Here is a 72,089-nt window from a genome sequence, read left to right as displayed (position 1 = left end):
AGTCCTTACAAACGTTTTGTGCTAAGCATGCGAAAAGATAAGTTTGGGGTAACCGAGTCCGGTAGCAAAAGAAGAAGGCAAGTGTAAAAAGAAAAAAAAAGTATAAAAAAAAGGAAAAGAAAAAAATTGCAAAAAGGAAAAAGAAATTGACTTTGTTTTACACACTTGCCATCACTTAAAGAGTTCTAAAACTCCGGAAAGCAGAAAAAATCGCTAAACACTCCAAAATACAATGTAATGTGCAAAAAGATCTCGGACGGATTAGTTGATACCAAACCATAAACCCTCGTACCCAATTTCTTTGTTTATCCCACCTAACCTAAGCCCCGTTACAACCCGTAAGTCCTCAAAAAGTGTGTGTTATTGATTATGTGGAATTGTGTTAGAATGTGTACAAAAATTTAAGAGTAGATATGCATGCCTTGATGAATGAGTGAAACACTTAACCCAGAGAGAATTTGTGAGGAGTGTGATTGAGCTTGCAGGTAAAAGAATGAGTCAACATTGAAGTGCAACGGAAAAACTTCGGAGAGGGGAATCAAACACTTTGACACGGAAGTAAATATCAAGTGTGGAAGCATCAGTTGTATTGTGGAGCAAAAGAAAAGTTCATGGGTGTCCTCTTGTTTTTCTCGTCCATCACTTGAGGACAAGTAATGAGCTAAGTTTGGGGTTGTGATCGGCCACTAATTTCACCTTGTTCCTGTGCTCGAATCAATGGAAAAGCACTTCATTCGGTGGTACTTTAATTTGTTTCAGTCTAGTTCTTGTTAGTTTTGTTTATTTTCGTATTTGAATTTTGTGTGTTATCTTTTCTAGTTTTTGTTGTTTTTCCATTGCTTTTGATCTTGTGTTGGTAGTGTTTTAAGTTATGCAGATACAGGGCACGATTCTAGATAAGAAGAAGTGAGTTTTTGTGAGACAGAGCTGTGACACGGTCACCCGTGTCATGTGACACGGCCGTGTCACACTTGCTGAAGAGAAATGCTTAAAATTGTGAAAGCCAAGAAGTCAGAGATCTGACACGGCCACCCGTGTCCTGTGACACGGCCGTGTCAGACTTGCGTGCAGAAAAAGATTCGTTTTCAAATCTTTGAATCAGTCGCTTAAGGAAGGGCATTGTGGACTTTTCGGAGAAAAATAATTGCTGAGAGATATTTAGTCACTGTTTGGAGAGGAGAAAATCACTTTTTGATTACCGAAGAACGATAGAACAAGGATGGGAAGCGATAGGGTTTGAGGCGAAGAAATCTTCAAGAGCATCCGCAATTGAAGATCCATTCACACTTCTCTTATTGTAATGTCTTCATCCTTAATTTCTGTTATCTTGACATTTGCCATGAGTAGCTAAACTATTACTTGTTAGGGTGATGTCCCTGGATCATGTGATGTAACGAATTACCTTTACCGTTTGTTTTCATATTATCTTTATGATATTCAGTTTATGATTAAAAGTTCTTATTGCTTCATTATATTGGAAAGTATTTTGTTGATTCACGATTGGGATTTGGTCTGACAAACCGACTCAATGCTTTTTAATCATAACGTTATCACTGATAATCACTTAGGAATAAGGGTTTGATGAATAGCGATCATATTATCCGAGCTATGTCTTATAGAATCTTGGTATAAAATTATCGTGATCAGGAATGAAAAGATGGTTTTAATCTCAAGAAGTTTTTCACTAAGGAATTAGGAAAAATCAATGTTCAGTATTGGTAGTTGAGAATTTCTTAAGTTAATCTGTTAATTGGTAATTATTTCGTTACAAAGCGATTCACACATCTATCCTAACTGGTCTTCGCATATTTTCATTAGTCAAACTATTTCATCCTTTTGTTTTACATAAGCTTTTATTTAAATTAAAAATCAAATTCAAACACCCCAATGACTTTTTATTCAATTGCACTGTTGTGAAACATATAATTCCTATGCAGTCCGTGAGTTCGATACTTGGTAAATTAACTCCCTTATTACTACCTCGGTAAAAATATTGTACACTTGCTATTTTACCGATCAGTGTGGATGACACCTTAGATGATGTGGCTTTGCATTAAATGAGCAATGATATCATGGGGACTAGGATCATAATAAGGCGTGTGTGTAGACGGCGTTCAGGGTATGGCATGTCAACCAACGTGTTGTTTCTTCTACCGCGCAAGTTTTATAAAAAAGGGTTTTGCCCTCATTGTAGGGCTTACGCTCTTAGTTCGTCCCTAACTTTTCTCTGTTCTCTTTTGATCTGCTACTGTGACAACCACCGTCTCCACTATTCCCTTCGCTGCAGGCTCGCATTTTCATTCATACAAGTAAGTTTTCTTGATTTTCCCTTGAGTCAAGTTATGCATTTGGATGCGTTTGGGCTTAGGAATTTTGTATTGTTTGCGTTTTCCCTCAGGAGATTGATGGATCTCCCCGGGTTGTCCATGATGAATCCCGAAAAATCATGGTTTACTCCGGGGGATTGATGGATCTCCTCGGGTTATTCATGATGTGAAGGGTATGAAAACACTTAGAAAGGGGGGTTTGAATAAGTGGTTTCTTTTTGCAATATAAAAATGACACAGTATTTTTTATCTTGGTTTGTTATAACTCAACTACTCTAGTCCACCCGTCAAGGTGATTTCGCCTCTCTCCGTCGAGGACTTAATCCACTAATCAAAAACTGATAACAATAATCCACTGAGGCAACAACCAACGTCTTCTTGAGAATCTTAACCACAACTTGGTTACTCAAGGAATACAAACTTTAACTTCTTGAGAATCCTAACCACGACTTGGTTACTCAAGAAACAATTACAAATCGACTCTCTAACAAGTGATCTTAAATGCTTCTTAATCTAAGTTGTATCACAACTATAATTTTTCACTAAGTTTAGTACAATGAAGATGAACTTAATATGATACTATGAACAATAATATTTTCTTTCAGTATAAGCGTTCAAGTATGAAATATTTTCTTTGAGCGTGCTTGCATGTATCTTGCATGTATTGTCTATATCATGTATGAGCTTTGTATTTTCTTTTTCAAATGATCTTCTATTTATAGCGATTTGAAGATTTCGTCCAATGTTGGATAATAGGCTAGCATATCTTTTCATGTATGCGTGTTATCTTGGATAAACTTGCTTTCCACGCTTATTGAGACTTGTTACTAAATCTGCTTTTAGCCATTAATAATCATTATGTCTCTAACAGTAATCTTTCTCTTGTCAGAGTATTTTATCTTGTATTTCTTCAAGAAAACTTCTTTCCGACTTTGTAGAAATAACGTCTATCAAAATTATGCTTCAGCGGTTGGTGCGTAGATCGCCCATAGATCTTACCTTACTTCAAATCTGGGATCGTAGATCGTCATTAGATCTTATCCTCGTCGTGTCGTTCTTTCTTGTAGGTCGTGGATCGTCCGTTGATCTTACCCTTGTCGTTTCATTCATTCTTGTGGGTCGTAGATTTTTCTTAGATCTTACCCTTATCGTTTCGTTCTTTCTTATGGTCATAGATCATCCGTGGATCTTACCTCGTCTCCTCCTTTCAAACTTTAGGTCATAGATCGTTCGTAGGTCTTACCATTCTCTCTTTCGAACCTTGGATCGTAGATCTCCCGTAGACCTTATCCTTGTTTCAAACCTTGGATCGTAGATCGCTCGTAGAACTTATCCTCGTCTCATCCTTTAGAGATCGTAGATCTTCCATAAATCTTACCCTCATTTCAATCCTTGGTCATGGATCACCCGTAGATCTTACCTTACATCAAACCTTGAGTCATAGGTCCGTTGATCTTACCCTTTCTTCCTTTAACGTTGGATCGTAGATCGCCCGTAGACCTTATCCTCGTTTCAAAACTTGGATCATAGATCGCCCGTAGATCTTATCCTCATCTCATTCTTTAGGGATCGTAGATCGTCCATAGATCTTACCCTCGTTTCAAACCTTTGTCGTAGATCGCCCGTAAATCTTACCTTACTTTAAACCTTGGGTCGTAGGTCCGTTGATCTTACCTTTGCTTCCTTCAAACCTTGGTCGTAGATAGCCCGCAGATCTTACCTTACTCCAATTTTGGGTCGTAGGTCCGTTTATCTTACCCTTGTTTCTGTCAGTCTCGAGGATCGTAGATCTTCCGTAGATCATATTCCTTGTTTTTGTCAATCTTGAGGATCGTAGATCGTCCGTAGATCGTATTCCTCATCTCTTCCAGTCTCGTGGATCGTAGATAGTCTGTAGATCGTATTATTCGTTTCTGTCAAACTTAAGGATCGTAGATCGTCCGTAGATTGTATTCCTTATCTCTTCCATTCTCGTGGATCGTAGAACGTCAGTACATCGTATTCCTTGTTTTTGTCAATCTTGAGGCTCGTAGATCGTCCGTAGATCGTATTCCTCGTCTTCTTCAGTCTCGTGGATCTTAGATCGTATTCCTCGTTTTTGTCAATCTTGAGGATCGTAGATCGTCCGTAGATCATATTCCTCATCTCTTCCAGTCTCGTGGATCGTAGATCGTGTTCCTCGTTTCTGTCAATCTTGAGGATCGTAGATCATATTCCTCGTATCTTCCAGTCTTATGGATTGCAGATCGTCCGTAGATCGTATTCCTCATTTCTTTTAATCTTGCGGGTCATAAATTTTCTGTAGATCTTATCCTTGTCTATTTCAATCTCATAGACTAAAGATCAACCATAGATCTTTTCCTCGCGTCGTTCAACCTTGGGTCGTAGATCATATGTCGATCTTGCCCTCGCTATTTCAATCTTTGGTCGTCGATTATCCGTCGATCTTAGCTCTTTGTCAGACATATATTTTCAATCAGTGTTTCATGTAGCAATCATTTCCTTTGAGAACCTTGTATTGGCACTGTTACCACGTTACAAGCTATCGCCGTTTAACCCCAATAACTCACCATAAACTCGTTTACCAGAAAAAAAATTCTCTTTTCCTAGCATATATCAAAACAAAGAAATAAGGATAATACTCACACCATATTTTCAGGACAAACTTCAGGTCTTGATATTTAATCATCTTCTACAATGAATGTTTGAAAGGCCAGGGCCAATCTCACCTTCAGGTTTAAGACGTTTAAATAGGGGTAGTTGTCATACCCCAAATTTGTCTTTCCCTGTTATTTTTTATTTGGCTCAGACTTCTCATGTTACCTGCATACCCCCACTAGGTCATCTAACACCATATGCATATATATATATATATATATCATCGGCACCATGGTTATGGGATCAAAGGACTATTCCGTCGGTTAATACGGTGAAGCGGATTTCAGGTTTTTTGAAGATCGAACACAATCCATATATTTTCTCAAGCTCTCTGATCAGTGACTAATCAGGTCCTCATCGTAACAAGACCCCACGTGTTTCAGTGTGCCTTGAATTGTAGAAGAAATCAAGCGCTTCAGCTGCTTTGAAACATTTCAGATTGAAAATCGGTGTTACGACACATTTTGCAAAATTCGCAACTCCCGTGTGGAACTTGTTTTGGGCTGATATTCAACTGTCAGAACTGTCACGGCATTTTCTACAAGTTATCAGTTCGGCCCGGAGGCCAATTCATAAAGGAAGATGGCGGGAATTAATTGTTTTTGAAATTTCGGCTTCACTGGTTCACCGCTCTACGGGTATTCGAAAAATCGTAATTTATGACTGGATCATCATTTTTGAATGGTTGTTTCGCTAAAAGTTCCGTCTTGGTATCCCTTCTAACTCTTATGTTTGACCCGAGAGCTAATTCCTTGAGGAAGATTTCTGAATTCGCAAATAACTTGAAGTTGTACGGTGGAAATACGGTGAATTTACGGTGCTGAATGCTGTAGTTTCGGACCTTAAAAAATTCGTAACACGAGATTGGAAAATGATATTGACGCTGTTCTTTCGCCTAAAGTTCCTTCTGGATTCCACCTAAGTCAAATATTTTCTCCGAGTGCTAACTCCGAGCAGAAGGCCTCCAAAAGTGTGGATTACCAGAGGGATTTTATGTTGCGTTCCGCCGTTTGCACAATCTTGTAAAATTCACAACTCTCTCAATTTTTATCGAATCAGAACAATTCTAGTGGGAGAATTGTGATAAGGATGTTGGATACAACTTTGCTTCAAGTCCCGGGTTCGAACGATACTCTGAATACCTTTGTTTTTGGTTTATTTCGCAAAACAAAGTTGTTGAGCCGATAAAAAAGGTTGTACGTCGCGCCAGTGTAAAATTCATAACTCGGTCAATTTTCATCGTATGAAGCTAACTTTTTGATACGAAGTCCCTGACTCATAGATCTATAACTTTTTTGGCAAGATCAAGTCGAGATTCTAATTCGAAAAGCATGATATTATGGTCTGTTTGATTGTCGGACGCCAAATAAGCAAAAAAAGTGATTTATTTAATTTTTGAAAATAACGTCTCGCCGGTTAAAGTTGTCGAACTCACTCGATTTTTGTCGTATGATGTTCGTTCTTTTTACTTTGCGTCGGTGACTCAGTCGCGAACGATTTCACTGAAGCTCCAGCGTCAGAATTATTCAGCGATCATAGTGTTATTTTGTTTTAAGCGCTAAATAAGCCGAAATTAATCATTTTTCTCCTTTTTTGTCTCACTCTATCATATTTCCCTCCCTTCCAAATTCAAATTTCACTCTTTCACTTTCTATTCACACACTTTCTCATTCACTCTCATTCTATCATTTCTCATAAAACTCATAAATAAAATTCTCTCATTTTCTCTCACTTTTCCTCTCATAACAAAAATCCATAATTCTTCCCTCTCATTCTCTCTCAACTCAAACACATTCCATCTCTCATTTTCTTATCATTCAAGACCAAAACAACAAAAAATTCATCAATTCTCAAAAACATTGAAGAAAACTCAAGAACACGAAAAAAAACCATCCTTCTCTTTCGATTCAAGCTTCCTTCGTCTCACTTTCCTCTCTGTCGCAAGGCTTTATATCATCTAGCATCAACATCTTCTTCAATCCTCCATTGATTCTTGAGGTAATACACTTGTTTTTTGGTCTTTATTGATAATTGTGAGAATTGCACAAATCGTTAGTAAATTGATGTTGTGGTTGATATAGATTTTGTATTCTTGACATAAAATTGATATAACATTGTTTGAATTAGTGTAGATCTAATTTTGATTGTTAGGTTTTTGATAGAATCCAACACTAATTTGTAATAATTCTTGGAGGTAGAAAATTGCACTCTATGTGTTTGTTAGAATCTCCTTTAAACTAACATAGAGTAAAAGTTGTGCATAAGACTAATTGTCGACATAGAAGCTAGTATTAATTTTGGTTGATTCTTGAACTTGTGCCACGTTGCAACACATGTTGAAAGCGAAGCTGATTACATTGAAAGATCCTCCTCGGAATCCCAATACTTCTTCTCCTCGCGACAATCCAAATGCAAGGTGTGCATATCTTTCCAATTGTCTGGGACATGACACTAACAGTTGTTGGGCACTGAAGAATAAAATTCAGGATATGATTGATGCTAGGCAGATTGAGTTTGACCCTCCCGAGACTCCTAATGTGATTACCTCTCCCATGCCTAACCACAAAAAGATATTTAGTGCTATTGGTGATGGTTCTTATGTTTCTACTATTGACGACTTGGTAACTCCTCTATCAATTGTTAAAAAGAAGTTGTTGCAAGCCAGTTTATTTCCAGGTTGCATTGAAAACTGCTACTACTATGCCTCTCAGTCCAATGGTTGTGTGAAGCTGAAAAAAGGCATTCAGCGTCTGATGGACAACCTTACTATACTATTTGAGAAGACTCATTCTATAGAGGGCTTGTGTGAAAGTTTGGCCCAAGGTATGAAGCTTGAGGACGTATCTGTGGTTACTAATTCCAAAACTCCTGTGAAGATCACCTCTAAAGGTCCTGTGAAGATTAATGCCGAGCCTAGAGTGACTCCCCTGATTATTACTACGCCCGGTCTGATTCCATATTCCTCAGATAAGGCTATCCCTTGGAATTATGGTGTTGATGTTTACATTCATGGGTCAAGCAAGAACCTTTGATCGATGAAACTGCTAAAGTTACTAATCCCGATATCGACAATATTATTGGGACTAGTAGGGTTACCCGAAGTGCAAGGATTTTCTCCCCAAAAATCTCTCTGAAGACTATTACTACTCCAGTTCGTATCTCTACCTCCGAGCCAATTACTGAGACTCGAGGCAAAGAACCAGTGATTGAGCCTGTCCAGATGGAGACCCTGTGTGAAACTACTATCGAAAATTATTCCAAGAAAGAAATGGAGGAAATGCTGAAGATTATTCGCAAGAGTGACTACAATATTGTTGAACAGTTATGGCATATCGCCTCCAAGATCTCTATGTTATCTCTATTGTTATGCTCTAAAGCCCATGCTCATGCTTTGGTTAAGTTTCTGAAATCTGAGCACGTGCCACAAGAAATCTCTGTTGATCAATTTGAGAATTGTGTTGCTAGCTTGACGGCTGATAATGGGTTAGGATTTTCTAATGCCGATCTGACTCCCACGGACAGGAATCACAATAAAGCCCTGCATGTCTCTATTGAATGCAGGGGCACCACACTCTCTCATGTGTTGGTAGATAATGGTTCCTCTTTGAATGTGTTACCGAAGGCTATTCTTGATAAAGTCGATTACGAAGGGGATTATGTTGAAGCCTAGTGACGTTGTGGTGAGAGCCTTCGATGGTTCTAAAAGAATGGTGCATGGAGAGGTTGATCTCCCAATCAGAATGGGTTCTCAGGTCTTTGAATATACTTTCTATGTAATGGATATTCGTCCTGCCTATTCCTGTTTTCTTGGGAACCCTTGGATACATGGGGCAGGCGTTGTGGCTTCTACCTTACATCAGAAGTTGAAGTATCCCGCGAAAGGCAAGATTGTCACTGTGCACGGTGAAGAAGAATACGTGGTTATTCATTTGAATACTTTCGAGTATGTTGAGATGGACGGTTAATTCCTCAAGACTCCCTGTCAGACATTTGAATTGGTTCCTCGTACAGTTCTTGTGGTTAAGCCGGTTCCTACTGTTCCCAAGATTACTATGGTACCTCCTTTAATGGCTTCTCTAAAGGATGCTAGGGCTGTGGTTGAAGAAGGTGGTTGTATTATTTGGGGTCAGCTTTGTGACATTCCTTACAAGTCTGACAGATTTGGGTTGGTTTTCACTTCAGAGGCTCATAAGGCTGTTCGTCGTGTTCGTGTTATTTGTAACACCCGTATAATTTTAATATTAATTTAATTGGATTATTGAATTAATAATTAGAATTATTAGGGATTTTGTGAAAATAATGGTTTATGGCATTTGGGCCATATGAGTAATTAGTAAAAGAGGGAGGGTAATTTTATAATCCTTTTTACTAAATTATTATATTATTTTCATAAACATTTGGAACTGGGAAGGAAGAAAGAACGTGAAAGAACGAAGGCTGAGAACACGAGGAACTGAAGGAGATCTGTAGAGGGAGAGACCAAAGATCAAGAATTCTTATCTGAGGTAAGGGGGGACTCTCCGTTTAATCTCTATTATCGTGTTATGAGTAGTAATGTGGGTTAGGAATATTATTTGGTTGATTGATTCCAAATTCTGAAACATTCATCTGTGTTCATCATTTGGGTTTGAACTGTAATCCCTAATAACTGATAGATTAGGATATGATGAATAGAATTGGTTAGAGAATCATATGCTATTGTTTGTGGATGAATTCGTACACTGTTAGATGCATTTTTCTGGTTTTTGGACTCAATTTCGTAGACTGGTATGAGTGGGAACGAATGGGTTTTTGGACTGTGTCGAATTCTGCAGGTTACTGGGCATTTCTGGCATTTCGCGTATGAAACAGTGCCATACGCGTATAGAATGAGGCTGATACGCGTATGGGGGACACTCCCAAGGGGCTATACGCGTATGATACGCAGTTGCCCTGTCCCAAGAGCCATGTACTGGTGTTTTGCGTATGAGAGCGTATGGGGATGCTCATACGCGTATGGAATTTTGGAAGGAGGAAAATGATTCTGGTGATACGCGTATGGTGAGGCTGATACGCGTATGAGTTGGTTCTAGGTCATTTTGAATTCTGGTGAAACGCGTATGATACGCGTATGAGGCAAGGTGATACGCGTATGGACGCGTATGGATCATATGATACGCGTATGGCGTGCTGTGTGTGAAATTTCTGTTTTGTGATTTTTCTGGAAAGTTCGATGATGTGTAACTTTCGGTTGGTATACCTGTTTGTGTACTGTTCGTACTGTGTAAACCTTGTGATGTGATTCTGTGGTTACTGATGATTGATTATGTTGAATGATGTGATATATATATATGAACATGCTTGTTATTGATGATGATGATGATGAAATGAGTATAGTTGATGCTACTCATAGATTGGTAATGATGAAAGTATGTTATTTATATGTTACATGCATTCATAAACATGAGTTGAATCCTATATGATGAGAGGATTCATCGAGGGGCAGAATTCCCATTGTGTGGAATTGGTGCTGGCAGGACCGTTTCTGAATTGATGATAGATCGGTCGGTGGATGATTCCACTGGTGATGATTGGTACCACATGCATAGTGTCAGTTTCATACATGTGCATGATTTGTTATAGCATGATTATACATGTTGTGTGTTGATTACCTGTTTATCTGTGGATATATGAATGGAGACTGTCTGAATATGAAACGATTGGGTGAATAATATAACTATGACATGTTATTATTTGTGATGTGATAACATTGGTTAACTGTGATGAGACTCACCCTTACTTGTTGTCATTTTCAGATTGAGGATAGCGGCGCGACTTGGTGAGGACTAGCTCATAAGTCGGTTGTTAGTTATAGTGTCGGTGTCATGCTCTGGTAGATGTAACACTGGGAACACGTTTGTCTTTGAGTTGGTTATAACTCTATTTGGTTGTTGATTGAGTTAGATACATTATGAGGAATGTTGACTCTGTGTGTTTTCAATTCCGCTGTAGAACATGGTTTATTTAATGAGTTATAAATTCAGTTATTTTCAGTGAATGCATGACTATACTGACGTGGTGTTTTTATTATTTATGAATTGTGATGCCCCTTGCATGCTTACTTTGATTTATTAATTATTAATTACCGCGGGTTATTAGAGGGGTGTTACAATAGTGGTATCAGAGCATAGTCGGTCGTTGTGACCAGAGTCTTGTGTCAGTCCTTTTGTGTATGCGACCAATACGAGTTATTGTCGATACTTTTGTTCTGACTGGGTTATTTGTGATTAAGCAGAACAATGGCTGGAAGAGGAGGAAGAAACGATGATGCTCTCGCAGAGGCTCTGGGTATGATTGCTGGTGTGCTTGGAGGAGGGACTGTAGGAGCAGGGATCGGTGCTGATAGGCAACTGGGGAATTTTCAGAGGAACAATCCTCCAATGTTCAAAGGCACGCATGATCCAGAGGGTGCTCAGAAATGGCTCAAGGAGGTCGAGAGGATTTTCCGAGTCATTGACTGCGCTGAGAACCTTAAGGTGAGGTTTGGCACTCACATGTTGTCTGAGGAAGCTGATGACTGGTGGTTGTCAACTAAAGTTGAGCTGGATGCTGGTAATACAGCAATTACCTGGGCTGTATTCAGGAGGGAATTTCTGAGGAGGTATTTTCCTGAGGATGTCAGGGGAAGAAAGGAAGTTGAATTTCTGGCACTGGTTCAAGGCAATATGTCAGTACCGGAGTATGCTGCCAAGTTTGTGGAACTGGCAAGGTACTATGTGCACTACAATGATGATGAAGCCAGTGAGTTCTCGAAATGTGTCAAATTTGAGAATGGTCTTCGTGATGAGATCAAGCAGGGTATCAGGTACCAGAGGATCCGGAGGTTTGTTGACCTGGTAGATTGTAGCAGGATTTTTGAGGAAGATAGCATCAAGCTGAAGTCACCTCACTCTCGCGAGTTGGTTGACAGAAAGGGTAAGAGGCCTATGGATAGAGGTAAGCCATATGGTAGAGGTAAACCTGTTGATTGGAAGAAACCCAGTGGGGGAGATTCCAGTGCTCGTATCAGGTGTTACAATTGTGGTGAGATGGGACATCGTAGGAATGAATGCAAGGTTGATCAGAGGAAGTGTTACAAGTGTGACCAAGTGGGTCATATTGCTGCTGACTGCAAGAAAAGGATTGTGACTTGTTTCAACTGTGGAGAAGAAGGTCACATCAGTCCTAATTGTCCTAAGCCAAAGAAGAACCAGTCAGGAGGAAAGGTTTTTGCTTTGACCGGGTCAGAGACTACTCCAGAGGACAGGTTGATTAAAGGTACGTGTTTCATTCATGGCACACCTTTAGTTACAATTATTGATACTGGAGCAACTCATTCTTTTATTTCCTTGGATTGTGCTATGAGGTTGAATCTTGAGATATCTGATATAAATGGAAGTATGGTTATTGACACTCCTGCGTCGGGTTCAGTAACTACTTCGTCTGCATGCCTGAATTGTCCGGTTGACATTTTTGGTAGAGAATTCGGGATGGACTTAGTGTGCCTTCCGTTGAAAGAACTTGATGTGATCCTGGGAATGAACTGGTTGGAGTTCAACCGTGTTCATATCAACTGTTTTACAAAGACGGTAATCTTTCCTGAATAGGTTAGTAATGATAATCTGGAGATGACAGCTAGACAGGTGAATGAGGCTATCGGAGATGGTGCAGCAGTGTTCATGTTGTTTGCATTGATGAATGTGAAAGAGAAAGTGGCGAGAGGCGAATTGCCTGTGGTGTGTGAGTTTCCAGAAGTTTTTCCAGAAGATGTGAATGAATTACCACCGGAAAGAGAAGTGGAGTTTTCAATTGAATTGGTTCCGGGAACTAGTCCAGTGTCGATGGCACCGTACCGTATGTCACCGTCTGAATTGGCTGAACTAAAGAAGCAGTTAGAGGAATTGCTTGAGAAGAAATTTATTCGTCCTAGTGTTTCGCCGTGGGGTGCGCCGGTGTTACTAGTAAAGAAGAAAGAGGGTTCAATGAGGCTGTGTGTAGATTACAGACAATTGAACAAGGTTACTATCAAGAATCGGTATCCATTGCCGAGGATTGATGATCTGATGGATCAGTTGGTTGGAGCATGTGTATTTAGTAAGATTGATCTGAGGTCTGGGTATCATCAGATACGTGTGAAAGATGACGATATTCAGAAGACTGCTTTTAGAACGAGGTATGGACATTATGAGTATTCTGTAATGCCGTTTGGGGTTACTAATGCACCTGGTGTTTTTATGGAATATATGAACAGGATTTTTCATCCTTATCTCGATAAGTTCGTGGTGGTATTTATAGATGATATACTGGTATATTCTAAGAATGAGGAAGAACACGCAGGGCATCTCAGAACTGTGTTAGGATTGTTGAAAGAAAAGCAACTTTTTGCCAAACTGTCGAAGTGTGAATTCTGGTTGGAAGAAGTCAGTTTTCTTGGGCATGTGATTTCTAAGAATGGTATTGCTGTGGATCCTACAAAAATTGAAGCTGTGTCTCAGTGGGAAGCTCCGAAGTCAATATCAGAGATTCGTAGTTTTCTTGGTCTTGCAGGTTATTACAGAAAGTTCATTGAGGGGTTTTCAAAGTTAGCATTGCCGTTAACTAAACTGACCAGGAAGGGACAAGCCTTTATTTGGGATGCCAAGTGTGAAGAAGGATTCCAAGAGCTTAAGAAGAGATTGACTAGTGCTCCTATTTTGATTTTGCCGAATCCGACAGAATCATTTGTGGTTTATTGTGACGCATCACTGATGGGTTTAGGTGGTGTATTGATGCAGAATCAACAAGTGGTCGCTTATGCGTCGAGACAACTCAAAGTGCATGAAAGGAATTATCCGACTCATGATTTGGAGTTGGCAGCCGTGGTCTTTGTTTTGAAGTTGTGGCGACACTATTTGTATGGTTCGAGATTTGAGGTGTTCAGTGATCATAAGAGCTTGAAGTATCTCTTTGATCAGAAAGAGCTGAATATGAGACAGAGAAGGTGGTTAGAATTTCTGAAGGATTACGATTTTGGTTTGAATTACCATCCGGGTAAGGCAAACGTTGTGGCTGATGCATTGAGTAGGAAGACTTTGCATATGTCTAAGTTAATGGTGAGGGAATTGGATTTGATTGAACAATTCAGAGACTTGAGTTTAGTGTGTGAAGGTACTCCTACTAGTGTTAAATTGGGTATGCTGAAGCTGACTAGTGGTATTCTTGAAGAAATCAGAGAAGGTCAGAAAGCTGATGTTGGATTGATTGATAAGTTGACTTTGATTAATCTAGGCAAGACTGGTGAATTCAGAGTCGACGAGAATGGTATACTAAGGTTTGGTGATAGAGTTTGTGTTCCTGATGTTGATGAACTCCGGAAGCGCATTTTGGAAGAAGGACACCGTAGTGGGTTGAGTATTCATCCTGGTGCTACTAAGATGTATCATGATTTGAAAAAGTTGTTTTGGTGGCCTGGAATGAAGAAGGAGATTGCTGAATTTGTGTATTCTTGTTTGACTTGCCAGAAGTCAAAGATTGAGCATCAGAAACCATCTGGGTTTATGCAACCGATGTTTATTCCTGAGTGGAAGTGGGATAGCATATCAATGGATTTTGTTTCGGGTTTGCCGAGAACTGTCAGAAATTGTGAAGCTATCTGGGTTGTGGTAGACAGGTTGACGAAGTCTGCACATTTTATACCGGTGAGAATGGATTATCCGATGGAGAAGCTAGCTCAGTTGTATATTGAGAAGATAGTTAGTCTTCATGGTATTCTTTCGAGTATTGTGTCGGACAGAGATCCGAGGTTTACATCTAAATTCTGGGAAGGTTTGCAGAAAGCTTTGGGTACTAAGCTGAGATTGAGTTCTGCTTATCATCCGCAGACTGATGGACAGACCGAGAGGACGATTCAGTCGTTAGAGGATTTGTTACGTGCTTGTGTGTTGGAAAAAGGAGGTACTTGGGATAGTTATCTGCCTTTGATTGAGTTTACCTACAACAACAGTTATCATTCGAGTATCGGTATGGCTCCGTTTGAGGCTTTGTATGGTAGGAGATGTAGGACGCCGTTGTGTTGGTACGAATCTGGTGAGAGTGCTGTGATTGGTCCTGAAATTGTACAACAGACTACAGAGAAGATTAAGATGATTCAGGAGAAAATGAAGGCTTCTCAGAGTCGTCAGAAGAGTTATCATGACAAAAGGAGGAAAACACTTGAGTTTCAAGAGGGAGATCATGTGTTTATGAGAGTTACTCCTATGACAGGGATTGGTCGGGCATTGAAGTCGAAGAAGTTGACTCCGCGTTTTATTGGACCATTCCAAATTTCTGAAAGAGTGGGAGAAGTGGCTTATCGTATCGCTTTACCGCCGATGCTTGCGAATTTGCATGATGTGTTTCATGTATCTCAGTTGAGTAAATATGTTTCAGATCCGTCCCATGTGATCCAAGTAGATGATATACAGGTGAAAGATAACTTGACGGTTGAGACTTTACCTGTGAGGATTGAGGATCGAAGGCTGAAGCAATTGCGTGGCAAGGAAATAGCTTTGGTCAGAGTGGCTTGGGGAGGACCAGCTGAAGGCAATGTTACCTGGGAGCTTGAGAGTCAGATGAAGGACTCTTATCCAGAACTTTTTCCTGAGGTATGTTTTCGAGGACGAAAACTCTTTTAGTGGGGGAGAGTTGTAACACCCGTATAATTTTAATATTAATTTAATTGGATTATTGAATTAATAATTAGAATTATTAGGGATTTTGTGAAAATAATGGTTTATGGCATTTGGGCCATATGAGTAATTAGTAAAAGAGGGAGGGTAATTTTATAATCCTTTTTACTAAATTATTATATTATTTTCATAAACATTTGGAACTGGGAAGGAAGAAAGAACGTGAAAGAACGAAGGCTGAGAACACGAGGAACTGAAGGAGATCTGTAGAGGGAGAGACCAAAGATCAAGAATTCTTATCTGAGGTAAGGGGGGACTCTCCGTTTAATCTCTATTATCGTGTTATGAGTAGTAATGTGGGTTAGGAATATTATTTGGTTGATTGATTCCAAATTCTGAAACATTCATCTGTGTTCATCATTTGGGTTTGAACTGTAATCCCTAATAACTGATAGATTAGGATATGATGAATAGAATTGGTTAGAGAATCATATGCTATTGTTTGTGGATGAATTCGTACACTGTTAGATGCCTTTTTCTGGTTTTTGGACTCAATTTCGTAGACTGGTATGAGTGGGAACGAATGGGTTTTTGGACTGTGTCGAATTCTGCAGGTTACTGGGCATTTCTGGCATTTCGCGTATGAAACAGTGCCATACGCGTATAGAATGAGGCTGATACGCGTATGGGGGACACTCCCAAGGGGCTATACGCGTATGATACGCAGTTGCCCTGTCCCAAGAGCCATGTACTGGTGTTTTGCGTATGAGAGCGTATGGGGATGCTCATACGCGTATGGAATTTTGGAAGGAGGAAAATGATTCTGGTGATACGCGTATGGTGAGGCTGATACGCGTATGAGTTGCTTCTAGGTCATTTTGAATTCTGGTGAAACGCGTATGATACGCGTATGAGGCAAGGTGATACGCGTATGGACGCGTATGGATCATATGATACGCGTATGGCGTGCTGTGTGTGAAATTTCTGTTTTGTGATTTTTCTGGAAAGTTCGATGATGTGTAACTTTCGGTTGGTATACCTGTTTGTGTACTGTTCGTACTGTGTAAACCTTGTGATGTGATTCTGTGGTTACTGATGATTGATTATGTTGAATGATGTGATATATATATATGAACATGCTTGTTATTGATGATGATGATGATGAAATGAGTATAGTTGATGCTACTCATAGATTGGTAATGATGAAAGTATGTTATATATATGTTACATGCATTCATAAACATGAGTTGAATCCTATATGATGAGAGGATTCATCGAGGGGCAGAATTCCCATTGTGTGGAATTGGTGCTGGCAGGACCGTTTCTGAATTGATGATAGATCGGTCGGTGGATGATTCCACTGGTGATGATTGGTACCACATGCATAGTGTCAGTTTCATACATGTGCATGATTTGTTATAGCATGATTATACATGTTGTGTGTTGATTACCTGTTTATCTGTGGATATATGAATGGAGACTGTCTGAATATGAAACGATTGGGTGAATAATATAACTATGACATGTTATTATTTGTGATGTGATAACATTGGTTAACTGTGATGAGACTCACCCTTACTTGTTGTCATTTTCAGATTGAGGATAGCGGCGCGACTTGGTGAGGACTAGCTCATAAGTCGGTTGTTAGTTATAGTGTCGGTGTCATGCTCTGGTAGATGTAACACTGGGAACACGTTTGTCTTTGAGTTGGTTATAACTCTATTTGGTTGTTGATTGAGTCAGATACATTATGAGGAATGTTGACTCTGTGTGTTTTCAATTCCGCTGTGTAGAACATGGTTTATTTAATGAGTTATAAATTCAGTTGTTTTCAGTGAATGCATGACTATACTGACGTGGTGTTTTTATTATTTATGAATTGTGATGCCCCTTGCATGCTTACTCTGATTTATTAATTATTAATTACCGCGGGTTATTAGAGGGGTGTTACATTATTCGTATTACAAACAATGGAGTTCATAAGGATCAAGCTAATGTTGTGGAAGATACAGATAATGAATGTGACCTAGACAATTGAATCTTTCCTACCATTGGCAGCAGGCTCAACAATTGGAAGGTTGAAGACATTATTCCTATCTCCTTTAGTAAGGAGTAAATGATATTTTCTGTTCTTCTTATTTTCAAAGTTTTGGTTATGTAATTTGAACAATAAAACTTTTAAGCCATGTGCCTTGTCCGGGGCACGATGGTCCATTTGTTAGGATTGTCATTTCATCGTATATTTTCATTCAATAAATCGTTGGACGTTTTGCATTCAAATTTTGCATTCTTTGTCTTGCTTTTAATTTTTCGTTTTCAAATAGCTAGGTGTTCTTACACACACCCACCTAACAAATTTCAGATCCACATCCACTATGGATCTCGTTAATAACAATTTTGTCATTGCCAATTATGACTTCGAAAATCCGATTTACCAAGCCGAGGACGAAGGTAAGGAAGATTGTGAAGTGCCTGGAGAACTTGCTAGACTATTACAGCAAGAAGAAAGAGCCATACAGCCGCACGAGGAGCCATTCGAGGTTGTGAATCTAGGTACTGAAGAGGACAAAAGAGAAATCAAGATAGGAGTTGATCTAGATAACAGTGTCAAGAAAAGGTTAATCTGGATGTTACACGACTATGTCGAGATCTTTGCCTAGTCTTACAAAGATATGCCAGGACTGAATACTGATATTTTAGTACACCGTCTACCGATGAAAGAATGTTGTCATCCTATAAAGCAAAAGGTTCGTCGTATGCGTCTCGAGATGTTAGAAAAGATCAAAGCCGAGGTTATGAAGCAATTCAATGCAGGTTTTCTAACTATTACATCATATCCTTAGTGGGTGGCAAATGTGGTGCCAGTGCCTAAGAAGGATGGTAAGGTTCGTATGTGTGTGGACTACCGGGATCTGAATAGGGCAATCCCCAAGGATGACTTTCCGCTTCCACATATTGATGTTCTGGTAGACAACACTGCTCAGCACAAGGTATTATTTTTCATGGATGGTTTCTCAAGTTATAATCAAATCAAGATGGCACCTGAAGACACAGAGAAGACTGTGTTTGTTGCACAGTGGGGCACCTTTTGTTACAAGGTAATGCCATTTGGTTTGAAAAACGCAGAGGCAACATACCAGCATGCTATGGTTGCTTTATTCCATGATATGATCCATCACGAGATAGAGGTATACGTTGACGACATGATAGCCAGGTCTTTGACTGAAGAAGAGCACCTTGATCACTTACACAAGCTGTTTGAGAGGTTGAAGAAGTACAAGTTGAGATTGAATCCAAACAAGTGCACATTTGGAGTAAGATCCGTAAACTCCTAGGTTTCATTGTCAGTGGTAAGGGTATTGAAGTTGATCCCGCAAAGGTTAAAGTTATTCAAGAGATGCCCGCTCCACGTACTAAGAAGGAAGTCAGAGGTTTCTTGGGACGTTTGAACTACATTGCAAGATTTATTTCCCATTTGACTGCTACTTGTGAGCCAATCTTTAAGTTACTGAAGAAAGATCAAGTAGTGAAATGGAACGATAACTGCCATATAGCCTTTGACAAGATCAAGGAGTACTTACAAGAGTCTTCAATTATGATGCCACCAGTTGAAGGAAGACCTCTAATCATGTACCTACCCGTGTTAGAGAATTCAATGGGGTGTGTATTGGGGCAACATGACAAGTCTGGTCGAAAAGAGCATGCAATATACTACCTTAGCAAAAAGTTTACCGATTGTGAAACAAGATATTCACTGCTTGAGAAAACTTGTTGCACTTTGGCATGGGCTGCTCGCCGACTAAGACAATATATGTTGACTCATACTACCTTATTGATCTCTAAGATGGATCCTATCAAATATATATTTAAGAAACCTACTCTCTCCAGACGAATAACAAGATGGCAGATGGTTTTGACAGAGTATGATATTCAGTATACAACGCATACATCAATCAAAGGTTGTTATCTGATGCTTATGAATTATGATGATTAGTTATTATCTGAGGCCAGTGATGAATTCTTTTGGATCTGCATCTTTGTTAACTGATGCTTATGAATTATGATGATTAGTTAATAATGCCTATGATGAAATCTTTTCTGGATATGCATGATTATCTGAGGCCTATGATGAATTCTTTTCTTAATATGCATTGTGAGTTGTGACTTAATGGTGCCTATTTCTCAATTAAGTTGCCTTGTTAGTTGTGCTTTGATAATGCCTATGATGAATTTTTTTCTTGATCTGCATCATTTGACATCAAGAATCTGAGGCCTATTCTGTTACCTCCTGGTTAATTTACTGGTATCTGGGGCCTATTATGTTACCTCCTTGTATGTTGCCAATGATGAAAAATAATTCTGAGATCATTATATGTTGCCTTGCTTTATGAATTATTCTGAGTCCATTCTTGTTACCTTATACTCTACTTTATGCAATAGGTATAAGTTGATCTTCATCAAAGGGGTATACCCCTTCTTGTATCCAAATCTCATTCAATCAGCTACCTATGAACAAGAGTTGTCTGACAACTTAAGTTCCCTCTTCCAATTGTATCAAGATTCCTATGGAACCAATGATGCAATTACCCCTGCTGCTATATCTGAAAGTCTAGAAGTAGGATCTACTTCTGGGTTGGGAAGGAGGAACTTTGAGATGTTTTTAGAAACTGTTGTGGGTACTAATTCCAAATCTGATCTTGAATTATATCTTGAGGAGTCTCCTTTAAAAGTTCCCCCTAAAGCTAAATTTGATGTTTTAATATGGTGGATGGGAAATGAGGCCAAGAATCTTGTTCTTAGTAAATTGGCAAAGGATATCCTAACTGTTCCAGTTACTACTGTTGCATCAGAAGCAACTTTTAGTGTTGAGAAAAGGGTTATTGATCCGAAACGACCATCTATGAAAACTAAGACAGTTGAAATGGTGCTTTGTGGAGGTGATTGGGTGAAGGAGAAATATGGAATTAAGAAGGGCTGCACTGCTTCAATTGTAAGTAAATTTTTCATATCTTCTTTTATTTGTAGCTAATACATGTTGATTTTTATTCTATCAAACTAACTAATACATTTTCCATTTGTATTGTAGCTTGAGGAACCATAAGATGAAACTTTGACATATCATTTTGGTGAAGATCTGGGTGTCGCTTCTTCTACTGCAACTTGAAGATCAGATAATACAATGTCAATGATGAGATTGTTCTGAGGCATAATTAATACAATGTAATGATCTTTTGTGTGTTTTTTGACATATCATTTTGAAAACTTAAGTTTGTTAACAAGTTTTTTGATACAATTATCTTGTTATGGTCTTATCATAACAAGATTATGGACATGAATCATGATGTTGTAACTCGTAATATTTAACAAGATTATGCAGTTTTATTTAGTTTTCCAAACAGTTTGGAAACACAAAAAAATTAGAATTTTTCATTTTTTCCCTATTCTTTATCGGGTGGTCTAGTTACCCAATCGAAATCATCGAACCGATTTTAGTTCTCTCTTCAAAAGTAAATTAAATTCAGTCCAGTCTCGATTTACCCAAATGTAACGGATCGGTTTCGGTCCAATAAATTACACCATCACTGTTGTGGACCGGTCCCGATTTACCCGATTAAATTTTTGATCCATTACTCGGGATGTCAAATATTTGGACCGGACCGGACCGAAAACAGCCCTAGGTACATGATTGATAAATATAAGTGAGTTTTTAAAAAGGATGAAATTGAATTTTTCACTAATAAAAAAAAGACTAGAAACAAAGGATGGAATTTGAAGTTTGTAAATTAAGCAAGCAAAGTTAAAACCACCTTCAAAACCCCCCACCCCATTTCAAAATCCCCACTCACCAAAACCTAGAAACAACAACCATGTCTCCAACATCATCAAAACCAGAGATTCTCTTATACAACAGGTTTCTAAGCTACCTCATATGGCAATCAATACCCTCCACTCTCATCTTCATCTTCTCCTTTTTCCTTCTCCCCCAAACCCCTTTTTGGTCTCTTCTCCCTTTCCTCACTTTCCACTTCATCTTCTCCGTTTCCCTCTCCTTCGTCTCTTCACCTTCCCCGCACCCCATTTTTCTCAACTTGAAGCTCTCACTCACTTTCCTTCTCTTTATCACCGCCTCAGCTTTATCCGGTTCCGTTGCGGCGCTTTCTTTCTCCGGATTTTACGCTTTTGGAAGAGTTGGGTTAAGGGGTTTCCTCGTTGGTTTAATCTTTGGGTTTCATTATGTTTTTAAACGTCGTTGGGTTCTGGACTTTCCCATTATCCAGGTTACGCTTTTTAATCAAATGGGTTTCATAAAGTTTTCATTTTTCTTTTTGGGTTTGTTTTATTTTATTGTTTGCAGAAGCTGATTTTGGTTACTTTGTTTGTTTGTTTGCAGCGTCCTCCTTTCTTCAACTTCAAGATGGGGATTCCTTTGGCTGCTAAACGTGCTTTTAAGCTTTCCACTGTTGCTTTCATTTTTTCTGCTCTTTTGTTAGAGATTATTCCTCACCCTTTTAAGTGCAACATTGCTACGCGGAAATTCTTCGCCGAACAGGTTGTGTTCTTTGTTGGTAGTTTTGCTGTCTTTTTCTGTTGGGAATTGACTCATAATTTACATCGGGTTAGTGTTCCCTATCGATAAACTCGTTTAATTATTGATTCATGTTTTTCATTCGGCTTAATTGTTGTTAAATGTTGCAATGTTGTACTCTCTTATAGATGTTTGTGAGTTTGTTAATCTCTAAATGAAATGGTGTTGTAAGCTTGAGATATGTTTTTTTTAATGAACCTTAATGAAGTCCAAGTTTGTTGTGTTTTTCATTACTCTTTCATTTGTATAGTACATTAAACAAATTAATGATCCTTAGTACTAAGGATGCCTCAGAGTGCTACAATCAGAGAAAGATCGTTTTCGTCACCAGCATGGTCAAGATCAAGCTTTTGAAGCAAGATCATTAAAGAAAACATGATGGGTCTTTTTTTTTTTTTTTGGGCCTGTAATATGATTTTCATGTTTTTGTCTATGTGTGTGTATATATATATTTATGAAATTACCCTTTTTTCCTTCGGTCAGATCTTACGTGCCCTGTTAACGATTCAAGTTTTACGATCTTTCACAAGCCGACCGATCCTACTTAAGTTCTCATGCTTGACTATATTGACCTTAACTATGCACAGTGAACCCTTTTTTTTTATGTGTTTACAGTCTGTAGTCAATAGAAGGCAATATTTTTATATGTATTAACTTGTGTCTCTATCTATGCCAAATATGATGTTACATAGGTTTTACATACTAAAAGATCCGTATTTGCGCCACCAAAAGGATCAGCAGCTGCAGAAACAAATCCAAGCGAGCACCTCCTTTCAGCCTTGGAGGAGAGTAATCCAAAATCTCTTCTTCGATATCTTGCTTACCTTGATCTCTGTATGGTTTGCGAGAACAATGTTGACACTTGGCGCCGTGCGGCATTTTTTGAAGAATCCGGCGAGACTTACAAAAGAGTAATTGCTGTGTGCTTGAGGCCTCTGGAGCAACTTGCCTCAAGATTAGGTGAGAGCATGGGTAATTCTACTGACAAATCTACCCAACTATCAGATCAGTTATCATCCCCAACAGATGTGAAGCACGTAGAAGAACTGTATAACTTCCAGGTACATGCATAACTCTAATATTTGTAGATTGTTTATTTTCTGCTAAGAAGCTTTTCTTTTTTCTGTATAACTAGAAAGCTTTGAGACCTTACCGTTTGATCTCCAGTTTTTATATGATATTTGTAAAATTTATTTTAACTTTGTGGAGCCAAAATATTCTGAGTAAATGACACCGAAATATGCAACGTTTGTAAAAAAGAAACAGAATGCCCAACAAAATTCAGAATCTTTGTAGACTCAACACTTTATAAAATTATATCCTGTTTTTGTTTTAACCCAAAAGTCCTGCTTTGGAAACAGGGTCTCAACATTTAAAGAAGTGAGATCAGAAATCTTATGTCCTCACTGAGCTTTGAGATTTTTTTCATGGTTGAAATTATAGGGATTGGATGAAGTCATGAAAAGGATAAATGATATAATATATATTTAAGTAATGAGACTCTAGTTAACCAAATACTCCTATTTTGTGCTTATATGTTTAGTCATTATCAAGCTTAGTATAAGTAGTACAGTCCACTATAGTGGATATAAAGATAGCTCGGCGGATTGGGTGGGGAATTAAGAAATGGAGTGATAAGGAGGTCAAGGATCCAATCCCCACTCTCAGCAGCATAATTGCTAAGGGAGTTTGTTTGCACGTTAATTTCATTAAACTTATGTCTGCAGTGTCATTTTTTGTAAATTGCTTTTGCTACCAATGCGAAAGCTACATATAGTAGCGTCTTCAAAATCAAATCCGTGTCAGATTGGAAGAGCCAATAGTGATTCTAGAGGTGTAGGATTGATTTTGACATGTTTGGTTCTTTCAAAGTAGAATTGATTTTACCTCCAGAATTGATTTTGGTTTGTAGCTTGAATCTAATCGTGATTTTAATACTGAATTTTACTATGTAAATCATTTTTACATGAAAGTATCCAAACATAAATCACTTTAGCTTCAACTCACTTTTGCCAGAATCAATTTTAGAGAATTAATTCACTCAATTCTCGTTACCGTAGAACTACACACACACTAACATTACTAACATTGGGTTGTTTAAAAAAGTATAATCCACATATGTAACAATCCTAGACTATAATAATCTAAATTTCCTACAATATATTGAACTTTCTATGTGACACTCGTTGAAAATATAAAATTGGCCCTACAATCAATCGTGGTGTGGTTGATATATAAGCCATCCCTCTTCTCATGTAACAAAAAGTGAAATTATAGACATGAGTTTAGACTGCATAAATATGCACTTGGATCATAAACATGAATTTCCACTGCTACCCTTTAAATTACAAGCTATGTAACCTAGGTGACAGAAAATTGTTTGTTCATTGCCTTTGATGAGAGACCTTGTAGTAGTAGCACAATTATAAAACATCACATTTCAGATTTATGAATTTGGGTTTGTTTGAATTAGCTTATTTGAGCTTATCTACTAGCATAATAAGCACTTGCGGGCCGTTTGTAAGAGTTTGCGGAATCAGTTTATGACATGTCAATAAACTTTTTTCAGCTTATTTGAATAAGTTTTTAGGATAGCTTAATGAAAACAGCTTATAACGTATATAAACAAATTTAATTTCATTTTATCTTGTTATAAAAATAACTTATACATAAATACTTAAATGATAAATGTTTCTTCTACGAGTGTCACAAGCTATAAGTGCTTTTGTTTTCTTTTGCATGCAGCTATATGCTTGGTGCTCAAGGATTGTTGCCTCACTGACTGCCGCATCACGCAAAGAGGATAAGTTTGGAGCTGCTCAGCTTTCTGGGAGTAACGCCGCTGTGGTTTCGACGCTGATATCATGCCTTCTTGCCGTTGAGAATTTCATGGGAAAGAAGACAAACCTGCAATCACCAAATCAATTGTTGGGATCTTCGGGTATCAAATGGGCGACAGCTAATAGTGGAAGATTAGATATCGCTGCTGCTTCTAGTAAAAGGAAAAATGGGCCAGCAAATTCAAAAGCTTATGCTATTGCTGATGTTCTCAAGACATCAATCTACCAAATAGTATCTTCATTTCATGATGAGATGTTGGCTGGTACTAAAGCAAGTCTTCTGGAGAAGGACTGGATCACAAGCGAAAAACCACTTTTCGGTACTCGTGAAATGCTAATACAGAAATTACGTCTTTTTCTTGATTTCCGGGCTACCTAAATTCTGCATTCTGGTGAGGTTTGGATGCTACTTAACTGGATTAGACATGATTTGTAATAGGCTATACAAACAGGATTTGTCGAATAGAGTTATGTTGATAGAATGGATGGAAAGAAAAGTTCTCAATTTTGTTGTCAGATATTTGAGATGGATATTAATCTGTAGTGATTATGTTGAACATACTCGCATTAACAGGTGAGCTATCGATCGGATTTGCCTTTTCTCAATAATTTTCAGTGGTTTTTTGAAAGGAAATTTTTTCTTTTCCAAGATAGAATTGTCTAGTGGCTTTTATATGATCCATTGATATGGATAAATTGATTTATATCTATCTTTACAAAATTGGGATATAAGTTTTGGATAACCTAGGGTTTTGCAATTGTGTAACTTAATTTAGGCTTTTGTTATTATCTACTTAATATAAATCCAAGTTTATCATGATAACAACCTTGGACACAACCCTAACCTTAAATTCAATGTGGCATCATATTAGAAATCTTAATCCAATGTGGCATCATATTATAAACTTATTAAATTTTGAAATTTTATCATTTTTTTTATTCATTCACATCAAATCATTATATTTATCCAATCTAATACCTTAATTTTATTATAATAAATAAATAATTTTCAATCAAATGATTGGGTAAAATACTAAAATAATGATTTTTTTAAGAACAATTTTATAAGGATATTTTGAAAATATTTGTAGTTACGGTGTAAGTTTTTCATTCTTAAGAGTATTTATTCTATTTTTTACAAAAAAGTAAAAATGCATTTTGAAAATTGAAATTAAGATTAAATAATACTTTACAAATTGTAACTAATACACTACATTAATAAAAATATAAAAAAATAAAAATTTAAAATAAATTTTATTTTAATGATTATTAAAATTTTAACTAAATATATTATTAACATAAAATAAAAATATATTTTTAATTTTATTTATAAAATAATTTTTTTTCATTTATATTAAAATATTTATTCTTTATAGTTTTTTAAATTTGAAATGTACAATAGGGATATGTTTTCTATTTTTTAATGAAATTTTAGTTTTTATTTATTATTATATAAAAATTATAAAAGTTAATAACACTACAATAATAAAAATATACAAAACAAAAATACATTAATAAAAATATAAAAAATAAAAATTTAAAATAAATTTCATTTTAATGATCATTAAAATTTTAACTAAATATATTATTAACATAAAATAAAAATATATTTTTAATTTTATTTATAAAATATTTTTTTTCATTTATATTAAAATATTTATTCTTTATAGTTTTTGAAATTTGAAATGTACAATAGGGATATGTTTTCTATTTTTTAATGAAATTTTAGTTTTTATTTATTATTATATAAAAATTATAAAAGTTAATAACACTACAATAATAAAAATATACAAAACAAAAATTTAAAATAAATTTCATTTTAATGATTATTAAAATGAAACTATTATTATAAAATATTTTTTAATTTTTTTACTACTTTAGTCATAAGATATTAAATTACAATTATTTTTAAAGTTTCCAAAATCATGTTGATAATAATTATTAAAAAAATCTTTGAAATAAAAAAATATATGTTAAAAAATTGAAGTAGACAAAATTTTATAAAAATAATAATTAAAAAATGGATCTAAAGATTAAATAATAAGATAGTCTAAAGTTCTTAAGCATTTCATTTTAATAATATAAAATAAAAATATTTTTACCAAACTAGAAAATTTTTCGATAAATAATTAAAGTAGATAAATATTTTTAAAAAGTTAATAATTTAAAAATAATACTAAAGACTTATTGATATAATAGTTTAAAGTTTATATGCATTTTATTTTAATATATTAATAACATAAATTATAAAAAATAATAATACTAATATAACTATAAATTAATTTTTATAAATTAATTTTTATAATTTCTTTATCATTAATATACTTTAATTGAAAATTATTTTTATAACGCCTTTCATTAATTTCTCCTTTAATTAATCATGAATTGACGGTTTATCATATTATTTCTAAAATTTAATTTTTACATAACTATAAATTAATTTTAATATTTCTGTTACATTTTTATTGAATTTAATGTTTATAAAACTCTTTAATTATAATTGCTCACGTAATAATTGTATTAATATCAAATTTTAATACTAATTTTTCTGTCATTATTTTATTAATTTCTACTAGACCTCTATCTCAATGTTAGTATAAATATGTGACTTTAGTTTCAGATCTTCATTTTTGTGCTAATTTTTAAATTTGTATGATAGTTTTTATCTCCTATTTCTTACTTTATACATATGTATGTATTGATTGTTAATTTTATTTTTGTTACAGGATAAAAGATTATTCATCTGTTAATGGCATCTCAGATAAGTATTTTGATGTTTTTAACTATAATATTTACATCATTCAAAAATTTAACATATCAAATATCTATCTTTCAATGTCCATCCACAAATTTAACCTATCATTATTTTTATATAGATTTCTGAATGCAATTCTATATTCACATTCAAGGAATTGTCTTTCAATGCTCTCAACAAAAGTATGGGTTTCTCTTGCTATTACATCTATATTCTCTATAATTATTTTATACTAATTTTTTCTAGATGTTTCATGTCTCATAGCTATCTTAATAAATTAATGTTGTTATAGAGAGAATTTCAAGGTCGGTCATATATGCAAGCAAGCCTCATAACTATCTTAAAGAATTACTACAATTATAAAGATAATTGTAAGTCGATCATAAATGGAAGTTGAAGATATTGACAATATGATTCAATTTTTAATATTGTTGTAAGATTATCCATATAAAATATATTACCTTACACTATACAGTCAATAATTTTTCGTAAAAATTATATTATATTACCAATATTTTTAGCATATTATATTTATGTTTCAGGTAGAAATTTATATCATTTGCTAATAATATCTCTATTATATTAATTATAATTTCACATTCATATATAATTTATTTATTTTATTATGGTTTAATACATATTTGTCAATTCTATAGTTTTCAATTCTATGTATAAAAATTTAAATATAAATACAATATTTTGTTTTTATTTGCAGCATTTTCTTTTGAAAATTCACGCTACAATTTAAATATAATTTTAAAAGTGCTTATTACAATCTACGATACATCTCTAATTATATATATATATATATATATATATATATATATATATATATATATATATATATATATATATATATACCTTAATTATATTATTTATTAAATTGATATTATAATAATAATTAATATAATTATTATTATTAGATATTGAGCCAGTGCTATAAAAAATAATAATAATAAATTTATTTTATAAAAATTAAATTTGATGCAAAGAATAACATATAGACATTGAAATCAATAATTAGATTCCACTTAATTGAAACAAAGAATTAAATTTGTTAACCACTCAATCAATTAAAATCGGTTAAAAGACATTTAAACAAAGAATTAAATTTGGTTGGATTGAAATGTATACTTAATTTAAATTTATTATTTTTAACTACTCAAGTTATTAAAATCACTTTTAGAATATCAATATTCAAAATAATTTTAAAAATTAAAATTTTATTTATTATTTTTCAATATACTTATAATATTAGTGAATTTTATCATTCTACGTCACCTTTATAACCACGACTAATCCTAAATGTATTATTTAATGATCACTTTTACATTTTTTTGTGTGCATATTTTACACCTCTGTAATTCTCTAAAATTTGCACAATGTTAGACATGTAAGATTTTTTTTCTTCTTTTTTTTCCCTATATCTTATTCAATGAAGCGATTTTTTTTTTCTTTTTTAAGACAAAAAGAAATCATAAATTATTATATTCATATCTTTCTCAATGATTTCATTAATATTATGTCAATCAAAATCAAAATCATTCAAATATGGTATAATTTGAACATATCTAAGCAAAACGAATTTATTTATATTATAAATTAAGTTTTTTTCCAACTATTTCTTTTTTTTAAAATAGTTTAATATTGTACCACTCATCTTTCTATTACAAATATGATGCTCTATTATACTTGAGACATGAGTCATAAAATCTTTATTATTTTTATATTCTATATTTTTTAATTGACATGTGTGCTCATAATTGTTTTTACACGAGAACAACATATACATTTAGAATTATAACTCAACTAATAGAAGGTTTCTTTTAAAAAAATGCCTAACCACCCTATTTGTTAATTTTCTTTTGTAGGAGAACAAAATATACATATGTTATATACATTATATAAATTAATTATTCTTATAGAATTTCTCATATTTATCATCTGATATTAAATGTTACAATAACATCTCATTAACTCGAAATTTATATAATTATATATACCATTAATAATATATTTCATTTTATTTAGATTATTTTTTTTAAACAATGACAACTTCAAAATTTTTAATAGATACTAAAAACATATGAAAATATTTTACTTCTATGTAACAATTTTATTTTGTAATAAATATTTTAATACAAATAATAAGCCTTTAAAACAAAACTATTGAAATAAAAAAAATTGATAAAAAGAATAACATAGTGATATCAAAGGACAAAATCATTAAAATAAATAATTAAATCCGACTACAGTGAATCGAAGAACTAAATTCGCTTTAATTTTTTAATTTATAATGAATATTTTAATTATAATTATTATAATTATAAAAACTAAAATTAAATTAAAAAAATATTAATAAAAAATATCTTGATATAGTAATGTAATTGTTATAAATTAACACTAATAATAATAATAATAATAATATATTAAATTTTATAAATATTAAATTTTTCAATCCTAAAGTACCCGTGAATCGTACGGGTCAACAATCTAGTATGTTAAAACAAAGTGATATGATGAAATATTTAGTGTATGGTTGGTTAAGCTTTTGAGAAGCCAGCCAAGTGGATTTTTAAAGGTAGAATTGATTTGAGGTTTTCTAAAATATAATTGATTTTGCTTTTCAAATTTATTTTATAAGATAGAATTTGTAAATTTTCAATTTAAACGTGATATTTACATTGAAATTTAGTATTCAATTTACTTTATCATAAGGTTATTTAAATAAAATCACTTTATCTTTAACTCATTTTTAACTATGATTAATTTTCTATAATAAATTCATTCAAAATCAATTTTTTCCAATTAAAATCAAACACAAACATAGTTTTTGAATTGAATGAAAATTTATAGATTTAACTTTGATTAACTAGGCCTTTAAACTCAACTATATCAACTTTAGTATTTGGTTTCAAAATTTTCATAACTACGTGAATGATAGTTAATGTATAGGGGTTGTTGTTATTTCCTTATGAAGAACTTCAACTGTCATATCTGAAGCACTACGGTCCTACCCTAATCCTTTGTTTGGATGAGAAAAGAAAATAGAAGGAAAAACGTATAGGGGTTGCTGTTATTTCCTTATGAAGAACTTCAATTGTCATATCTGAAGCACTACGATCCTACCCTAACCCTTTGTTTGGATGAGAAAAGAAAATAGAAGGAAAAAAGAGTAAGAAGAATGAATGTAGATGGAATGAAAGTGGATAGTAAGTAGATTGAAAATAAAATGATTTTGTTGTTGTTTGGTAGAAGTGAAAGTGAATAAATAGTGGAAGGAAAGAACGATGTATATTTAGTAAATGACATATCTACCCTTATATAAATATAAATTATTCATATGAAAAACATAAAGATTAAAGTCTTAGGATGTGGGCTCCACGTAAAAGTATGGTTGAATTTGTCTTTTTAAAATGTTGGATCTTTAGTGCTCACTTTCTTTCCAAATATGAGCGGAAAGCTTTTTGGACGTGGGTTCCATGTAAATGCATTTTCTTTCCTCTCTGTCATTCATCCAAACGAAGGAAGCTCACATTCCGATAAACTTTCCATCCTTTATACTTTTCATCCACTTGGTTTCTCTTTAAACAAACAATGTGTAAAAGATCAGATTCTCTAGAGCCAAATCGATACCCTAAAGCTTCTTCGTCAATCGTTATCTCATGCATATTTCTACTATTGTCAGTTCAAAAAGTGTATAAAGGTTATTGACAACCTTTTTACCTCCTTTAAGGTTGCAACAAGTCTAGGTAGGTCAACAAAACTTTTTCTAGTCGCCAAAGGTGCATGCAACCTCTATAGGGAATGAAGGCTAGGTCAACAAGACTCTTGGAAAGGTGTGACTTATGTCTGTTTTACTAGGGGCTCATGTTAGACGCCATTTGTACTTGTTGAGAGTACTATAATAGTGGCTCGCCAACGACATGTCAAGCATAAGCTCTGTTTTTAATGGTTTGTGAAGAATGTGATCTCAACCCTAAGACTTCGATATTTATAGAGACCCCTTGAACCTAGGTCAAAGAACCATAGAATGGACTATTTTGGCTCCATGACCAAGAAACATAGAGAAAGTGGCTTTCACTTCCCTTGAATCGTGGATGAATGATTTTTCTATTTGACTATCCCCTTTGATCAGTAGTTGTGGGGACACGCCATTCCCCATGTTTTAATAAGCAGATGAAAGACAAACAGACCCAAATCCAATGTAAGCGAGTTATTATGAACATTGGACAACCAAGAGCACAACTCTTATGCTCGTGTGACGCCAATATCATTGACATGCCTTGTTTCCCTTTAAATTATCTTCTCTTATACCTAATAAAATTATTTCAATACACACTCAAATCTCGTTATTGACATTATTTATCAAGTCATTTGTTTGCTTATTCACCTCTTGATCGTGTTCCTTATTAATGTCACACGTTATGTCAAAATATTAATTTTAGGATTGACCTAAAACTACTCTTGTTGTCTGTTTGAACTCACAGTCGTCGATTTTCAAAATTTTGCCAATAATAACACAAAGAGTTAAATATGTTTTTGATCATTATAAATATTTCAAATTTTATTTTTAAGAATCATTCAAAAATCAAATTTTAAATATGTTCTTGACTTAAAATTCAAATTTTGAGTTTTTTTTAAGAAACTTATTAATCATTCAAAAACAGACTAAAACTACGTGCATGATAATTTTGTAGGGCCAAAATATATATTTTTTATAAGAACTAAACACAAAATTTAATATTTTATAGGAACTACAAATATTTAACTCTGATAATACAAATATGTACGATTTTTGTATAATAGTATAAGTATTCTAACTCCACACAAAAATAACGTCATGTAGACATTTGGTTGACAATGATCGTAGAAATAACTAGTAACAAACCCGTGCGTTCGCACGGGTTCTGGTACGAGATGCGCATTTGTATCAAAAGTATATTTTTTATTAGAAAAATATTTGGTACTTGTGAAAAAATAATAATTAAATGTATAGAAAAATGTCTAGTACCCGTAAAAAAATAATAATTGAATGTATAGAAAAATGTATGGTACCTGTGAAAAAAATAATAATTGAATGCATAGAAAAAATTTCGGTACCTGTGAAAAAATATTAATTGATTGTTTAGAAAAATGTCTAGTATCCGTAAAAAAATAATAATTGAATGTTTAAAAAAATGTCTGGTACCCGTGAAAAAATAATAATTGAATGTATAGAAAAATGCCCAGTACCCGTTAAAAAAATAATAATTGAATTTTTAGAAAAATGTCTGGTACGCGTGAAAAAATAATAATTGAATACATAGAAAAATGTTCAGTATCCATGAAAAAATAATAATTGAATGTTTAGAAAATCGTCTGGTACCCGTGAAAAAATAATAATCTAAATATATACAAAAATGTCCGATACACGTAAAAATTAATAATTAAATTTATAGAAAAATGTCTGGTACTCGTGAAAAAATAATAATTGAATGTATAGAAAAATGTCTGGCACCTCTGAAAAAAATAATAATTGAATGCATAGAAAAAGTTTCGGTACCTGTGAAAAATAATAATTGATTGTTTAGAAAAATGTCTGGTACCCGGAAAAAAATAATAATTGAATGTTTAAAAAAATGTCTGGTACCTGTGAAAAAATAATAACTGAATGTATAGAAAAATGTCGGTACCCGTGAAAAAAATAATAATTGAAAGTTTAGAAAAATGTCAAGTATCAGTGAAAAAATAATAATTAAATATAGAAATATGCTCAGTACCCATGGAAAAATAATAATTGAATGTTTAGAAAAATGTCTGGTACACGTGAAAAAAATAATAATCTAATTATATAAAAAAATATTTGATACCCGTAAAAAATAATAATTAAATGTATAGAAAAATGTCTGGTACCCGTGAAAAAATAATAATAGAATTTAGATTTATAGAAAAATGTCTCGTACCTGTGAAAAAATAATAATTGAATGCATAGAAAAAATTTCAATACCTGTGAAAAAATAATAATTGATTGTTTAAAAAAATGTCTTGTACCCGTGAAAAAATAATAACTGAATGTATAGAAAAATGTCCGGTACCCGTGAAAAAAATAATAATTGAATGTTTAGAAAAATGTCTGATATCAGTGAAAAAATAATAATTAAATATATAGAAAATGTTCGGTACCCGTGAGAAAATAATAATTGAATATTTAGAAAAATGTGTGGTACCCGTGAAAAAATAATAATCTAAATATATAGAAAAATATCTCATACCCGTAAAAAAATAATAATTAAATATATAGAAAAGTGTCTGGTACCTATAAAACTGAAATAAATTGGATAATTGTTGAGTCCTATTTGCTAATGTTTTTTATGATAATATTTTTAAAAATATAAAAATACAAAAAAAAAATTAAATTTAAAAATAGCTTTAGTAGGGAAAGAAAAAGTAGCCTTTTGAAATTTGGATTTTTTTTGAAAAAGTAGCATGCATTGGAACATTGGAAAGTAGGAAGAGTTGTTTAGAGCATAAGCTTGCAGTTGAATTTCCCACGTGGCAAAACAAAATAGAAGCAGGGGTAATTTAAAACATTCCAGACCAATTTATTTTCTTATATTGTAAATAATTGTAATAACTATTAAGAGAAATAAAAGACTCTTTCACCTAAAAATTATTTCTTTCACATTTGCAGTTTATTTATATCTAACTTTAATTTGAATTTATAATATTTAAAAAAATGGATCTAAATTTCTTTAAAATATTCTTTATTTCTATATGTGGTATTCTTTTTTTAAAAAAAATGTATGTTTTTCATCTTATTTTTTAGTTAAAATGTTAATAAATTATATTTGTGGATCAAATAGTTCTTTTGATAAAAAATCAAACAAATAACTCATTTATTTTTTTAAATTTTTTTATGTTTTCAGAGAAAGAGGATTGGCGAGAGAGAGAAATAGATGAAGAAAAATTATTAGAAGAACGAAATAGTGGGGTGTTGCATAAAAGAAGAGAGAGTTAATTTTACTGAGTTTTAATGAGAATTTATTCATTAAAAAATACAATTAATTTTGTGGAAAGCATAATCAAGAGGAAATGCAAAGTATATTCTTTTCCAACTTCACTTCAAAGATGAACTTCATCACAAGTAATAATATATTAACAAACCCAACCAAATTCAATATATCATGACCAATGGTATTAAAAACATGCATATGCCTAGACGACATTTGTTTTGCATCAGTCCCCAGCTCAATGTCATCTTTGCATACCGGACACGATGGACCTACCGAAGATGCTTCGACGCAATCTTGACAATAGGAATTGCGACTATGGAGGACCGCGATGCAGGTGGGGGACCGACTTCATGCAATTATAACACTAATGAGTATCCCTACTACTTGACATCATCTAGTACGTACCTTATTCGTCTCAGCTAACTCCAAGACTCTTTCCAGACACACAATTTGCCTTAACTAACACAACAACATAGCTTCTTTTGTTGCAAAATAAGTAAGATAATTCTGATTTACTCCCTGAAATAAGCATGCTCTTTGGTTTTAGTCCTGAAACATATACATGTAGAAAAGTTTACCAAAAACTTAAATGGTTGTTCTGTGATCAGTGTATGATACATTGTGAATTGTGAACTTGCCATTATAATCAATGAATGAAACTTTAACTAATTTACTAATAAGCCAAAACATCAACACTGATAAAGCTATACTAATAAAACTAATTAAAATAAATTCAAACCATTCAATTCAACACAAAATATAATTCAATTCAATTAAAAACCTTAAATTCACAATATGCTATACTGATAAAGCTAAATGAGCCATGCTTTAGAGAAAGAGGTATGAAGACACAATTCTTAATTTCGCAAAAGAAATTGAATAAAAACAATTCTTCTTATGTCACACACAGAGCAGAAAATAGATTCTCGATGTTGACATCGTTGTTTATGTTTGTCATCTCCATGAAGTTTACAACCAGGACAACATCCATCAAAGGCCATACTACAAATCCCACATTTTTCATCATGTGCATCTAAAATCCAAGAAGCAATAACATGCCATCTACATTTGAGATAAGAATAAGGAAAGGAAGTGCAGTCAATAGAAAACAAACATCATAATCTCCATCAATTTTTTCTCTTCAGTATCAAAGCGCAGAGTAAATCTTATCATAATCTCTAAGCTTAGCGATAAACTATGACAGATGTAAGGAAAACTTGGCAAAGTATTTAAGGAAGTATTTATATTCTAGTTCTATGATCAAGTTTTCATTGAATAGCAACAACGAAACTAAAGTTTTTCCAATGATCAATTCCTAAACTTTAAAAGGAATTTAACAGTGATAAAACTAAACTAAAATATGCAGTAATCTTCATTTCTATTCAATGTTTTTCACACTCCAAATGACTTATGCAGTACTGTGATATGTTAATTATACCTTAAACCACGCCCAAGCCACTTCTCTTCCTTCCCGATTGACATCGAGTCCAAAAATAACATCCTGACTCCAGACCATGTACACTCATGAGGATGTTGTGTAGTCTAACCACAACCAGTTTCACCCGAGACAACAATGACCTGCGGTTTTTCATTATAAATACCAATTGATACAAATTATCATTCAGCAACACAAACCATCCACAACACTATCCACACACCATCCACAACAACCTGAATGTAGCATGGAGCTTTATTCAGCAATTTACATGATAGATGAAAATCAAGAGGTGTTTTTATATAATTAGTTGATGAAGAGAATAATGTTTTTATAAATCCTAAAAGCCAGCAAAATCATATTAGGAGTGCTGCCTTCCTCAAACATTTTATCAAAGAGGTCAAACTGGGATTTCCAAAACCAGTCTACAGACGCAAAATGCCGCTACCGCGCCACTGCAAATGCAAACTACATGAATATATGCATCGTAAAAAACAATTATTAAACTCATTTAAACGATTTTCAAATGGCATGTTAACTCTTGCCGTAAAATAGTCGATTTCAACATATTTATTGATTCTATTTTCTCCTACGAGTTATGTTCGACAGATAACATTTTGAAAAGGAAACAACTTTACCGACAGATGTAATGACTTACCGAAACTGAGCTTAACTTTGTAATGGTAGATGTATCATCTGCCGATAAGCTAATGTTCTCAGGTTCAGCTTCCACCACCTTATATTTCACCTCTTGTCTACTGATAGCAAAATGCAGTTGCAACTCAAGAAAACATAGAAAGAACATGATATTTTTCGCAAATGAACAATGCAATTTCTAATTATGCCACTATACATAAAAGATAAATTGATAAATACCCATTTTGACAAAGTTACATATTGAATGCATGATAAATGGTAAGAAATCAAACAGAAGTAATGATACCAAAGGTTTGAGAAAGTACTGTAGTTCACTAACAATTGGTAATCCTGACCGCCCTGGAACCCGTCTAATAAACACCGAGGTATTTTTAGGAATCAACATTTCTTCATCAACATATTCTGAAATTCCAACGTACAATGTAAAGCCTATCATAAACACTATCATAATACAAATATCACAGCAAATTTGGCTGCTGCTAACTCACAGTCGTCGATTTTCAAAATTTTGCCAATAATAACACAAAGAGTTAAATATGTTTTTGATCATTATAAATATTTCAAATTTTATTTTTAAGAATCATTCAAAAATCAAATTTTAAATATGTTCTTGACTTAAAATTCAAATTTTGAGTTTTTTTTAAGAAACTTATTAATCATTCAAAAACAGACTAAAACTACGTGCATGATAATTTTGTAGGGCCAAAATATATATTTTTTATAAGAACTAAACACAAAATTTAATATTTTATAGGAACTACAAATATTTAACTCTGATAATACAAATATGTACGATTTTTGTATAATAGTATAAGTATTCTAACTCCACACAAAAATAACGTCATGTAGACATTTGGTTGACAATGATCGTAGAAATAATAATGATGATATGTGAAATTTCAAATAAATTTGTATATTTATTTTGACAAATTTGATCGTTATTGATATTTTACTATAGAAGTTTCCATCTAATATAATCACAATATATCTTATTATGAAGACAACGACCTCTCAACAACAACATTGATAAAGCCACGTCCTTGTCAATGACAACTAAATTCATTTGGCAAGGAAGCATCTTTTACTAAAATATCTAATTAATTTTCATAAGAATATTTTTTTTATCACTTTAATAATCACTTTAATAGTCTAAAATGTAAAAGATTTAGATACCTTAAATATTTAGTCAAAGTTTCGATCTCCTATTTTTACATTTAGGATAAAAAAACTCAAATAAAAAATATAATAACGTGTTTATATTTTTTACATAGACTAATTACGTATTCAACAGTATATTTCATATTTATAACTTAATTATCAACAACAAAATTACATGTTCATCTGTAGGAAAAATACGTTGATATGTCTATAAATTGTTAAATTAGCCACTTAAAAAGATATTAATATTATAATTCTTATTTATTTATTTAATTTAATATAACAAAATTTGTATAAAAATAAAAAATAAATGAATAACAAATTGTACTACTACTTTTATTAAGATCTAATAAACAAATAAAAGCTTAATTTTACGCATGATAAATATTTTATAAAATTGTATTTAATTAGTATGATCTAATGTAGTTCTCAAAAGACATCTTTGATTTTATTACATGTAAGTTAGTAAGTATGATTAGGGGTGAAAATAGGTCAGACCGATAACGGGGGTTTACAGGCTAGCCTATATAGGCTCAGGCCAGACCACACATTATTTTTAAATAGAAAAGACCTAGACTTTGTTATAAGTCTATTTAGTTAAAAATGTTAGGCCACAGACCATAAAAAAAAAGCCTTTTAAGCCTATCAGACCGGCCTATTTAAATAAATATGAATTCTTTTTTATGATCATTATGTTATGTTTTGTACTTTGAATTAAAATACATAAATAAAACTTGGTTATCTTGAAGAACCTGTGAAAATAAGATGAAAACACCAGATGAATATTGTTTTCATAAGTTTTTTTAAACAAATAGTTTCCTAGAACTTATGCTAATAGGTGCGTTAAAATAAGTTAGTCTATTTAAACATTATTTTAATTGCTTATTTACATATATCTAAAACAAATAGGCTTTTATGTAGGCTAACAGGTTAACCAGACCTTCGAAAAGGCCAGACTCAGGCCTAAAAAATAAACCTACAATATTAGTTTTTTTGACAGGTCAGACTTAGGCTTGGCAAAGCCTAGCTTAACCCAACCTATTTCCACTCTAAGACATATACTATCTGTGTTTTAATATAAAAATTATGTAATTAAAAATATAATTAAGTTTTTGTGTGACAATTATCTATGTCGTCGGTTTGTAATTATTAAACTGTTGTTTATTGTTGAATTCATAACAATCTTAATAACTTAATCATCTTCAAGTTGTTAAACCATATCGATCTATATTAACAGATAATTAGGACATTCTCTTGCAAGCAAACCCCCTATGAATCCAACAAACACCTCACAAGTCTTGAATCACTAAACACCATTGGATCGGTAGACTTCAAACTATAATCAACGGCCAATATTAGTTACTTCTCATCAGTATCACATCACTCTCAATTTGGGAGGCTAAGTAATGTCCTATTTGATACATTCATCTTCCTACCATTGAAAACGAAACAAATAAACACGAACAAACCAACCACAATAAACTATCTTAATTAACACTAACCCACCACTAAAACGACTATCTTCCAATGAATTTCTTCCACGTGTCTATTTTAAACACTAAGCAAAAGCAACATGGCTTGTGATGGCCATGTGTGGTTTCATCAAGACGGTTCCTTCAACTGTCGGCAAACTTTGATGTCAAATGCACACACAACCCAACTTGTAAGTACACGTGGTGCATTCTCATTCGTCTACAAGATTCTCCAATCAAACTTTGATGAATAAGTATTTCCGCTTTGTTTATGTCTGATAAAAACTTAAAAAAAATAGACAGGATAGAGCAAAGTCTTTAAATAGAATTTTAATTAATTTAAAAATATTTGTATCTATAAATATTTATATTTCCCTCGTTTGGGGACAAAAGCAAAACAATGATGAAGAAGAAACCGTATGGGTACGGTGGAAGCAGTAGTAGAAGAGAAACGGCGTCGTGTGAGTCGAAAGAAGAAAAATCCGAATGGGAAAGGAGACCGGGAGGAATGTTAGTGCAAAAACGGATCGGAAAACCGGAAGCTCCGGTAGCCAATTTGCGCCTCCGAATCGCCTACGGTGCACTCCGTCACGATATCTACGTGAGTTCGACAGCAACGTTCGGGGAGGTGAAGAAGGTGATGAGCGAAGAAACGGGATTGAAGGTAGAAGAACAGAGATTGATATACAGAGGAAAAGAGCGAGAAAATGGAGAGTATTTGGATGTGTGTGGAGTGAAAGATAAATCAAAGTTGGTGTTGATTCAAGATGCTTCTAGCATTGAGCGACGATTCATTCAGATGCGTATTAATGCTAAGATCCAAACTGCAAATCGTGCGATCAACAATGTGTGTCTCGAACTGGATCAGCTAGAAGAGCAGGTGTCTGTAATTGATAAATCAATTTCGAATGGTGTCAAAGTACCGGAAGTTCAGATTATAACGTTGATTGAGATGCTTATGAGACAAGCGATTAAATTGGAGAGTATTTCAGCAGAAGGGGATGCGTCTGCACAGAAAATTTTGCAGGTATTATTGTCAATAATCATTTTGGTTAATTTTATGAAATGATTAGTAATAAGGTAATTAAATGTAATGATTGGTTTTGCACAGGGAAAGAGGGTGCAGAAGTGTGTTGAAACTTTGGATATATTAAAGGCATCTAATGCAACAGTGAAGCCTGTTGTTGTTACAACCAAGTGGGAGATTATTCATCATTCTCCTCCCCCTACCAAGTGGGAATTATTTGATTGAATTTCATTTTCCTTTTCCTCATCCTCTCTCATTTCATTTTCATGGCGAAAGTATGTAATTATTTCTCAATTCTGCCAATGTTTGTTATGGTGATACTATGTAGTATTTTTTTGGTAAAAGTGATATGTCAACTTTTTTCAATTGGAATAATTGAAATATAGAGTCCAAAATGTTGCTATATTTCATCTTAATTAATGTTTATATAGTTAAATAAAGAGATCAAAATCTCTAAATAAAAAGTTAAACAAAAATGAGTCATATACGAAAGAATTTAGGAGGCGATTGTTTCATGTATTGTAAATTTATTCTCAGGAATATAGGTTGGGATATTTTTCATTCCAATGTTTGTTTTAAATTTTATTAAATTATGTCTACGAACTTTTTATTTTCAAGAATTAATTTTGCACATAATTTTGTAACTTTTTATTCTCATGTAAGAGTGGCAATCTTACATTCTCATATTATGTCTACGAACTTTTTATTTTCAAGAATTAATTTTGCACATAATTTTGTAACTTTTTATTCTCATGTAAGAGTGGCAATCTTACATTCTCATGGAATAAAAAGTAATCACTCATAATTTTCCACTCCCAAATATTTTACTTCATTTATTTTATAATTATTAAAAATAAATAAATTTTTTCATCAAGAAATAATATTCCTAGAATTATACTTTTAATCCACGAAACAAACAGACCCCTTAAACAGGATATTGTTCATACAAAATCAAAATGGAACTAAGATCACAATCAATGTATGCGAGAGAGCATCAATAATTTGTTTCACGATACAAATAATAAATTTTCATTTCTCATTTCATAGCCAAAATATGTGTGATTTATGGAGTTAATTTTCAACCACCGACACTGCACATACTTTCTTTTTTCAATGTATCAATGATAGTCTTTGAACTCACATAAAGCTCAACTTTTGAATATCCATGAGTTTGTGCAAGACATAACTCATTCAAGACACCCAACTATATACCTTGCATTACATCTTTCAGGATTTTAAAAAAAAACACATAACTATATACCTTGCACTTCTAACTAAATCATCACACCTTGCTTATTATCTCCTCTAATTGTACTCTTAGTGCTCAAACAAACCAACTATCCTCTAGAACATTCCACGTGGTCCTATCTTGCATATCACACCTACTTTGATGAATTGAATTGTTATTTTAGACTAATTGATAATCTTTCACCCACGCCATAATCTCATGACAAGGTTATCAGTGTCTATTGAAAGTATCGTTATGAGTTCCATATTCGTCCATCTCCAAAGAGAATGGCACTGGCAGCCCATAACTCTGACCAAGTAATTTTATCGTAACCACCACGATCATGTAAAATGTTGAGGCGAATCCACTTTCTAAGATTTTCCTCAAAGAAAACTTCAAGCATCCTCCAGAAAACAAAAACACACCAGATCTCTTTGGCCAACATGCAAGCACACATGACATGAAGAATATCCTCTATCCATGAAGAATATCCTCGATCTCATTATCATAATTCTTAGTATGATTCGTAAGCAATCTACCATGATTCAAAATTCAAATAAATCCATATCTGCTTTCAAAAACAATGATGCGCCATATTTGATCCCATACAATATCTAACCGGCCTTCATTGAAATTACATAACACTTTATAAGCATATAATAATTTAAAAGTATATGCATTTGCTCCACCCCAAACTCTTTGATGAGTACCTTGGTCTATAGAAGGCAGAAGGATAACATGCAACTTGTCAATGAGATTAGTAGACAGACACTCTTGCAGTAGGCTAATGTTCCACTTTCGATATACTGATAACTCAGATCAACAACCTCCATTATTAAAGTGTGTCTTTAATATCACTTCTCATAAAAGCGCTATTATCGGTTGACAATCTATGATAGCACTTTACCAAAAAGCGCTATCATAAGCCATACTAATAAACAGTTTTTAATAGCTCTTTTTCTAAAAACGCTATTATAGGCAGTTTTTTTATTAAAAAAAAAAATAAGATATAATCATATGCATGAGGTGCACCGGTTGTTGGACCAAAGCAATAAACTATATTCAGAATACCTAAGGAAGAAGACCAGCCTACACACTTAGAGATGTTTAGTAAAAATGAGCCAACAAATGGTAAGGTTCGTTGAAAATCACCTCATAAAATCTACTGTTAAAGGATCCTTAAAGTAGCCATTTCAATATGTTAAGATGATAAAACATTGGATTATTTATTTTACATAGTATTTATATTTCCGATCGATACCAACTTTGAAGGATTCATTCTTTGAACGATATAATTCAATTTGGTATGAGTTTGAAAGGAGGCTTAGAAAAAGTTGGTGTTGGATCATATCATCCATAATCTTTTGTATTATCCCTAAGAAGCCTCTCATGAATAATGCTTACTTCTTTCCTCATCCATTGCCTTCAATGTCTCTACCTATCAAAATACAGAAATCATGAATACATACCTAGTTAACAAATTAGTGAATAGTTAAAAAATTGTGAATAGCGACCAAAGAGAATGGTAACTTGAATCTGGTAGTTCATGAGTTTTGCACCATATGATAGTTATGTACAAGGCTTTGAACATGATGAGAGATAAAAAAAGATAGAGAGATACAACTAGTTAAATACACTATGAGGTAAGTTTATAATTGGTACTAATATTTAAGATTTCTATAATAAATTAAAGAAACTAATTATATACTATTGAAGTGAATTTCCATGTCATGCATACCTCTTTTACAGCATTCACATCTTCATCTGAGATTCACATGAACTTTGATTCTCGACCAGCATATGCATTAAGTACACACTAGGTAACTTTTTTTCATCAAACACCTTCATGTCATCTCTTGACATTGTCATGGTTTAGGTACTATTGTTGGAAATCACCTCATAAAGTCTAATGTTAAACCCGCAATACAAAAATGATACAATAACCATGCCTAAAACTACAATCTACAGCAAGTAATGCTAACTGAACCACCACTGACAAATTGCTAACAAAACCAAAATACCATGAATGAGGGAATCCAATATTCAATTCCATAGAACATAGTATCAGTATCAGTGGTTTAATAAGTTTTTTAATCATTAAATTATATCAAAAAAATTTCTAACACAATATGTGTATGAATAGAGCCACACAAAAGTACAGAGTGTAATGGGATAGTATGCATAAACATACACAAAACTCCACAGACAAAAAAGGCCAGTATAAATGCATACAAATTTGCTCACACTACTCACCCAATAAAATAGCCATGGCTTAAATGCAACTTTAGTCCCCCTATTTAGCTATTTTTTTATTTTGATCCCTCCACTTTCAAAACCACCATTTTAGTCCCTATTTTAAGTTTATTGTTTGAAATTAGTCCCCCAGTCAATTTGTTGCACAATTTTAATGACGTGGCGTGATTCTTGCTTATGTGTCAATGAATATTAATTAAAATCAATTTTTTTATTTCATATTTATTTTAATGTTTTCATAAATTATATAGTAATAATTTTAATTCACATTTTTTTTTGTAAAATATTTTTCCAAAAAACCCTAAACATCCATCTAAAATAGAGCCTTCAGTACCTCATTCTCATTAGGTTTTCTTCCAGCAGCTTTCTTCTACAAACCCTTTTCTACAATCCAGTCGCAACGTCACTAGCCTTCTTCACCAATCCGTCAAACCCTTCACCAATTCGTATTACCCCAAAATGTCTAAAACAAATTTTGTGTTTGTCTCATCAAATCTGTCCGGTGCTAGAAGAAGAGGCGGTAGGTGTTGGTGTGGGCTTGAATTTGAATCTCCCTTCTCCATCTTTTCAAATAAAGGTCCCTTTATGCTTCAAATAAGACCAAATTAGTGAACAACAATTAGAAAAACAGAGAAATATATGAATACTGGTATCGATGGTTGAAGGTGGGGGATCTGCGATAGGCGTCAGATCTGTTCATCGGAGGCGGATTTGACGGTGGTTGGGTCCGTTGGTAGTTCCAGGGGGTTGAGGACTCCGGTCAGAGCCGAACGCGTGGTGGCCGGGAGGTATCCGTGCGGTGATTCGTGTTGTAGATCGAAGAGAAGCTGTGCAGTTTAAGTTCCGGTATTGTTTTTAGAACTTTCTTCAATTTTTGTTTCCCTGTTTGTTTTGATCTGGTTCTTTTTGGATATGGTTGCTGATTTTTTATGATGGTGAGGACCATAGTTTTTATTCAAAATTACTGATGTTAACTTATGATAACTCCCTTTGCAATTCCTTTGGAAATTACTCTATTTCCTGCAAGGCAAAAAAACAATTTTCACATGGTTGATTCTTCTGATGTCTCAACATAAACAAATCTGTTGATTATATTTTCATCCACTTCAGGTGCATATGTTGGAAGGGGATACAATGATTATTATAACTTATAAGCATGGTTAAAAGAAAAATTACGAAGGCTTCTTAGAATATAGAAGCTTGTGTCAATTTATGAGAAACACGGATTTTTTTAAGTGAAAGAGAATGTTTTAAGTTTTGATGTTTATAAATTAAAATTTTCAAAAATAATTTTATTAAATAAAATATTAATTGACCAATCGTTAAAATTATTACTATATAATTTATAAAAACATTAAAATAAATATGAAGTAAAAAAATTATTTTAATTAATATTTAAATGACCTAGCATTGACACATAAGCAAGAATCACGCCACGTCACTAAAATTGTGCAACAAATTGACTGGGGACTAATTTCAAACAATAAACTTAAAATAGGGACTAAAATGGTGGTTTTGAAAGTGGAGGGATCAAAATCAAAAAAATAGCTAAATAGGGGGACCAAAGTTGCATTTAAGCCAATAGCCATTTAAGACTACCTTTGTACTTAAACCATGACATCACAACAAACCAACAACCAATATCCTAAGGCAACCGAAACACACATTTCCCACGAAGAAGATCAGTGAATATATCAAAAGGAAGAGATAAAAGTGTCATGCCTGATTTCCAGCACTTTAGGGCGCAGACCAAGTCCCCCACAATTTAACAAGAAGTAAGATGTTGGCCGAGAAACCACTTCTGCTAAAAACCTTTAAAATTCCAACAGAATATTCCCAGTGTCATGCTCTAAAACATACCCACATGCAGAATAACAATACCTTGGCAACCAGAAAACATAGAACCATTAATACAACATAACATGAGACATTGAAACAAACCGAACACATACATGGAATATGTACAGAATCCCAAAACCAGAAGAAAACAAAACCTCATGATCATTAAGAGAACGAAACAAACAATTGAAGGCAATGAGATATGCATAATGAAACATACATATCAATGCCTTGAGATATTGTTGCTACGAAGGCTATCTTGTTTGTGATTTCAAGTCGGATACCCCCGTTATTTTCTATTGGATCGGGTCAAATAAGATTAGGCTTGGAATTGGAATATATGAGAGCCCTTTGTGCATCCTGAACCATTAGTAATACCTGCAAGGAAACACACACCAGCATCCTGCACTAAACAGACCAATGGCTATAAAAATAAGTATAAGATTGTTGAAGTGATATTGTGGAGGACAAGGAATCAGCTATAAAACATGAACTTAAAGGGAAACTTGCATATCATTTAGGCCCTAAACGATTTATTCACACACCTAGCAAAACATTAAAAATTGTGTAACAAATGACCAGGTCATAAAGGGCTCTCATTATTAGAAAATCTTCAACCCATAAGCAATGATGAAAAAACCTTGTAGCAAATCAAAAACCATCTCGGGTAAAAACAACCAGCAAGTGACAAAAATACTCAAAAACAGACCCCTCCTGCTTCTCAAAATGACCCAGTGTAGCATAATAAATCAAAATGTTGGCAGAGACAAAATTAAAAACAGTTTCCCACGCAAGCAAAGCAGCCTCAAGCCGCCAGATCCAAGTCTAGAATGTGCACTACCTAAGAAAAAATATCCTGCTCAGTCACACATATTCAAACTCATTGACCCATTGTAGAACAATAAAACCAAATGTTTGCAGAGGCAAACTGAAAAACAGTTGCCCACACAAGCAGAGTAACCTCTATTCACTAGATCCAAGCCTATAATGCACACTACCTAAGAAAAAATATCATGCTCAGTCAGACAGATTAAAAATCGTTAACTAGGTCGCCCATACAGTAACACTAATCCTTCATGATGAAAGAGGAATCGAATAATAATATTTACACAAACAAAAACTTTGAAAGGCCACCCTATTTGGCAACATAATTGATGGAAGCAAGTTACCTCTATGTATAATAAAGTGTGACACAGTTAGGTGTCGGCGAGTGGGTTTGAGTCATTCGGGTGCGACATCTAACTGATCTTAGATCCACTTAAATCACCAAATCTAACTGATCTTAGATCCACTTAAATCACCAAACATGATACCAAACATGTATTTAAAACCTCTAAAGAAGGAAATAAATCCAAGAATATACATTACCAGCGACAAAATTGAGGATTTCACCTCTTGTTCCTTATTAAGCTCCTCCAAAGACTTGGTCAGTCTGCGAGAATAAATAGGTTAATTAGTAAGAAGTGAAGAGTAATAAAAAACTAAGAAGAATGAGAGAGTGAATAATTTTGAGGACTAGGGCTCCACGATTTCTCGAGTAAATTAGACTTTAGAATAAGCAGAAAGTTAGGTTTCGTTGAAGGCCTGAGTGAGAAGGACGAACTTGAGATGCTTTAAGAGGATTCCCTCATGCGCGAAATCTCCACCCAACATCGTCGTGAATACAATCTTGTGGCAACCCAGTGACTTTGAGTGACGATGGTGGCTGATGGGTTTTAGAGTTCAACGGGCTCAGAAACGATGGTAAACGATGGAGGAAGATGATTTTAGGGCTCAACGTTTTCTGGAGAAAGAATTTTAGCGGGGCTCAATCAATATTTGTTTTAGAGGGCAATCATATCTAAGGAATGGTGAATGATTGAGAGAAGAAGTTCTAAGGGTTTGTGAATAAGAGGGTCTGGAATAGGGGTGTTCAAAACCAAACCGGCCCAATAGAAAACCGCAAAACCGAACCAAACCAAACCGAAACCGCAAAAAACCGCATTTGGTTTGGATGTGTTTGGACCATTTTTTAACAAACCGCACGGTTCGGTTCGGTTTGCGGTTTGTATTTTACAAACCGAACCAAACCAAACCGCATTATGCTACAACTCCCAAACTTCAATTAACTTATACCCAACCCAAACTTAAATCTATTATGCCTTAGCCTTACAATTACAAATGATTTTCTTTTTCTCACACTTAAAGTTTCAGTTTAAGTCTTCTTAAATCTCTCTCAGCGGTATTGCGTCTTCTTCTCATCTTCTTTTTCAAGTACATATCACCTCTTCTTTTCTAGTCTTTTATCTTTTAAGTTCTCTCTTTTTCATCTTATTATTTTTATTCTACTGTTCTCTCTTGGAATTACGTTTTTAACATTCCTCTTCTTATCCAATCTATCATCTTTTCTGCTCTTTCTTTTTCATCTTTAATTTTTCATCTCCTCTTTTTTTCTATTTCATTATAATGTTTTTTATATTGTTTTATGCTACTACTCCGGCCTGATTTATAAGCAAAAATGCTCTTTTTAGGTTCATTAAATAATTAATGTATCTAGTCTACATAACAAACAAGATACATTCATTATTCAATGAATCTGAAAAGAGAATCTTTGCTTATAAATAAGGCCAGAGGGAGTACTATTTTATGTTTTTTATTCCACTTTTATCTAATTTTATTTTTGTATATTAAATAGAAAGTTGTTATCCAAATATGATGAACTTTGTTGTTATTTGATAACGCATAAATGACTAAATACAAAGTTATGTTGTCATCTATATATGTATGTATGGCTCAATAAATTTTTGTAAAAAAACCGAACCAACCGAACCAACCCAAACCGCAATAGTTTGGTTTGGTTTGGTTCGATTTTATTTCTAAAAGCCAACCGAACCAAACCAAACCGAACCGCACACTTTTTTCTCTCGCGGTTCGGATGATCTTTTACATAAAAATCGCCCAAACCGCACCGCGAACACCCCTAGTCTGGAAGAGGACAAAGTTATATGTTTTTTGCCCGTGTGTCTAACAGCATATCTAACGTGGAAGCCATTTTTTTCTTTTTTAAATTTTTTTATTTACTGAAATTCTACAGATTTTTTTTTCTCTCAGCAAGGGTTGAAACCATGCCCTTTAGCTTACATATTACTCTTCAAACACTAGGTCATGATTTCTATTCTGGCATTCCAAAACAGTAACATGTATATTACATAAATACTTCAAAATTTAATAAAGAGTTGAAATATCTAAAAGATTAATGCTTCAATATTTAATAAATAATTAAAAATAGTTGAAAGATTAATAAAAACCAATATATATTTATTTAATACTAATATCAAATAAATATAAAATAGGTTAATATTTAATAAATTAATTGTTTAATAAACTAAATATTGAATAAACTAATTGTTTGATAAATTAAATATTTCAAATATTAAATATTTGAAATGTTAAATATTTTATTAAATATTTTATTTAATAATTAAAATATTATTATATAATATATTTAATGGATTTCGTATTAATTTTTGTTTTGTTCTTAATAAATAATAATATACAGCAATTTATATACTAAATAGTTTAAAACATTTTGATTAATATTTAACTATATTATTTTATTATTATAAATTAAAATATTTAATATGTAATATACTAACTCAATAGTTGAAATATTATGAAATAATTATTTAATATATATTTATTGAAATATTTAATAGTTGAGATATTAAATAGTTAAAATATTTAATAAATAGTTAAAATAATTATTAACCTATTTAATAAATATATTGAAATATTTAATAAATTAATTATTTAGCGTTAATATTTATCAACTATTAAAATATTATTATGTATATACTTAATTATATCTAAAATATTAAATATTTGAATTATTTATTTTAATTTATTAAATATTTTATTTATTAATTTTTTAAATTGAAGACTAGTAAATACTAAATATTTGAAATATTACATAGTGGAAATAATAAGCCTTGACTTTGTCAAGTGATCGTAAGACATTTTTCTCAATAAATATTTCAAGACATTCAAGTATCTCTCGCCTAAGGGAACCACTTAGGCAAAACACAAAACATAAAAGTTCTCTTAACAAAACACAAAATCTCATCTAAATCTTTTGCCATTTTGGCTTTTCATCTTTAAACCTTTTTCTTAAAAGATTAGACATGAGTAGTTATCATATTTGAGATGTAATTGTCATATTACCATGATATTGATTGATATGGTGTTGATTCTTTTTCACTTGGAAGAGATAGTGACATACTTGTTGATCTTTATCCAAGTAGAAGCCCTTCTTTCATTATGATGCAAAGATCTGTTTGTTCTCATGTTTATGGTTGATTAGTTGAGTTTTCTCCTTATAGATAACAAAGTGTCTCTTCACTTAAAATCAATCAACAAAATTTCATTCTTTCTTTGTAAGCAGAACTACAAATGATCTGAGTTCTTCATTGCACATAAGAGGTATGTAGGCACAAGATATGACGTCTTGTTGGGCATAAATAAAATCTAAAAAATAATTTATTTTCTCATCTCCATAATATTTTTGCAAATAACATGTTTTAGCACTGACACAAATTTTAAAAGAGGTTCCTATAGAGTACTGCAAATGTGAGGGGTGTTAATATATTCCCCTTGCATAACCAACTCTCGTACCCTTTTCTCTTTGTTTTATTAGTTTTGTTTTAAAACTGATGTGGGTTTTATTCGCTCTTTTCCCATTCCTTTAGAAACAATAGAGATCGGTAGCGACTCTATTTATTTGTGAGTTAAGTTAATCAATAGCTTAATCTCAATTTTCCCACCGCGACAGTGAGGATAGACGGGATTTAGACGTATGTTGTACTTCATGACCGATTGCAGGACATCCTCCAAGTTTGTTGCAAGGTTATTCCTTTCTAAAGTCTTCACTATCATGTCATCGACATAGACCTATAAATTCCTCCCAATCTATTGGGAGAATATGGCATCCATGAGTCGTTGGTAGGTGGTGTCTACATTCTTGAGGCAGGAGAGCATGATATTATAATAGTAATTGTTGTGGTTTTGACATAAAAGTCGTCTTGAGTGCATCAAAGGGATCCATCTTAATCAAGTTTTACCCATAGTAGGCATCAATGAAGCTCAACATATGGTATCCTAAGGATTCTTCAATCATACGATCAATATTTGGCAAGGGATAAGGGTACTTGAGGCAAGGTGTAGTGAGGCTACTGAAGTCTACGCACATGTGTGACACCCCATATTTTTCTTAGATAATTTAAATTGAAATTAAATTATTTATTGGGATTATTTGGCATTTTATTGGATTTATTGGAGAATTATGGAAAATGAGGTTATTGGGCTTGATGTCGTGTTTAGTAAAAGGAGGGGTGCTAAGTGTTAGACCCTTACTAAACTGAATTTTCATTTGTCATAAAATAAGAAAAAAGAGGAAAATTGTGAATTAGAAGCCAAAAAGCAAAAAGAGAAGGAAGCAGAGAACATGAAAGCTGAAGAAGTGCGAAAGGGCGGAGAACATGATCAGTCACAGTTTTGCTATAATTCATCAGTCATCTCGGTTAATTTTTGTGATGTTTGGTTACTAAATTAAGCCAGTTACAATAAAGATATCATTGTTTTATAATTGTTTGGCTAATTGGTTTGATTCCGAGACTACTGATCTTTGTAGGGAGATTTTGTGTGTTTTTGCAGGAAAAATGGCGAAGAAGGGAATCGAGCATTGTTCAGACGCAACTCCGGACATGTGTGAAAGTTAAGGAAAAAGACATTCTGCCCAAACGCATGTCCAAACGCGTCTCCAAGCCTCCAGGAAGCCAGAAAACCATGCTGCTGCCTATACGCGTCCCCAAACGCGTCCCACTCCAGAAGGGAGTCAAAAGTTAATGTTCTGCTCACACGCGTCCCTGGACGCGTTTCAGCCTCCCACACGCGTGCTCAGACGCGTCTCAAAAGGCCAAGAAATGTGATCTCTGGCCACATGCGTCCCAGGACGCGTTCCAACTGAAGAAATAGCAAAGGAAAAGTCCCCTCTGGCCACACGCGTCCCTGGACGCGTCCCACTGGTCCATACGCGTTTCCACACGCGTCTCTGCGTGATATTTTGGGCTTTAGTTGCAAAAAGCCCAGAAAGAGAAATATAAAAAGAAGGAAACGCGTTTGGGAGCAGGTTCGACGAATTTTGCAGAGGAAAATAGATTTGAGAATACTGGAGAACTCAGGATTGGCGGAAGTTTCATGATTGAAGACTACAATACGTCTGAAGATTGATTCATCCAAAAAATTGCTGTAATGAACACTGTTTTTATTTTAACTATATTTTCTGTTATGAGTAGCTAAACCCCCCCCCCATTGCTAGGGGGGTGATTCTGATTTCAATTGTGATAAACATGTTGAATTGATGCAATAATAACATTAGTTTCATTCAGTTGATTTGTTCTTTGTCTGATCGTAATGCTCTTCCCGTCAGAAAAACGGATGGTGATTTTGATAAGTGATTTAACTGGACAGTAATTCTCTTGTTGACATGATGCAGAACATATTATAACTTATATCACCTAGGACTAGGGATATCTTATTATAACCGGAATTCTTGTTATTTGAATACTTGTTCCTACCGTAATTACCTATGGACATAGTAATTAGGTAGAGACGTCAAGAAAATCTTATGACTAAGGACTTAGAATAAGACACTATAGAGAACCGGTAATCAACTGATGAACCTACGTTGTTGCATGAAGAAGACAAGTTTGTTATAAGTGAAATCATTCACTGACCCCCCTAGCAATCTGCTCATATCTGATAATTTGTGATTTATTTTTATCGTTTGTTTTATATAATTTTTGTCATTATTTTACAACATCAAACCAAACCCCCTGGTTCTTTTAGTTTGATTGAATCATTATAGAACTTATATTGCCACAGCAATCCTTGAGATCGATACTTGGATAATCTCCACTTTATAAACTACATCGGTAGAAAATAGTACACTTGCTATTTTTCCGATCAAGTCTTCACTATCATGTCATCGACATAGACCTATAAATTCCTCCCAATCTATTGGGAGAATATGGCATCCATGAGTCGTTGGTAGGTGGTGTCTACATTCTTGAGGCAGGAGAGCATGATATTATAATAGTAATTGTTGTGGTTTTGACATAAAAGTCGTCTTGAGTGCATCAAAGGGATCCATCTTAATCAAGTTTTACCCATAGTAGGCATCCATGAAGCTCAACATATGGTATCCTGAGGATTCTTCAATCATACGATCAATATTTGGCTAGGGATAAGGGTACTTGAGGCAAGGTGTAGTGAGGCTACTGAAGTCTACGCACATGTGTGACACCCCATATTTTTCTTAGATAATTTAAATTGAAATTAAATTATTTATTGGGATTATTTGGCATTTTATTGGATTTATTGGAGAATTATGGAAAATGAGGTTATTGGGCTTGATGTCGTGTTTAGTAAAAGGAGGGGTGCTATGTGTTAGACCCTTACTAAACTGAATTTTCATTTGTCATAAAATAAGAAAAAAGAGGAAAATTGTGAATTAGAAGCAAAAAAGCAAAAAGAGAAGGAAGCAGAGAACATGAAAGCTGAAGAAGTGCGAAAGGGCGGAGAAGAGGAAGAACCCAAGATCAACCTTTGAGGTAAGGGGTGACTAATCCATTTACACTATATTATCGGTTTAATAGTGGTAGAATTGAATATGTAGGTTGTTTGAATCGATTTATAGTATGTTAGTGTAGCGGGGAAAATTTGAGATCAAAGCCATTATATTGACTTGACTCAATATTTTAGTGAAAGTCGCCACCGCGCTTTATTGTTTCCAAAGGAAAAGGGAAAATAACGAAAAAAACCCAAAGTTTGTTTTTAAAACAAAAAGAGATCTTAGGTACGGGTGTTTATTATACAAGGGGAAGGTTTTAAGCAACCCTCATATCAGTGGTACTCCACAGGAACCTTTTTGAAAATTTGTGTCGTGTGTGCTAAAAAAGGATTTGTTTTATTTTTAAAATAAGCTCGGCAAGGCATTAAGCCTTGTGCCTACATACCTCCTCGGTGCAATGGAGAGGTCAAAGCTAATGTAGTTTCGGTTAAAAGGGAAGCGGTTTTTTAAAAGGAATAAACACTTTATCGTCGTCGGAGAGAATACTCGGCCATTGATCTTGAGCATGAGAACAAATGAGTTCTTTGCATCGCAAATGAAAGAAGGGCTCCAACTCGGATAAAAATCAACGAGTATGCCACTAGCTTTCTCATGCGGAAAAAATCTCATTATATCAATCAATTTCAAAATCGTGGGGTATCGCAACTCACTACAACAATTAATCGTGTCTAAACTTTTGAAGAAAAGCCACTAAGGGCAAAAGATATTTTTTAAAGAAAAAAAGTTTTAAAAAGGTTGCAAACATAAGAAGATTTTGGAAAAAGGGAGAAGATTTTGAAAATCTAAGAAAAGGAGGAGATGAAGAGGCTATCCTAGTGCGTAAAATAAAAGCTAAGGAAAGAACGGTCTAACCAAAAAGAAGCCAACACTTGACATTAAGAGTCAAGGTAGATTTCTCATCCTTTGGACTATCAACACTAAGCCAACATATTACCACTTGGGGATCCAGATGAACTTATTATCTTTAGCACCACTTTGCATTAAGCACATTAAAATTCTGACGAAAATCGGGCAGAGTAACGACTTTTTTCGGGTAAAATTCTTATCACGACGCCTTGGAATTAACCATCAAAGGCTTTCGAGGAAATACCTGCACACACAAACAGATAACAATCCAATGCCAGACAGAAAGAATAACAACAAAGTAACAACAGAATAACAGGGTCCAGAGGTACTAAGTCCAACAAGTCCAGGTATCCAAAATGCTCGGGATAGTAACCAATAGTCCATAGGGCCTTATTTGTTTTTTAGATTTTTGTTATTTATTAGTGTTTTAGCACAAAAATAGAGTATGGTCCAAGTGGACAAAGAGAAAATAACGGAAACATAAACAAAGTGTCCAAATGGACAAAGAGAAAATAGCGGAATATAAACGTCCAAATGGACAAAGAGAAAATGGCGGAAACATAAACATGATGAAATGATAAAATAAAGCATAAAGCGAAAAATATAAAGAGCAATATAATAGAGTGCAAAAATTAAAATTAGTTGTTAATTGTTTAAGATGACCATCTTGAAACTTGTCAAGTATATCATCAAAGTTAGTAATGAAGATAGATGGTGAGTGAAGGATGTTCTCGAATTTAAATTCAATGGAAGTTTATCAGAAGCTTGATAAAATCATAGCGACTACACGACAAACTTCCATAATTCTTAAATCAACCGCATACAATTCTCTTCCATGCTTGATCTTTTTATTCGGGACACGAAATATTGCGCTATGTTAAGCAGATCGCCAAGTGATTTATGTAGAAATCACCCTACAACGAGGCCGGTCAAAACTTTATGTGCTAATGCATGCGAGAGAAGCGATATATAGATCACTCTCCGAAAGCAATACCGCACGAAAAGAAAATAGGTAGTGATCTCGTCTTTACCAAGAATTCATAAGAATTCTCAAGGTATTAAGACTTTCATCGATCAAAAGAAAAAGAAGGAGAAGAAGAAGAATGAAAATACACAAAATAAAATCACTCACACTATCATTAATATCATTCATCTAATATTATGGATCTAGCTTTTTCAAGCCTATCAACATCCTAGATCCAATGATATTAATGAAGTAGAGGAAGAAGAATGGCAAAACAAGCTTAAAAAACCAAAAAAAACATTCTGTCTCACTGGATATCGATTTACCTCTGTAGGAAATCGATTTCCTGCTTGCAGTTTTCAGATCTGGCGCAAAAAACAGAGTGGAAATTGATTTCCTACAGAGGGAAATTGATTTCCTGCGCACAATTTAAAAAAAATAGCATTAGGAAGCATAAAACCTTGTTTAAGCAAAAACACAAACACCTTATGAACTCATATATCAATGTGCACGAATTTTCCATCAAATCTTCACCAAATGTCACCAATATAGCATCAAAGATGCATCACACACAAGCACAAAAGAATCACATTGTGGAATATAAAAAAGGATATATAAATTTACCAAATCTTGAACAAAACTTGGATCTACTTCAAGAACACACGAACACAAGTCTTGATCTCTCAACAATTGAAGAAAAAATAGAGATGGATGATGGTTTAGCTCAAAGTTAGTGAGGTTCAAGATGTAACTCACTAACTTTATGAAAGAAAAGATAGCTTTGAGTGAATTTGGTAGGGATGAAGAGAGAAATTGCAAGAGTTTATTTGGCTATTCAAGCTTGTCAAATGAAGAGGTGAAGGCCTCTATTTATAGAATTGAAGATAGAGGTGTGGGCAATTTGGTCATTGTTCATTTTGTGATTAATTTGTGTTTAATTTGGTAAAGTGGGGTTAAAGTGAGGTTAATGAAAGAAATTAATTTTTAGTGAGGTGGAATATTGGTAAATGACAAAGAATAATCAAGGAAAATGTGTTTGGTGCCAAAATGATGTCATGCTTCCCTTTTTTTTTTCAAATTTCGTCTCAGGAAATCGATTTCCCATATGGGTAAATCAATTTCCACAACTAAATTTTTGAAAAATTCCTTTTCTTGCACTGTTTTGATTTCTGCCCGATCTTTTACCTGTAAAATATAAACAAGAGAAACAAAATACATATTTTTGGATTTTGGTTAGTATAAAACAAATTAAAAGCTAGAGGTGCTTGATGGTTCCCCTCATAGATGATCACAATATCAAAAATAGAGTTTCGAAATGGTGCTCTTGATTTATGATTAAGATGCAACTGATGTATGATCTTAGGGTCAAAAATTGGGGTATGACAGTTAGGTTTGGGAGATTTAGAACAATTGATGGATTTTGGTGAAATTGAGTGAATTGGGATTATGATTGATGTTAATGAACTTGTAGATATGTTAGAAAGTTGTTAGAACGTTTGAATTTGGACTGTTTTGATGAATTGATAATGTTGGAATGAATCGAAATGGATTGGAGGTGAGAAAGTGCTATCAAAACTAGTATTTCTGGGTCTGTGCACGCTGTAACTGGGTAGCAGCCCCGCTGTAACCGGTTACTGCGTGGAAAAATGGGGAAACTGGGCATTTTTTGCTGCTGTAATCGATTATCGTCCCTATTGTGACCGGCTACAGGCGCGTTTTGAAAATAGCGAATACATTGACGTAAAGGCGTAACCGGGTAACGCCCATGCTATAACCAGTTACACCTGATGCATTTTGGAAAATTATTTTGAAAATTCATACCGTGCATCCGTTTTAAGCGTCGTTTTGAGCGTTGTGTTACTAATTAAATATTTTATACAATTAAATGGTGTTTTAGGCTGTAGCTCGATTTTATTTTAAAAAACCGGTTTTATTTTATGGTGATAGTTGTATGTTACATGTTTAATTGTAAGTATAACAAGAAGGTGGAATTGTGGCAACGTACTTGCTTGTGAGTGTTGTACTTGGATGTTGATTTTGCATAATGTGATTTCTAAATGGTGTTGAAATATAAATGCATTGTTCTGGTGTTGTTTCGGTGAATTAAAATATGATAATGATTGTTCATATTAATTGGTGATGGTTAGCATGCTTACAGTGGTGCATGCATTCATAATCATATTGTGGCTGTATCCTGGTAGTGTTGGATCAACGGTAGCTAATTCCCATTGTGTGGAATTAGTGAGTGGAAGTATTCGTATCCTATTGGTGGTGGATCGGTGAAATGGGTTAATCCCATGATTGGTACCACATGCATAAGAGTCGTTGCATTTGCATATATGTTGATATAACATGATTGGAGGTTGTCTAGTGTTATACTGGTTTGTTGTGATTTATGATTGAGTTGTGTTGATAACTGTTTATGAATGATTTTATTGAAATCTAATTGCACTACAGTTGGGTGAATGATCTATTTATGACGTTTTATCATTATGAGCTTATAATATAGTTTAAATGTGATTAGTCTCACCCTTACTTTTTGACCATTTTCAGATTAAGGAGTACCGGCTTGTGCTTGGTGAGGATAACTTGTAGAGTTACTTCGTGTGGTTCGGTTGTGTCGGTGTCATGCTCTGGTCTTGTAACACTAGGGAACGTTTACTTTAGAGTTGTTTAATGAATTATTTTCCCTATATTGGAATAATGCTTTGTTGGTTTTAAATCGATGAATTCTAGGTGTTGAATACCAATGTTTTATGTTATTCGGTTTTTGAAGTACTTTCCGTTGTGTTAACAGGATTACTAGATAATATGTTTCGATGTTCCTCATAAGGCATGACATGATTGAATGTTTTAATTGTTTTGGTGTTGTAATGCCCTTATACATGTTTACTCTGAATTTTCATTAATATTCCACGGGGGTTTAGAAGGATGTTACAACATGCGCCACTTATTTGATGCTTTATTTTCCGAGACCTCATTAGCTAGCCAGGTTGGTTATTTTACTTCTATGATGAAATTGGTATTTGCAAGCATGTAACATCCTCGTCGATTGCGACTCTCCTCTCTTCAACAAATTTCTACTTTCTTTGTGACACTAGTCTTGTATAGGGGTAGACGGAGAGGAAATGAAACACCACTATGGCATCTATTTCCAACATGTCGGAGGGGGCCCGGGCAAACAAGTTGACATTTCTAATCTCGACTAATTTTCACTCTTCTTCTTCGAAAAGCGAGGTGCCTATATTTGTCACTTGGTGAGCCAAAAGGCCTATCTAAACCTCCTTCAGATCCTCTATGGACGTGAGACTCTCGTTATCCATGAATATTCTAGGGTCGTAACTCGTAGTGTTTATGTCGTGAGCTTTGGGAAAGGGTCCATCTTCATAGGCGAGATCCTCACTCCTCATCTCCAAGTTATTCTGGTAACATTCATGGGCGCTTTCCCAATCTTCTTAAATCGTCCTTGCTCATGCACTGGGTTACAGATATTTCAGGACCAAGTATTGGGTGGATATAATCTCCCCTAATGAGTTGATGGTTGGCTTTCTAAGAGTGACATTATATGGAGATAAGGCAACTATGAGACATTTGATTTCAATCACCTTAGAATCTGCTCCCACTCCGCAAGTTGTCTTTAAGGTTATGTGACCCTATACTTGCACTTTTTCGCCTGACAAGCTACTAGTGAACCCTGGAACACCTTAATGCTTCCGCAATCACATGTATAACAATGATGATTTGTAAGCCAAGGGATTTCTGAGATGGCAGTCACTTTTACTTTACAACATTTTATTATTTTGTCGAGGACTTCTGTCAACTCCTTTTCTCTGAGGATCAATTTTTCCTTCTAATATCCCTAACTTTGCCTGAACTGTTTTATTTGACATTTACAGTCAGCGAGATGCCCCAGTTTTTTGCCTAAGTCTCCTTCATAGGGTTTGACTTAGCGATTATTCTTTGATCTTTTTTTTTGTGGAAAGATAGTGACTGCCTAGCTTAATAATTGTGAAGAACCATCATCATTACTTTTGACTTGAAGGACGTCTTCGACACCTCTCTGATGTGTGCGAAGGAAAACTTGAGATTGCGACCTTATTGAAAAATATTTTGAATGAATTTCTTGTATTTGAATGCACAGATGAATAAACTAAAAACTACCCATCCCCAGGTTAAAAAGTGCAGTTTTTTTCGTTCATAAAGAAACTCCATCTTCGAAGGCTCAATGGGGTTGACAAGGGATTAACTTCCTTAATTCTCCAGCGTTCGGGAGTTGAAACAATGCATGTACATCATCAACAAAGTTTTATTCAAAAGCATACCAACAACAATTATGGGTATTTCGTTTTCATCATCATCCCTCCACTCTTTGCATAAACAACAATTTGATAAAGAAAGCAAATGGGATAAACATGAGCAGTAAATAAGAAGAATTGAATTAAAACATGCAGTGCTTATTTCATTTAAATTTAACATTAAGAAACAAACAAGTTTGAAATTAAACAGACATTACAATTGAAAGAAATGTAAACAACAAAGAAACATGGCATAGTGACTAATCAGCAACAAAAATGAGCTATCCTGTCTGAAACACTTGGCTTTAAGAGATAATCTGATTCTGACTGAAGCTTTGCTTAATTTTGAACCATCAATCTCCATTTTGACTTCCATGTTATGCTTTCCTTGGTTTTCCATTCATAATCTAATGGCAGCTTTAGTTTCGTAGTTGTGTTGAGGAAACAGTTTGACGGTTAACAACTAACTGAGAGAAAGAAACAATTGGAAATAAGGTCTCGGACAACCATAGTGACTAATCAGCAACAAAAATGAGCTATCCTGTCTGAAACACTTGGCTTTAAGAGATAATATGATTATGACTGAAGCTTTGCCTAATTTTGAACCATCAATCTCCATTTTGACTTCCATGTTATGCTTTCCTTGGTTTTCCATTCATAATCTAATGGCAGCTTTAGTTTCGTAGTTGTGTTGAGGAAACAGTTTGACAGTTAACAACTAACTGAGAGAAAGAAACAATTGGAAATAAGGTCTCGGACAACCTGGATGAATGCGGGAACTATGCAATTACATGCAATGATATGCAATGCAAGATGCACGCAGGGTCAAAGATTCGGCATCAACGGAGCACAAAGGAACAAAGTACCATGACGGTCAGCAGCATGTACCTGTACCTGTAAAGAATATGATTCCCTCCCCACTCACAGGTTGTAGACTAGGCTTGGGTAAGGTCCATAAACTACTAGCGGTACGTGTGAAAGTACTATCATCGTAGCAGCATAGTGTGCATGACAATAGCATCCCACAATGAAACCTTCGTCTGAACATGGCTCACATGACCGCACTAAACATATCTACACTTGAATAGTCGTCATGTCTCCACTCTATTCCTAGGTTTCCTAAGTATCATCTCGGGCCTGGGTACTGGGCCTTTTACCTCATAGTAACATCCCAACCCACCTGAAAAACCAACAAATCTAGCACAACGCATATACATATATAAGAGTAATGTAAACATATATGCAGATAAAGCATAAAGAAATAAGCAAATAAACACCCAAAGGAAATAAAACAAACAAAATCTAGGATCGACTCACTAAGTGTCCCCAGTGAAGTCGTCAGCTGAAACAACTGCACGAAATCATAAAGATCAATGAAGTCGCCATCGATTGTTTATTTATCCCATGAGATGGGAAAGGAAAAAATCAAGTAAAACCTAAAGGGAAAACAAACAAAGATCTTTCGACCAAGAGAAAGGGTAAGGGAGTCGGTAACGCAAGGGGAAGGGATTAGTAACCCTCACGTCCGTCGTACTCGACGGGATCCACTATTGTTTGTTCTAATCTAAGGGTGTTATCTAAAAGTATAAAGCCTAATGCTAAAGGGAAATGCATGAGAAAGGAAGATAATAAAATACGGGGAAAAGAAGGAAATATTTACAAAGTTGTGCTCGCTCAGGCTCCGCGACCCAATGCATACCTATCCCTTTTAAGGAATCAGAGCACCTGTAGTACGGCTTATAAGTTTTGATGTGTTTTGCGTTTTTTAAGTGAACGATGTTAAACATCGCATTCCACTGCTACTCGACCTTTGAAAACTTAAACAATTCTTGTGGAAAAGAATTAACATGTTCTGAAAGAGAAAAGAAAATTGAATTGGTTGATGTTTTTTGATGTAGATAGTTATGAACTAGATCCTAATGCAAGGATGTTCACCTTTCTCTACTTTTTAATGTTTGAAATTTATTAAGTATCTTATGTGTTTTTGTTGGGTGTTTTTTAGGGGGAAAATATAGATAGTTGTGAACTAAATCCCAATGCAAGGATGCTCACCTTTCTATACTTTTTAATGTTTGAAATTTATTAGGTATTTTAAAAGGTCGAAAAAAAAAGAAAACTAAATGTATGATGAATGAGGGAATTCTAAATCCTAATATTATTATGTTTATTCTATTTAATATTGGGATTGAAAGACTAAACTAATATTTTTGGATTTTTAATAATAAAATCTAATCTAAAACATGTTTTTGTATTTTTTTTCAAGATATTAGAAAGATAAAACATTTCGTAAAACAAAAAGAATGGGCTAATGAGAAATATAACCATGGGGGTGCGCACAAAAAAAAAGGTGCATCAAAAGGGAAATCGTGTGGGCTTGTTGATTAAAGGCCCAACGACATCAAATAATAGCAAACAGAGGGGGTGCAGCGGAATTAAGCAGGGTGCAGTATGGAAAACGTTGGGCTCAAAGAAATATTAAGCCCATACTACATGTTAAAGCCAAAGAAACCCTAAGGCTATGTTTGGGAGTTTGGAGGGGAAGGGAGGGGAGGGTTTTGGAAAATAGGAAGAATTGGGTGAAAAGAATAAAAGGATTTTGGGTAGGAGGATTTTGGAGGGTTTGAGTTTATTCATAACACCAAAAACCCCATAAAATGGGGGAACTCAAGAAGTGTTATACTATTTTGAAAATTAAAAATTTTGTAATGATAATGACTCTTTTATCATTCTAAACAAAATCATATTTTTAAAAAATGTCAAATATTTTTCTATATTTTTTTAAAAATTCGTTTTCGAAAGCCTTCCCCTCCCCTCCAAACTCCCAAACATAGCCTAAAACTACACAAGATGATCCGCCCCACCTTCTTCTTCTCTCTGTTTTTATCTCCATCAACTTACTCTAGAAACTCTCTTCTTCTTCAATTCCTATATTCTATGCTCTCATCTTCTCTGTTACAGCAGAAACAACAACACCAAATCATCCTCTCATATTCTCCCATGTCATCAAATAGAACTAAACCTCACATCTCGGAACTCACAACAAAAGGAACATAAAAAAACCTTGAAGACACAATTAAGCAAACAGAACTCAACAACATTCAATATCAAATCAAGAAATCAGAGATTACAGATTCAAATCGCAATAACTCAACAATACGCTATAACACATTAAAATGGAGAAAACGAAGAATACTGACTCTGAATGTTCTCGGAGGTGAAGATTCACAGTGAGCTTCAGATGCGATTAGAGTTGCGATTTGCTTCGGTGATGAACAAATTGATGATGTTTCTAATCGATCAGACGAAGATTCTCTTATGCGGCTCCGAAAGGTAAGTGAAGAGAACTTTCCGTAATATTAAGCTTCCAAGATTTCTTCTTCTGTTCCATCCATGCGGATTCCTTTGTTGAATATCATTGTCATGGTTATATTATTGTAAGTTGAAAGAAATGGCGATTGTCGTGGAGTTCTGATGCTGTAAGTTGTGATAGGCGTTGCGGTTCGAACCGTGTCGGTGTTGATATGAAATGACGATATGTTGATGTGATGTTGGAGATGATGGAAAATTTGATGAAATTGGTTTTTACATAATGTAAAACCGTGACTTTGCCATTGGATGGTCCCACTCAATTTTCTTCATGACTTTACAAAATATGACTTCTTTTGGCTCAACTTTGGATTGCCTTGGACAAAAAAGACTTGGGACAAATGACAAATGGGCCTTGCTTCTTGTATCAAATAGATAAAAAAATGAACTCCACTTTTATTGAATTGCATCTATAAAAGAAGAAAATTTCTTTACCCACCTCCCTATGGGTGGTCACCTCCTGCGAAAAACCAAAACTACCTCTGCTTCGGAAGTTCATTTCCGAAAGCGTGTTTTTTAAAAAAAATTGACTTACTTCGGAAGTTCATTTCCGAAACAATTATTTCGGAAGTGAACTTCCGAAATACTGCGATTTCTGCAGATTTATCAAAACACTCCCCCTCCCCCAATCATTTACCCTAAATCAAAACAAAAAGTGGCAGAGGCGAAAATTTGTGCAAACAGAATTCCAAAGCTGCATCAAGGCTCCAATCACACTGCTAAACAACATTCAAAAGCCCTCAATCCTAACACTTTGTAAGTTTTGAAATTTTTAGATCTATTATTCAAATGCATGTTATATAGGGTTTTAATTGCATAAATGATATATGGCTAGGTTGTTAGTAGTATTTAGGTTGTTTAGAAGCATTTTGATTTGGTTTGAAGGTTGATTTAGGGGTCTGCCATGGAAGTTGCAGGAAATTGCATCGCAGGGGTGTTTCGGAAGTTCATTTCCGAAAACACCTCCATCCCAGTTTTCGGAAATGAACTTCCGAAATATATCAGAATTTCAAATTTTTTTGTTTTTTATTTTGTCTCGCATATTAATCGATTTCAATTGTTTACAGGAACATGTCTTCTAGAGAGGGCGCTAAGGGAAGAAAGGATTCTTCAAAGAAAGAGGTGAAAGAGGTGAAGGAGGTGAAGGAGGTGAAGGAGAAGAAGAAGGTTTCGACCGGCTCTACTTCTCGTTCCCAGGGGGCCCGGGGCCCGGATGCTCAAGCTCAGTCTTCAGGCGTGAGAGTCGTGATCAACGCTGATGGTTCTGAGACTGAGTGGGATGAGGATTGGTATAATTATCTTCATTCGGAGGAGTTCGCTCGTCGGGAAGAATAACGTGTTTTTTTTTGTTTGATGTGTATTTTGTAACGCTCGTCGGGCAGAATAACATGTTTTTGTTTTGTTTTGTTCTGATTTTGGATTGTATCGCACAGTGTATTTGTATTGGATTTATCATGTTAGTTTTTGGAAGTGGTAACCGGGGTCGGAACATATGACGGATGAGGTGGATGTCTGGAGGAAGTAGAACTGGAGATACGTCCACCACGAGACAAAGTAGCCAATCAATGTAAGCTATAGTTTATGATTATCATCTGGGGAGGTCATTTCTAAAAAATCAAGATTAAAAATAATAAGATTTTTTTTCCAATTTTTTGTAATGACGTCCCCTGATGATAATGATAAATTATAGCTTACATTGATTGGCTCCTTTGTCTCGCGGTGGACGTACCTCCGGGTCTTCTTCCTCCGGACATCCACCTCCTCCGTCATATGTTTCGGCTCCGGTTACACCTCCTCCGTCATTTGTTACTTTCAGTTGTACGTATTTTTATTAAAATAATAAATAAACCTTTTGAAATTTGGAAGCCTTTTTTTCTCCCCACCACTCTCTCATCCCCACCTACCCGTGTTTAACAATATGTAACTTTAATTTTATGTAATATTATCGTTGTAATTTTCACCCGATTAAATAAAGCGAATTGTTCATTTTCTTCTGTCCAGACCTATTTTCGGAAGTGCATTTCCGAATTCCTCCAAGGGGGGTGCGCTCGGAGATGAACTTCCGAAACACCACATTTTCTGAAAAGTGACTTTATTTCGGAGATGCATCTCCGAAATCAATATTTTATATTAAAAAAAACACGTTTTCGGAAGTTCATTTCCGAAAACACCTTTTTCAAGAAAAAAAGTACAGTTTCGGAAATGAACTTCCGAAACAAGGGGTATTGTGGTAAATTCACCGGAGGTGGCCAAGAAGGTTGGGAGGTGGGTGAAGAAATTCTCATAAAAGAAAGAAGCTAAAAACAAATAATAACAAATAAAATTGTTTTAAAATTTTAATAGAAATTCAATCTAAAAAGATAAAATGAATTAACATTAAAATATTAAAGTCATGCAATGGTTAGTATATAAAAAAACTATTAATTGTAAAATGAGGTATGAAATGAATGTATATATTTTTTTTTTGATTTTTTATGAGAATGATGCAAATGAATGTAAATGATGCGAATGAAAAAGTCAGGGCAAAATTTAGGGTGCAAAAATAAGCTCTATATCTTTTGGAAGGTGTGTTATTGTTTATTCAGAATGTCCCATCCTCATTCTATAATATTTATAGAGGCTTTGGGATCATGCATCTAGGGTCTCTCGAGATGAGAAACCGCCTGCCTAGTTATAGTAGTGGACCGTTGTAACTCTATTTCTTAGGAAGACGTGGTTTAGTCTCTTGCCTCTGTTTTCTATATTCCTTTTGACCAAGATATGTCATTTCTCACATTTTTCAATACTAGGTGTCATAACCCAAAATTTGCCCACTATATTCAAGCTCCGATTCACAAGATTTCCCCGACAAAAGCTCAAATGATCAACAATCGACTGATTTGACCTAAAAGTCAACTATGGTCAACTTACAGTCAAAACTCCTTATTTTTGGTCAACATAAACATTTTGAGGTGATATTCATCATTTTGTCAAGGTTTGATCATGATTCATCAAGAGAAGTTCAGAAATCAACAAAACTCATAGTTTCTAAATTAGGGTTTTGTAGGAGAAAGTCAACTGAACTTTGACTGGTCATAACTCTCACATGGTTTATCAAAAGTTCCTCAGCCAAAGCTCATTCTTAAAGAAATTCAATTCTCTACAACTTTGATGTTGGGCCCAAGACATTACAGTTCATTTCAAAAGTCAACCAAAAGTCATCTTTTTCAAAAGCTTTGAACATAAAAATGGAAGACTCAATTTAGATGAAACCAAAAGAGTCATTTAGAGGACACTCTAAGCTTTCTAAAATGATCAAGAACACCTTCATAGGGTTAAAATTGAGAGAGATACGCATGGTTAAAGTTGAGCAATTTTTGAGAAAGTGCATGAAGCCAATATTGAGAAATTTTGATTTTTCTTCAAATGGGCCTCAATGCTTGAACTATCCACGTGATAATAAGCCCAAAAGGGGTCCAATGGTCAAACATAATTATTTTTGTGATATTGTTTTATTTATATTTGATTTTATTCAATTAATTTCAAATAAAAATCAAATAAAATCCTAAAATAATTATATAATGATCATTCCTTTTTTATGGATTCAAATCAGATCAAAATCATCATCCAATGGCCCATAACACGTGAAAATATGCTTGAAATAGAGTGATCTCAAGAAAAGAAAGTTTGGAAGCAAAAAAAATCAAATCAAATTTTCTCAATCTAAGAATGATTTTATTCCAAAAATTTCTTGACCTAATCTCCTCTCCATAAATACCTAAGCCGAATCAAACCTAAAGAGGACGAAAATTGGAGAAGGAGGCAAGGTCACGAAATTGCAAAATATTTAAGAACTAGGGAAAAATCATATCACGAGTTCCAGCCACTTTCAAGGCCAAATAACTATCCCATTCCACTCCAGAGGAAAAAATAGAGTAAGGCTGCATCGTTGGTTAAGACCCATAATGCTTAGAACTTCCATCATGTTCGTTGTCATCACATGAGTTTTGGTTTTTTTGTATATTGTGTTTTAGCATGCTTCAATCCAAACTAACCTTTTGTTTGAGTTCCTGACATTTTTTAGGAGAGATCTGGGCCTTTGGTTCTAAGCTTTAACGTCTGAATCACGTTACACCATTGTTAGGGCATGGTGACACTTCTCTTTCGTGTTCATACTTTCAGGGGCTTTTAAGCAAAACGAGGGACATATTCATGACCAGGAGGTGATTTTAAGAGGATCTGGGCCATTGGTATTGGTGTTTGACGTTCGTTTTTGCAGGTTCTAAGTGCGTGGAATTAGCTACAGAATATCGTAGCAAATTCCTAGCCATTTGCGCAGCAAAATCGTAACAAAATTGGGCTTAGAAATAAGGAAGACGATGAATAGGACGTTTGAGCTGTTGACTGCTTGCGTGGCCAGTGATTGCATCCTTGTTGGTTCGCGCGTAAGTGGTGGACCCCAGTCTGACTTTTGGTTAAAAGGAACAATCATGCATATTCTTAATATTTATTATTTTGTTTTGGTTTTCCTAACATAATTGCAGCATACCACAGTTGGCTGGTGAAGCTTGTTGGTTAGAGAGGAGGCCTTGGTTCGAGCCTTGCCAGCGACGTTATATTTTTATCATTTAAATGTTGTAAACTACTTGTAGGTTCAGTATGCATGTCTCACGCGCGACTACGATACACCCTCACAAGCCAGCCGTGGGATTCACACAAGGAAGGATCTGAAGGACTAAGGAGCGCCCTTACCATAGATCCTCACGGAGTTGCCGTACTGGATCCCAGCTCTTCCCCTTTTTTCATTTTTTTATATTTTTTTATATAGTTTGTGTCTTGATTAACTTTTTTCCTTTTCTTTCTTCTCCCTTCTTTTTCCACATGTAAATCTTTTTTTTTTTTTACTAAATCAACTAACCAACATATTAAGACTTAGATTTAATTTTTTTAGAACTCAATTTTTTTAATTTTTTTAATTATTTTAATTATTGACTTTTAATCATAAAAAACACCAAAAATTGTTTTTTCCTTTAGTTAGTAAAATAGTTTTAGGATAAATAGAGTTAGACTTTTAATTCATTTTTAGTAATTTTAATTAGGTATAATTAACTAATTTAGTTTTAACTTTATAATTAATTAGTAATTAGCTTAGGTTTTTTACTTAAAATATCGAAAAAAAATATTTTCTTGTTTTCTCCCGATTCTTCTTCTCTCTCTCAAACTTCCAATGATTGTCGCATGCGTGCTTATTTCGCATTTTAAATTCTAGAAATTATGTATAGGTCGCAAAGGGATATTTTTGTAATAGCGTAGATTTATTTCTTTGCACTTTACTTTTCCGCACCCCCCCATTTTTGGTTATGTACTCCCCTAATCCCCGAAGCCATGTAATAGCTTAGGTTTACGTTTCCGCACTTTATTTTTCTGCAAAATTATATCTGTTTAGATGTATGCTTAGGATTATATGGCAAGATTTAAAAGCAATGTTAGATCACTAACTACAAGATTAACATAACTGTAATTAACACACTCTTGTTCACACACCCACCTTTAGGGTAACCCTCTCTTCTGTTGCCTTTCGAATAATAGTCAGGTCCCTCGAATGTAAGGATACCTTAGCATATGCTGCCTACGATTCAAAATCATCATAGTCCCTTCGGAATAAAGATCATTGTCCCTTCGAGTTGCCTACGATGAAATGATCTCGTCCCTCGATGATGCCTTCGATTAAATGATGATAGTCCCTTCGATTGCTGAGGTATCCTTCTTGGTTGCCGTTATGACTATTTCCATCTAATGCATAGGACTTCCTACCTTCTTTATGGTATGGATAGCCCTATGAATATATGATGACCCTCGATGTCCCGAACACATCCAATGTATAGGATTACCTACCCTTATATGGTATGGATAGTACTATCGCTCAAGGAAAGTCTTTAGAATAGGAAAGACCTTACAAACTTAGGGTAGGTAACTCTTAAGTGCTTGCTCACAACAATTCAACAAATGCTTTGCACACCTTGTTTCTTCAAACGTCGTCTCTTCAGACATCTTTTAAGATAATACTTTGTATACATCCGCACAAGGATCATTACAAAGTTAAAATTGTTTTTCTATACACACACTACACTTTCAAACAAAACAAACAAAAACAAGTGAGCTAAGCAGTTAAGAGTCCATGGATAACCATGGATACAAAATGTGTTAATACCTTCCCTTTGTATAACCTACCCCCGAACTCATATCTTTAAAAAAGGTTTTTCCTGTTCTTTTTACCTTTCCTTAATTGGATAAAATAAAAGTCGATGGCGACTCCTGCTATCCGCACATTTAAAAAAGTCAGTTCTTTCACCGTGTTACAAAACTGGCGACTCTGCTGGGGATACATAAAAGAGGGGTTACCTTAGAGTTTTTGTTCTCTTCAACTTTTGTAAATTGTTTGATTTGCTTGCTTTATTTTTAAGGGTACTGCTTAGGAATGCTCTTGTGTGAAAGATTCTAACCCGAATCTTGAGATACTTTAGGTATGTGGTAATAGACAAAGGAGACTGTACGGCTCGTCCCGATATGGTTGATCTGGTGGCCACCGTTAGTGCGACGCTTTGGTTTGTTCTGATGGCCCTTGAACATGATCGAGGAGAGATTAGGCTACCATGTAGTGTCATTAAGCACTAATTTTTCCTTAGAACCCTAGTTTAACTTGACTTTGGCCTATTAGAAAGTAGCGAGATGGCTAGCTTTGGATTCTTGACCGAAGCTGGTTGATACTCGAAGCTACACTCATTGACATCAATTTTTCAAGATGTTTTCGGTTAGCCACCTGAGCGCTGTCTGAGATAATGCTTTCGAGAAAGATCAGTGATATGAGCTCCCTAGAACCCGATCTTTATTTAGGACATGTTGAGCCAACTAAACTTCAGTGGGGAGGGTACGTACCCACAGACTTCATGCAAGCCTTTAAACCTAAGGCCTCTTGTGTGACTTGTTTGTTATCTAACCATTTGGTTTTCGTGCAGGTTTATTTGTATGACTTGCTTGTCCTTACTACCTTGTGCTTTGCCTTATGCATAACATTTGCATAACATCATGACATCATAACATAGCATGTTAACTAACCCTTTCAAGGATCTTAGGAATTTAGGACACACAATTTCAGGTATCATAACATCATGACATCATAAGGATTTATTTTCCTCTGGCCATGTGTCTTCAAATTCAAAGGTATATACCTATTAAGGGGCAAGAGGATTTATTTTCCTCTAGCCATGTACCTTCAAATTCATAAGTACAAGTATCCCAAATCAGATGCGATGACCCACTGGATATGGTGAGCTTGATTCCCATAAAAGAACGTCCAAGAATCAGAGTTCTTCAGAAAAAGCCGCGTCCAATTCATTTTTTAATGTCGCAAACTAAATTCCTTAAAGATCCTTGAGAACATTGCATTTGCATTCATAACATCGCATAACAGGTTTCCACCACAGGTTTCTCACCTCCCCGCTGTTTATTTCAGCATCATAGACATGAATCTCGAGCAATCAGTCAAAGACCTTTAAGCCCAGAATGCCCGGTTTCAAGATCTGATCCTTTTAAAGGTTCACAAAAATCTGTTTTTTGTCAAAGTAAATATCATCAAGATAAAATCTCCAAATGCAAAAAAGGTTCCAAAGTGGCTTGTAGAGGACATCTTGAGCTTTCCAAAAAGTCCTAGAACACCTTCATAGGATAAATATTGAGTGAGTTATGATCGTCAGAAGTTGGGAGAATTTGAGGAAAAGCATGAAACCCTGAGTGAAGAATTTTGTATTTTTAAGTAATGGGCCTAGGGTTTTGGACTTTCCATGTGGTAATAAGCTTATTAAAGGTCCAAAGTTTATTTGATAATTATTTTATGATTTTGTTACATTTATTTTTGGATTTATTCATTTAAATTCAATTTAAATCAAATCAAATCAAACCATACAAAATGTGCCATTCATTGAATCTAGACCTAATTCACTTAACAAGGCCAATAAAACACGTTGGAAAGGTCATGAAAATAGATTGGAGCCAAATAAAGAAAGAGTTTATGCAAGAATCAAAGAAAATATTTTCCATTCAAATCTCTTCCTCTCTTCATTATTTCGTGACCTAATTCTCCTCATATAAATACACACTCTTAGCAGCCTCACTCTGAACGAAACCCTAGCCTCCAAGACTCCCACTCAAAGTTCCAAAACACTCAAGAAAGCTTGAATTTTCGTATCCATATAGGCAGCCCCATTCAAAACCAAATAAGCATTCCAATCTCTTCCTGAGGTGATTCAGAGTAAGTATGGGTTGGTGCATGACTCCCATGTTGCGTAAACACCATGATCATGCTTGCTCATATTCATTCAATTTTTTGGTTTTTGTTTTTTTATTTCAACGAGCTTTAATTTGGTTTGATGCTTTTAATGTGTTTATGGTGATGTTTAGAACAGGTTTGACGCATAATATGAAAGCTTCGAGCCTTGTATAGAGAAACACCATTGTTAGGGCTTTAAGTTTAAGTGCTTTCGTACATCATGTTCTAGACCGCATCCGACCCAAACGACATCACCAATAGATTCGTAGAGGTCTATTTAGTAGATCTGGGCGCTTGGTGTGATTATTTAATATTGTTTTTTATATTTTTCGAAACTGCAGGATTAGCTACGAATATATCGTAGAAAAAAACCCAGATTTTGTAGCAAATTTGTGGCTGCTGTTTGGATTTTCAATTTTGTCGGTTAGCTACCAATATGTCGCAGCTAAATGGCAGCTACTGACAAAGTTATTTCGTAGCAAACAATGCAGAATCCAATTGGACAAGAAGGACACGCGTGGACGCTGCTATTGGACATTCAAAAGGTCTTGTTTCTCTCTCCACACGCGTGTCAAGACGCCATTCGCTGGTCAGCGATCCGCTCTCTCTCACCGTCCCATTGGTCCATGACCATGCTATCTGGGCCCACGCGTTGACTGTTTCCTTGATAATTCCATTTGCTAATTGTTTTTTATATTTAATATTTGTTAACCAATCCACTAACGATTGAACAATTGCAGCAGAGTTGGCAAG

General features: G+C 34.3%; 2 protein-coding genes and 1 long non-coding RNA gene across 6 annotated transcripts; 2 read left to right on the top strand and 1 right to left on the bottom strand.

The window, feature by feature from the left end:
- The first annotated feature begins 21,430 nt into the window (after positions 1-21,430).
- LOC131644792 (uncharacterized) lies at positions 21,431-25,684 on the top strand. The gene is made up of 4 exons (XM_058915385.1): positions 21,431-21,927; positions 22,041-22,265; positions 22,928-23,296; positions 24,981-25,684. Exons 1-4 carry the CDS (start codon positions 21,517-21,519, stop codon positions 25,452-25,454), a joined length of 1,479 nt encoding a protein of 492 aa, XP_058771368.1. The 5' UTR covers positions 21,431-21,516; the 3' UTR covers positions 25,455-25,684.
- Positions 25,685-34,922: 9,238 nt separating this feature from the next.
- Positions 34,923-37,381, bottom strand: LOC131644791 (uncharacterized). 4 transcript variants are annotated; one of them, XR_009296652.1, is made up of 4 exons: positions 37,204-37,381; positions 36,919-37,018; positions 36,264-36,403; positions 34,923-35,374 (listed from the first exon to the last, which is right to left on the bottom strand). It is a non-coding gene; the product is annotated as an uncharacterized LOC131644791 (long non-coding RNA). The 4 variants fall into 4 exon arrangements; XR_009296654.1 differs by having other exon boundaries at positions 37,223-37,381; XR_009296655.1 differs by having other exon boundaries at positions 36,919-37,015; positions 37,237-37,371.
- A 2,474-nt stretch (positions 37,382-39,855) lies between these two features.
- LOC131644790 (BAG family molecular chaperone regulator 1-like) lies at positions 39,856-41,124 on the top strand. Its single transcript, XM_058915383.1, has 2 exons — positions 39,856-40,574; positions 40,659-41,124. Exons 1-2 carry the CDS (start codon positions 39,948-39,950, stop codon positions 40,797-40,799), a joined length of 768 nt encoding a protein of 255 aa, XP_058771366.1. The 5' UTR covers positions 39,856-39,947; the 3' UTR covers positions 40,800-41,124.
- Positions 41,125-72,089: the final 30,965 nt, after the last annotated feature.

Source organism: Vicia villosa, linkage group LG1, assembly GCF_029867415.1.
Source record: "Vicia villosa cultivar HV-30 ecotype Madison, WI linkage group LG1, Vvil1.0, whole genome shotgun sequence".
NCBI lineage: Eukaryota > Viridiplantae > Streptophyta > Magnoliopsida > Fabales > Fabaceae > Vicia > Vicia villosa.
The sequence above is the reverse complement of the archived record's forward strand: the minus strand, read 5'-3'. Positions and strand labels throughout refer to the sequence as shown.

Bases quoted from the DNA above. Each gene is read 5' to 3' on its own strand.
- LOC131644792 (XM_058915385.1), top strand. From the start codon at position 21,517: ATGTCTCCAACATCATCAAAACCAGAGATTCTCTTATACAACAGGTTT. The intron at 21,928-22,040 runs GTTACGCTTTTT...GTTTGTTTGCAG, and splicing joins TGGACTTTCCCATTATCCAG to CGTCCTCCTTTCTTCAACTT. The intron at 23,297-24,980 runs GTACATGCATAA...TTTTGCATGCAG, and splicing joins AAGAACTGTATAACTTCCAG to CTATATGCTTGGTGCTCAAG.
- LOC131644790 (XM_058915383.1), top strand. From the start codon at position 39,948: ATGATGAAGAAGAAACCGTATGGGTACGGTGGAAGCAGTAGTAGAAGA. The intron at 40,575-40,658 runs GTATTATTGTCA...GGTTTTGCACAG, and splicing joins CTGCACAGAAAATTTTGCAG to GGAAAGAGGGTGCAGAAGTG.